General features: G+C 38.1%; 8 protein-coding genes across 12 annotated transcripts in view; 3 read left to right on the top strand and 5 right to left on the bottom strand.

The window, feature by feature from the left end:
- Window positions 1-28,561: 28,561 nt before the first annotated feature.
- Window positions 28,562-30,284, bottom strand: LOC108967293. The gene is made up of 3 exons (XM_018930599.1): window positions 29,704-30,284; window positions 29,154-29,543; window positions 28,562-28,965 (listed from the first exon to the last, which is right to left on the bottom strand). Exons 1-3 carry the CDS (start codon window positions 29,722-29,724, stop codon window positions 28,780-28,782), a joined length of 597 nt encoding a protein of 198 aa, XP_018786144.1. The 5' UTR covers window positions 29,725-30,284; the 3' UTR covers window positions 28,562-28,779.
- A 5,657-nt stretch (window positions 30,285-35,941) lies between these two features.
- On the top strand, window positions 35,942-36,749 carry LOC108967298 (la1-like protein 13). Its single transcript, XM_018930605.1, has 3 exons — window positions 35,942-36,219; window positions 36,376-36,490; window positions 36,555-36,749. Exons 1-3 carry the CDS (start codon window positions 36,156-36,158, stop codon window positions 36,646-36,648), a joined length of 273 nt encoding a protein of 90 aa, XP_018786150.1. The 5' UTR covers window positions 35,942-36,155; the 3' UTR covers window positions 36,649-36,749.
- Window positions 36,750-38,675: 1,926 nt separating this feature from the next.
- On the top strand, window positions 38,676-39,588 carry LOC108967277 (farnesol dehydrogenase-like). Its single transcript, XM_018930583.1, has 2 exons — window positions 38,676-39,278; window positions 39,362-39,588. Exons 1-2 carry the CDS (start codon window positions 38,706-38,708, stop codon window positions 39,539-39,541), a joined length of 753 nt encoding a protein of 250 aa, XP_018786128.1. The 5' UTR covers window positions 38,676-38,705; the 3' UTR covers window positions 39,542-39,588.
- Window position 39,589: 1 nt separating this feature from the next.
- LOC108967276 (trypsin 3A1) lies at window positions 39,590-41,836 on the bottom strand. Its single transcript, XM_018930582.1, has one exon. The coding sequence runs from the start codon at window positions 41,405-41,407 to the stop codon at window positions 40,565-40,567; it is 843 nt and encodes a 280-aa protein (XP_018786127.1). The 5' UTR covers window positions 41,408-41,836; the 3' UTR covers window positions 39,590-40,564.
- Window positions 41,837-42,416: 580 nt separating this feature from the next.
- On the bottom strand, window positions 42,417-43,783 carry LOC108967295 (BLOC-1-related complex subunit 7). Its single transcript, XM_018930602.1, has 3 exons — window positions 43,693-43,783; window positions 43,310-43,447; window positions 42,417-43,244 (listed from the first exon to the last, which is right to left on the bottom strand). The coding sequence occupies exons 2-3, from the start codon at window positions 43,445-43,447 to the stop codon at window positions 43,065-43,067; spliced, it is 318 nt and encodes a 105-aa protein (XP_018786147.1). The 5' UTR covers window positions 43,693-43,783; the 3' UTR covers window positions 42,417-43,064.
- Window positions 43,784-45,074: 1,291 nt separating this feature from the next.
- On the bottom strand, window positions 45,075-47,778 carry LOC108967272. The gene is made up of 2 exons (XM_018930575.1): window positions 47,348-47,778; window positions 45,075-45,579 (listed from the first exon to the last, which is right to left on the bottom strand). Exons 1-2 carry the CDS (start codon window positions 47,776-47,778, stop codon window positions 45,075-45,077), a joined length of 936 nt encoding a protein of 311 aa, XP_018786120.1.
- Window positions 47,779-48,435: 657 nt separating this feature from the next.
- LOC108967297 (lysozyme S-like) lies at window positions 48,436-48,908 on the top strand. The gene has a single exon (XM_018930604.1). It carries the CDS (start codon window positions 48,449-48,451, stop codon window positions 48,881-48,883), a length of 435 nt encoding a protein of 144 aa, XP_018786149.1. The 5' UTR covers window positions 48,436-48,448; the 3' UTR covers window positions 48,884-48,908.
- A 1,544-nt stretch (window positions 48,909-50,452) lies between these two features.
- The window catches only part of LOC108967314 (major facilitator superfamily domain-containing protein 6), a 24,664-nt gene continuing 22,798 nt past the window's right edge, over window positions 50,453-52,318 (bottom strand). For all 5 annotated transcript variants that reach the window (XM_018930627.1, XM_018930630.1, XM_018930629.1 and 2 more), the window contains exon 5: window positions 50,453-51,963. In XM_018930627.1, the coding sequence (XP_018786172.1) occupies window positions 50,686-51,963 (1,278 nt within the window). In that variant the 3' untranslated portion in view covers window positions 50,453-50,685. The remainder of the gene's footprint in view (window positions 51,964-52,318) is intronic.

The raw sequence follows: 52,318 nt of genomic DNA, 5'->3' as shown, positions 1-52,318 counted from the left end.
ACCATAACGTTTATGTGGCTTAATTGTGTGAGCACAAGTGTATATCGATAAATCTATATAAATCGATTTTTTCGATAATTTTACGTTTGTATTGTTATCGCTTTTTTTTCTTTTTTGATACTTTATTGAAATTGTTATGACAATTTTTTTGTATATCCTTCAGTCCATGGTTTCGATAACTTTATGTTAATATTTAAAAAAAAATTTTTTTGTATACTTTAAAACAAGTTAAGAGAGGATATTATTCGCATTAAAAGCAAAACTTCACATTTCCTATTAGTACATAGCTTGATATGCAACAATTTTGTACCTTTAGTTTATATATCGATAAGTTAGGGATATAATGTGGTTATCGAAAATAATCGTTTTGAATTTCAAGTGACTATTGATACTGCATATACCAATGCATTTTTCTTGAAGCTGCAAAGTCATTTCACCAACACCGAGTAGAACCAAGCATTTTTCCTACTGGATAGCTTATTGGTTATAACCAAACATAGAGATGCGCACTATATCCACATAAATGATTAAGTAATTCTTTTTTTTTCTTTTTTTCTTTTGCGTATTTGTAAGCACATATCCTTCCTCAAAATTGCACACACACACACATGCGCAGTTGCAACGTCGGCAACGTGCCTTCATAAATCATGCACTGTCACGCATCGAACGTTCCCCAACACGCTCGCCGACAGGGCAGTGTAGCAAAGCGCGTTGCTTTTGCCCTGCAATGCAACACGATTGCGCTTGCAACGCCCTCACACACACACAAACACGCATAAATGTGAGTAGGAATCCAGCAACATGGGTAAACACTCGTCGACTCACTTAGTTGCTCACTCATTCACTTAGCCATTTACTCATAGCGCATTTGTAGTATTTCCGTTTTAAAGTGGCGAATTCCCGCAAAAGCTGCTACATATCCGCGCGCGGCAGCAGCAGTGGCAAGTGCAGCAGCGGTGGCCCCACCATATAGTTATTGTAGCAGCAGTGGTTGTAGTACCAACAGTTGTTGTTGTTGTTGCACTTGCAGCAAAATGACGTTAGCGCATCAAGCGCACACCGTTAGCAGCACCAACAGTCGCGCACACTCACATCTGTCTCTTATACACATCTCAGTGGCAAGTGCAGCAGCGGTGGCCCCACCATATAGTTATTGTAGCAGCAGTGGTTGTAGTACCAACAGTTGTTGTTGTTGTTGCACTTGCAGCAAAATGACGTTAGCGCATCAAGCGCACACCGTTAGCAGCACCAACAGTCGCGCACACTCACATACCTACGTGCGCTTTTTTCATATCTCCTTGCACACGTGAGTGGTTCACTTCACTTTCACCGAAATTCGGACGGAAATTCTGAAGTTCTGAAATGCTGCAAATGCGAATTTTCTCGTCCACCTGCCCGGCCTTTTGTGCCACCCAACCGCTGGCGCCTCTTTGCGCTTCCCTATTGCTAATCTTAACCGCAAAATCCACAAGTACGCCGCACTCTCTGCCCTCGCGCTCTTTCCGCTAACACTGCATTCCGTTACTTGCTGCAAATTTTCTGCTGAAATAACAATTTCACTGCGTTTTTACTTTAGATAAATAAGATATTACACGACAAGTTCATTGCTAGCTGGTTTTAGCGGTGTTATGTTTGAAGACGCGCTGGCATTAGAAACTATTAGCGGCTACATTTGGTGAGGGTACGAATTGCTCGTTGCAAGCTGAAGTGTCGACAGGCACATACACATATACACACATACTTTCACATCACAAATTTCCTAAAGCGCAACGCAATGATGACATTTAGTGCGGGAAACGAGCATGGCGCTACCCTTTTTAGTGGGTGCTCGTAAAAGCCACACTTCAGGTGGTCTATAAAAATGTAAGCGTGTCTTTATTGGCAGTAGCTTTAAGTTTCGTTCTTTCTAAGGCTTCAAGTATTGCTCTTGACAAGTACATGTTGTGATTATATGTGGAGAGACTTATGTACAGGGTATGCCATCTTCTGGGTCAGGAATGGCTCAATTCAATGCAATACCAACTCCCTCATATTCAACAACGGAACGTAGCTCCGACATAGTTATCATTAACATACAGCTGAAGAACGAACAAAACACTTGAACGTCGCGCTCAACATTTTCAAGTTGTTGAACCTACTTGGTCTGCCGTGCCGATACAAAATTTTACTGTTAATACAGATAAGATTGCGGACCGACCAATGACATTGACTGGGATACTGTCTTTCGTATTACTGAGAGTGGTCTTTATATCTACTTCTACTTCTTTATTGGCGGAGACAGCGCTCACGCGGTTATAGCCAAGTTTTCTCTGGAAGCTGGAATATTTCCATCCATTCGGACGGCATTAGCTAGCAGCTATCTTAATTTGCTAATCTATGTCAATGTCGTCGTTTGTCTCGTACAGCTCATCGTCCCTTCAATTGAGGTATTCGCCGTTGCCAATGTACAAGAGAGCATACAATTTTTTTCTCGAAGCTCGAAACACCGAGAAGTAGTCCTCGTCCATTACTCTGCGCCATATAGCTGGAGAGGATGAGAGTCACTTGTAGAGTTTGGTGTTTGCTCGTCGAGGGGGCACTTAACTGCTTACACAATCCAAAGTAGCACCTGTCTACAAGAGTCATTCTACGTTGAATTTCGCAGCTGATGTTGTTGTTGGTCTTAACGACTTCGCAGTTATGACGACAGGAGATATTTCGTCTTACCGTCGTTCACTAGCAGATTCATTTTCTTTGCTTACTTATCCAGTCTGGAGAAAGCAGTACTAAAAGCGCGGTTGTTGAGGCCAATAATATCAATATCATCGGCATACACCAGCATCGATACACTCTTATAGAACATTATACCTTCTTGATAAAGCTCTGCAGCTTGGATTATTTTTCTAGCAATAGATTGAATAAGTCGCACGCTAGACGCTCGCTCGAAGGGCACGAAGATGTCCTTCCCGATCTTACGGAGATTTTGGTATTGCTCAACGTCAACATATCAAAGACGATAGGTGTCTTTATTACTGGAAACAAAAAAAAACATGTGAGATCCATGAAAGCCCATTATAGGACTGGTCACTCAGATCTCCAGATTCATACTCACTCAAAAGTTCTTTAAAAACCGAAGTAAAAACCCGCAATCCTCGGAATTTTGTGAATTTAAGACAAGCATTATTGAGGAAACATTTATTATAAAGTCCGAAATGCTCGTTAAATTAGTGAGAAACGAAAAAGTGATGACATTAAGTCTGTTAAGAATGACATAATTGGATACAGGAAAAATTGGTAGATGATCGTGAAGCAGAAAACGAAAGAAGGAATGACATCAAATTCGAGGAGAATGCTACCGCGAAATTGTATTATGGATACGGAAAAGTTTTTAGATGATCTCGAAGACTTACACTGTTTAAACAAGTTTCTTTAATGATGATTTTCCCAAAGCAACTTTCCTCTTGATCTAGCTCCCTCGAATTAGCAAGTGAAATGATTGAGCTCATTATAAACATTTCGCTATAAGTATTGGAGCTTTAAGGTTTTAGAGATCGTAGTATACTTACTTGCCAAGAAACCGAGTTAAAGTTGCATTTAAAGCCCGATTTTAACTTTATGGCATGTTCTTTCAGATATCCACACCGATTATACTATATTTTTTAGCCATAACATTTTTCAATCTTTGCTCAATAATATCTTCAAACCAGTTCAGTTTTTCACATAGCACTTTCACACTTTCTAATATTTTTGTCACAGCTGATAACTTCATTATTCATCACTTCAAAGGAACGCATCTGTTTGTTGGTGCACTTTTGTGTGCTCTATTAAATTTTCAATGCATATTTTTTGTCTGTGTAAATTGCACTTTGTCATTCATTGCATTCACGCTGCAATGATAAATGATCGTCAAACAATAAAGAAATTATACATATCTACGCGCATATATCTATGGTAGGGTGTATATTGAGTATCAATACTACTGCTGTGGCGCCTTCATTTCCCCCATTCATCAGATAACAATATAATAGTATTAACCTGATTGTACTCGCCGCGTTACAGTGGGTGCATTTAGAGAATTCTTAAAATATCTTAGACTGGGTTCGTGAAATTTGTTACCGTAAACCAAAGCCGCTGATATTCATACGACTGGTCTCTACAAGTGCGCCGTTAGTTCTATTTTCTGCAGACTAAATAAGGAAGCGAAGCAAATGGTTCGAGTTGTGCACAAAATATCTCCTGTCATCAAACAAATAGTCCTCGTACTCGTCAAATGGCTTCCACGTCAATGTTGACAGCCATAACTTTGAAGCCGTAGATAATTTCAGCTATCTTGAAACCTGCATTAACACCAACAACAATGCCAGTCTCGAAATCTTACGTCGAATAACTCTACGCAACTAGTGGTACTTCGGACTGAGTAGGTAATTGAGCAGTAATGTACTCTCTCGTGAAATAATCTGCTCTCCGATGTGTTTTCTCAATAAATCCATAGATTGATGCGTTGTGTTGGAAGTGGCGGTTTGTTTTTGTTGAAAAAAAAATGTCGCCGAGATAACGAGCTGCAAATTCTTAGATCAAAAAATCGGTTATCATGGCGCAATAATGCTCACATTGACGGTCACGCTCTCAACGGCACCATTTTTGAAATAAGGACCGTTGATACCACCGGCTCACAAACCACACCAAACGGTTTTTTTTTTTTCTGAGTAAAATGGCAGCTCTTAAATCTCTTCAGATTACTCTTCGTTTTCAATGTGGAAATTTTGCTTGTTTACGCGCCCATTTTGCCAGAAATAGGTCTCACCGTTGAATAAAATTTGGCTCGAAAACGTCGGATCTTCTTGGAACTATTCAAGAGAGATGTCGCTTGGGAAGGTCGAGCGGGTCCATTCCCTACACAAGCTGTGTAGCGGTACGCTTTGAAATTAAAATCTCGACGTAAAATGCGCCTAGTCGTTCCATACGTCAGTCCAAATTGCTGCCAGTGGCGCCGAATCGAATATCCACGGTCTTCGTGTACACTCTCAGCTGCGGATGCTATATTTTCTTCAATGCGTGCTAGACGTAGTCTATTCGATCCAATATTACACAATAATGAATTCTAAAATCTCCGAACGTTTTGCTCAGACCGGAACACTCATAGCATATAGCTGCCATAAAAGTGAGGGAAGTGGCGGCGTCTTAACGCCGAGATTTTGAACTCCAATTTCAGGCAGCATTTTAGTATGACTGCTATTTTATTAATATTTCTGAAGAGAATTATAGCAGCTGCGGACGCGAAGGAAACGTTTTTTCATGTTTTTTATTTGCTCGCTATTTTCATCAGCTCACCACCACTGTACGCTCGTATTGACAGCCCTTAGTAGGGTGATCAATCATGCGAATTGTAATTTAGAATTGCAACGACATTTCATTTTCACAATTTTTTTCTCTATTTTTTTTTTTTTTTTTTTTTTTTTTTTTTTTTTTTTTTTTTTTTTTTTTTTTTTTTTTTTTTGGTTAGATATAAAAATGCGCATCAGCAGCAACACACACGCACACCAATATAGAATGCTTACAGCGCTGCCACGTTATATTGAATGCACGCTTAACAGGCGGCACTGAGCTGGCAATGAATATAAAATAAATACGTAAATAAATGTTTAAAGCTTTGCAATGGAATGCGCATTTTATATTATAAATGATATACGCCATTCATTCACATAGTATAAACAGTTATATGCCGCTAGTTAGTTTAGCATTTGCATTTGCCGCTGTGCATTGTTGCTGGTATTTATTTGTGATTCAACGAAGTTTTATTGCAATCACCGCTGATGAATGGCTAAAAAGTGATAAATATCGTCAACTAGTTTTAGCCGCAGGCCGACCAAAGTGTTTTGCAATCGCCATTAAAATTTCATTGAACACTTCGGCACATGAACGAAATCTGTTTGTGCCAGCTGCCAGTGTTGTCAATGTCATTTAAGTGTTTCTATGTATTTTTAAAATGCCGCCGCTGCGTTTGTAATGGTTCGTAATGGCACTTGAAGGCTAAAATGGATTTTCCACATGCGAAAAGGGATTTAATATTTTTGCCAATTTATTTTCGTTATCGCAATCGAATGCATTTAGTAGTTAGAAATTAATAGAAATCAACACAGAGTTGCATTTGTAAGCAACGCTTTATGTATGTATTATCACTAGTATTTGGCTAAGCCAAATAAATAGTTTCCACTTCTATTTTATGCAATTTAGTTTGATATTGACGAGTACCTTTTAACCTAACAGAAAGAATGCGGGGTCATTGTGACCCGAATATCACACACTTTCAAATTTTGTACTACGGATCCTGGAGCCAGCGCACAACTCTGTTGGGAGATGTATCCCCTTCTCACTTTAGCTCGCCTTCAAACGGATGTCTTTTGACTACCCAGAGGATAATTGTTTTAAGATTGTTGGACTTTTCAAAATATACGAAGACTTTGACACAGTTCAGCGAATTAAGAGGCTGCACCGCTTAACAATAGCGCGCCAGTCGTTTTTTCTTTTCGCTAATTGCCGCCAATTCGAGATACCAAGTGCAACCAGGTTCTTCCCCACCTGGTCTTTACAACGGAGTGGAGGTCCTCCTCTTTCCGGCTTTCACTAGGCGGATATTGAACATCGATAACCTTGAAAGCTTGAGTACTCTCTTCCATCCGGGCAACAGTACCTAGCCAGCGTAGCCGATTCCTGATATGCTGAACTATTCAATGTCGTCGTATATCTCGTACAGCTCGTTCCATTAACTGCCAATACACAAAAGACTCTAAATCTTCAGCAAAACTTTTTTCTCGAACACTCTTAAGGCCGACTCATCAGACAATAACGTAGCCTATTAAAATGAAGAATCACACGATAGAGATTCCCCTTGTCGGAAACCTCGAACAGCTCGGAAAGATCCTTCCTTTTAGTGTTGCTCTACGCCCATTTACATAGCCGTATGAGTTTTGAAAGGATACCATATTCAGACATCGTGGCATAAAGGCAACTCCTTTTTGTGCTGTCAGAAGCATGCATCGAAGACGTAGTGTGTTCCTTTCATGGATCTATTACATGTTTTGGCACATGGTGAAAATCGCGTATATGGTAGGTTTTCCAGATCTAAAGTCACAGTCATAAAGTCCAATCAGTCTGTTGACGGTGGTATTCAGTTTTTCTTACACTAAGCACGATAAAACCTTATATACGATATTAAGTAGGCTAATCTATCCGTATTTGGCGCAGAGTGTTGGATCGCCCTTTACTATTCGAACATAATAATAGTCGGGCAATAGAATTCCTACATCATCCTCCATCCCATATGTTACACTTTTACTGACGTTCAGCAGGCGGAAGAAGTGTTCCCCCTATAACTTCAATATGCCCTGAATATTAACCACTAGATTGCCACTTTGGGTCGTTCAAGAGCACAATACGGTCTTGAAAACTCTGAGTAGTCCGAAAACTTGACTAAAACTCGCAAAGGCATTAAGGGTAAAAATAACAAAAATACATACATTAAGTAAACTAGTGTAAAATATGTATATACAAGTTTCAACGGCAGCTCTGCCAACGCATTACTCAAGCTGAAGCTTTAAAGAAATTCGCATAATTCGGTCATTAAAATGTAGTTCGTTGCCACTCACACGAACTTTATTGTACATAAATTAAGAGCATACGTAAAGCTTTACAAGTATATGCATTTATAACGGTACAGGCGTGTAGCATACTGACCCACACTAGCACAAACGCGAAATCCACTATTTCGGATAATGTTTTCCTGTTGCATTCATTTCGCTATTAAGATTTTTTTCGCCGCCCAAAAATGTATTCTGGCGAAAAATGCATTTAATTGCTGACATAAATAATGTCATGCCATTTCAGCAAGTAATTTAACACCCAACCACGATTTATGTACCAGTAGAGAAGCGCTACAAGCCATACATATACATATATGTGTGTGCGTGCATGAGTATGTGTACTTGCGTCCTTGGCTCATCGCTCACTCGACAGCCCGAGCGGAAAGGCAAAAGAATGCGTTTTAGCCAAGCGACAATACTTCCGACATTACAAATGCCATTATGTTGGCAACAATCTGCGGCTATGTTGTACAACCAAACAACAACTACTACAACAAAAAAGAAAAGAAAAAGAAATTGCTTGCGAGTGAGCGGAGAAAGCAAGAAAAAATCGCACCATAATTTAAAGTGGCAATCAGAAAATTCTCACATTTAAGTCGGCTGCAGCTGCGTCGGCTTAGCGCCCATTACTGTTGTTGTTGTTGGCATGCGAGTGCGTCAAATGGGCCACTAGCGGTACTTGCACTTCGATATAATGCAACAAGAAACATTTAAAGGCACTTTCTTCAGCGAAAGAATGAGAAATTTCTGCGAGGCAGCCGCCAAATTCCAAAACACGCAATTAATAACGTTTTCTTCGTGGTTTAATGCTGGAGAGTCTTTACACCAGTCGAATTATAATTTCTCGCAATTTTTGTTTTTCGTACTTTTTCGTTTTAAGTTTTCTTTTTTTCCATCGCTTTATTCAACTGTCGTTTCTGCCGCTTCGTTGGCACAGTCAACTTCATTATGGCATCAGTGTAGAATTTTAATTTCATTGCTTCCGCTTGTTGAAGGTAATAAAGCTCAAAGCTTACATAAAGCTCGCTATGTTCACGAGATTGCATGGTTTCAACACTTGTATTTCTAAAACAATAACATTTGTTGTAGTAATGTGTGGCAGACAGACGTTTAGAAGTTTATAGTCAATCTGTTATCATATTTAGATATGAGTACATGGAACTTCATCGGAGGTATAATTGCTAGGACACAATTATTAAACACTTTTTCCTTATTTCAATCTACGTCCTCTGTATCGTGAGGTAAATAAGACACACTTCTCTGTAGTTTCGAATTTTTTCCAAATATTGTTACCCAATACCACTTTACTAAAAATGTTTCTGAGACTTTGTAAATAACTCCCCCTTCGATGATTTCATTTTTGAGATATTAAGGTAGTACCATTTAAAGAAAGGACTTAAAGGAATTCCTTGACATTGCGCTAACTTCAAGAGAAAGTGCTCACTTGATCTTGAAGACTTGACTCTAGACGATCTTTTCTTCTCCGATCACAGATACATTGGTTTAAGCGTAGATGCTTTGCGTCCGCAGTACGGAACTTAGAGACGGTTCAGAAATGCCAATTTGAACCTGTATTGCAGGAAGCTTCCAACCGCTCCCGACATGGCCACGATCCAAACTGAGGGTGCGATTGATGATCTTATCGTAGTTTTCAGCTCTGTGAGCAGGCCTACTCTTGAAAGCTCTTGTGTTCGGAAAACTCATAAAAATAAAAGGAAACGCCTTTTTTAAACATCAGAGCTGAAGAAAATCAGATCTTCGGACAGAAAACTTTTCAACAAAGCCCGTATACATAACTCTACCGACGAGGAATATATGGCGCGGATCCACGGGGGGGAACTATTCTTAGAATGGACCTCTTAACCATAACCTAACCTTAAAGAACCTTCATTTTCTTCTGTAGTTCCTTAGGAACTGCCAGCATTAAATCTGCAGAATAGGAAGCGCAAAGTAGGTATACAAGGAATAACTATAACTGAGATATTCTTCTGTATTTTGGCGAAAATTTTACTTTAGTCTTGATACAACTCTAAAAAAATTACTCTAAATCGCTCTTATGGCAATAAGTTATAATAATATATATTCAAAAAATACTAACAAGTTTAAAGAATTTGTTTTTGAGATTATAAAGACGGATTTCCTTTTAATAAGGCTTTACTAAGCAAAGAAAAAAATGTCTTATTTCTATAAAAAGTTGCTGGTTAGAAAGCAATATCAACTCGCGAGAGTAATTTAGACACGGCTATGATTATTATTAAAGCTTTTCCAAGAAACTTAAAGCTTTTAAGACCCTGCCATATAAAAATTTGAATAAGAATACAAGTGAAATTAGTGTCAGAATGTGTTAAGAGCGCTTTCTGAGCCGTAATTTTCGAAGAAGAGCTTTCGGACCTTGTTATGTGTTTTTTTTTTTTTTTTGCATACTGCGGAAACATCGCAGCTTACACGACGAAGTATGACAACCTCAATTACAAATTTCAGATATAAGTAATAAAACACTGGAAGCAAGTATCAAAAAAATATATAACTACACATAGCTCACGCCGACTTTTGACCTAACCAAAACTACACGCACACGCCTCCTTTCACAGTATATTTAACAAAATGCCCCAAGCCACCGCCTACAATTAAACCAAATAAACTAAATAAAATGCACTCGGACACAGCAAAATATAGTATGTACTTGGTTTCTATGCACTCTGCGAAGATATGTTCATGACTTAATACCCGACCGGAGCCAGCTGTTGTAGTGGAATGGTCAATATCACCCCTCTCCCCAGTTGTAATTCACGTAAGCTTAACAGTGCAAGCATTTAGTGCAATTGCGAAGGCACTAAGAACGCGTATGTGCCTGTATTGACTGCAGACTGATCACCTAAATACTGACCTACTATATGTTATGTAACCTAGTACTGCTCATTGCAGCGCTCACTCTCACACACACACAACTTGCCGTTGCATCAATTAAAGAGCAAGTGCACGCTAATGAAATCCCATTAATTGCAATGTTCTGTCGCCTGCCACAGCCAGAGTCGGTGCTGTTTCGCTTGCTAAAACCTAAATGTCACGCTATTTGATTTTTAACTTTGGTTTGAGCGCAGCAATTCATGCGTGGCATGAAGCGCATGTGTGAGTGTCACGAAACGTAGAACAATTTGTAGTTTCGCAAACGAGTGGCTAGTTGCTTTTTGTGTCGCTGTCCTTGGCATCTCAATTGCATTGGGTCAATTTTCATTCTTTTTTACCTTCTTCATCACTGTTCTGTTGTTTTGTTTTTTTCTTTTTTTTTAGTCATGCCATTTCAATGCTCTCGTATCTGGCTGCCTGCGACGACTGCAACGAATGTCCTTCTGCCTTGTTGATGTGCATTTTTAAGCGGCAAATCGCACACGTCCATTTGTCTGGCATCGATTGCTGTAGCGACCAAGCTCCAGCGTCGAATTAAGATTAATGAGCATGGAACATGTCAGCCTAACATCACTCGTCGTCCTCCCACTAAACGCGCTGTGACCTCGAGTGTATGTAACTTAGTCGAAAGCGTACTTGAAAATGCAATAGTATTTATGTGTATTTGGTGATTTTGATAATGAATGGCCGCTGAAGGATTTGGAATTTGCAATATTCAAGTTTAATGGGCAGTTGGCTATTATGTTGTTATTTGAGTGCTCTCTCTTGTATAAATCACGTGGCGCAAGTTTAATGTGGCATTTTTAAAGTGAATCAGCGATTAATTGTAACCTTGAAATGGAAACTTCTTCGATTAGCTTAATTTTTTTACAACAATAGTTTTCATAGTTTTTATGAAAAAATCAATGTGAGCCTTATTCTCATTTGTCTTCGTAGGACAGAGGTCGAATTTGCCATACTTGACGAAAATCACTTACACAAGAAAGACAAACTTCTTCGTTCATACTTTTCGCTTTTTGCCGCCAATTGGAGAGTCCAAGTGTAGCCACGTCCTTCTCCACCTGGCCTTTCCAACAGAGTGGAGGTCTTCCTTTTCCTCTGTTTCCTCGGTCGAATACTGTGTTGAATACCTTCAGAGCTGGACTGTTTTTGTTCATGCGCATGACATGACCTAGGCAGCATAGCCGCTGTCTTTGGTTTGCTTGCAGATCTTGTAAAGCTCATCGTTCCATCGACTGCAGTATTTGCCGTTGCCAATGCGCAAAGGACCATAAATCTTCCATGCCTCTGCAGGCCATCGTCCATGTATATAGCAGGACCGAGATTCCGAGTAAATTGTAGTGTACTTTTCAGCTGCCTACTCTCAGTCCGAAGCAGCAGCAGCACCTACGGTGGAGTGGATTTCGAGTAAAATGTTGGTGGTGTTAATGCTGGTTCTAAGATAAAAAAAATTATCGCTGATTTCGAAGTTATGACTGTGAAAAAATGGGAGCGAAGTCACGAGTGCGGCGACCCATTTTATTTGCTCTCTTATTCAGTTTCGAGAAAAAATAATTGACGACACGGTCTCTCCACTGGGCCATTGGACTAAATATTACTTCAGGGTTACCTTTTGCAAGTCATTTGAAGGGAAATTTCATCAATTTTTCTATATACCATTAACAACATATATCCTCTAGAAAATCAGCTTACAGTCACCTGAAGATGAATTGAACAACAGCAAACCTCTTTCAGGTGTGGCTGCAGCTCTCTAAGAGCGTCCAAGCTAATTCAATAATCTTTCAAGTTAGTTTAAGGTTCTTCACCAAGATGCTGAGTACATAGGATCGTGCAGAGTGAAAGACTCCGAGAATGGATCAATGCTATGGCTTGAGGAGTACTTTGATTTACCTACTCCATATTTGGTATATGATGTCCTATCCAACGAGCTCTATAACCGGTTGCTGTTATAATAGCTATCTAGTAGGCCCAGGAAAGTGCTGTTAGTAGAGGAGAATGCTAGTGTTCCGTGTAGCGAGCAAACGAGAAAGGTCGCAGAAATAGCTGTTTATTTTTTAATATCTAATATGATTCGACTCCCAGTCTCAAGTTTAATGGTTTTCAATATCGCGCTCAGATTTTCGAAGTCACAATTCTTTGCAACTGTACTCGATAGTACGGCTCCAAAATCTGTTTTGGACTGAATAAATGTACTATATAGTAAGATTTCAAGGTCTCATTTGTTTCAAGGTCTGGCTAATTCCGCTCCGATTTTTGAACTTGACTCCGATGGCACCAGTACTTTAATCTATTTTGAAATTGCCAGCTTAAGTTGAGATTACCCTCGAATTTCTTTGGTATAAATCCATCAAATCGACAAAGTAAATCAGACATAATGAAAACTTATGGCGATTTCATTTCATAATAATGTTTATATTAAGTAGCCATAGCCACAACAACACCCCAAAGCTTCATGAACATAAAAACTGAGAAACTTCTGCTGTTCGCCATCCAAATACTTATACATTTACGAATATCTACACTCACATGCACCATGTACGGTTAATCTTTAAGACACAATTTCCTAAACGTATGCTCGGTCAACGGGAAACAACTAAAGGCAAATATATAAATTGCCCACGCACAAAAGTAGGCAATATGAAGTTTATTCGATTTGACATAAATGAAATGGGGAAAAATTTATGAGCACTTCAGTGCTTTTTATTATACATTACATGTGTATGTTTTTCGGGAGCCTTTGCATAAACCCTTGACCTCTGTACATGCCAAATGAGGCGGAAAGCTATGCTGTTGGCTGAATTGGTTCAAATAGCCGTAAAGTAAATATCCGATTACGTTTAGATATATCTAAATACACTCAAACATAAAGACATATGTTCAAACCCATGAAGCAAATGGCGATGAAATCGTGGAAAATTACTTGCACTTGGCATATGGCCCCAAAACTGACTTTTACCGTTAGTATGAAGCCGCGAACGCTTTTGAGAGCAAAAGGATTCTTTGGACAAGAAAGGATTCATAAAACAGCTCAGGCATCTCACTAGTAAAATATTTTTTTTTTTTACTGAATACTCGGAGAAGGAATAATAGTTTTTACAATATCCTAAGCAGTCACTACTATTTATTGGATCCCGAACCCAGAAGAGATTGTAGAGTCAAAAAAAGACCCGTTAAGAGCTCTGCTCTGATTTATTGATTGGATTTCGAATGTGGAAGATATTGTAGAGTTAAAGGAAGGATGGATAAGAGTTCTATTTCTGGTTTTTGCAGGTACCATAACCAACTTAAACTCCCAAGAAACTTATTTTAAAGGAATGTTTTCTTGTCAAATAAGCCTTCGAAAAAGTCCGCGGCTAGGTACTAATGGAAAACCGCCGGAATTTCTTCCAGTTTTCTATTAAGTGATTAACCACGCCGAATATCCGAAAAATCGCAATGGAATGCGAGAAGTTACGTCTTTGGAATCACTGCGACTGCTAACTGCATAAAAGAATGCCAAAAGCTGGATACTCTACTCCTTTTCAATGTGACAATTCTCTTTGAAACTCTAAACCTCATTAAGCTGTTTTTGTTTTTGTAGCGGCAGAATCCAGGTCCGTTCCAACTACTTAGACTCTACTAACGTGGGAACGGACCTCAAGAAGTCTTACCCAAATATTGCTTTAGCAAGTAGTGTTGTGCCTTTTTGGAGGGCCAAGAAGTGGCCGTGATGAATACCGAAAGAATGAGCGAATTCAAAGTGAAAACGATACTCATTCTCTTTTTTGACATCAAAGACATCGTCCACAATTAATTTGTTACTCCTGGGCAAACCGTCAACGTCAAGTTTTACGTAACAGTTTTCAAACGACAAGACATCGCAGTCTATTTTAAGTTGCACCATGACAACGCCCCAGCTCACATCGTTTATCTTGTGAACAGCTACCTAACCAAGGACGTCATCCCAACGCTACCCCAGCCGCGCTACAGCCAAAGTGATGTCCCTCGGACTTCTTTTTGTTTCTTCTTCGAGATACCAAGTGCAGTTAGATATTTTTCCACCTGATCTGTCCCACGGAGTGGAGGATGGAGCCATGTGTAAAAGTTCACGCAAGTGAGAAAAGTTCTCTGAGCGTCATTATTTTACATATGGCTCAAACAGCTCACGACTTCCGGTCTTAGATCAAATATCCTCTTGATAGCCAAAAAACATCCGCTTGAAGGCGAGCTAATGTGAGAAATGAAAAATCTCCTCTTCATGGTTGTGTCAAAATGTAAAAAAAATAAAACAGCCTCAGTTTCTAGCTGCTTCGCACGTTTTGTGGCAAAACTCTTAGTTAGATAAGTATTACTCAAATTTAGTAATCACAATCCGCAGATTTTTTGTTTGCTGGGTTCTTAGACACTTAAAATTTATATTATAGTTGCTCTACAGTGCGTATGATTAATCGGCACTCAAATGGATTTACATTTGCTTTCGCCAACTTAATTTGAAAAATAAAATTAATATCTCTTTGTAATGCCCACTGCTCTTCCTCGCCTCGCGAAGTATTAAAATCAACATCAACGGCGCAAAGCCAAAACAGCTGCGGAAAACTCCGCTGTAAGCCACAACAACGGCGGCCACAATTTGGTTATTTAAGCGCAAATTAGCTAAGCAACAACTTTGAAACACATGCCGGTCTTGTTACCATACATATTGCAAATTGAACATAATACCAGTGGCGGCATAACTTTGCGACCCTTCAGCTACCGCGATTTAGTAAACTTATTTGAGAAACTATAGCACAACTAGCTGCTAAACATTATACGTATAGTAGCTGCCTAATACCACGGTAAGCTAATATACTTGAAATCGCGTTGTGACCCTTCAGGAAAAATATAGCGCTAAGTAAACATAGTGCATTGTTCAAGCAAAGTTAACTATAAAATTAAGTTTTGAACGAATCTTCACGCTAAAAACCGCATTGTTGCTCTAAATATAGAAGTTGCTGCTAGCCTGTAACCATACGAGTTATTTTTTCTCTTATATTTTACATCGAAACTCCTAAGCAACTAATGAAAAATTTCCACAAAATAGTAGCATTCACGGCTTTAAGTTATAAATAGCTAATTCTCCTACAGGGTATCTATGAGGAATGTGTATATGTTCACTGTCTTGTATGTGAGTCGCTCAGCCGAAGTGAGTCTACTGCAGCTTTATGGCTTCTTGGGTGTCTAACTTCAGTTTTCAGTTTTCAGCTTTGTGTCACACGTTGCAACGAACTGATATTGAATCGCAAACTAATAGAGGCAAAAAGCACTGCACTCTTGTTGCAGCTAGAGGAGTCGCTGTGAAGTTGAAGTTCCAAGAATATTTAACACTTCACGCTTTAATGATTGAAACCTTGATAGAAGTAAAAAAAAAAACTTGAGAACTGAACAGAATGCTGCTTGGGTTTGGTGAAATAAATTTTAAGTGAAGACAATCACTTACAATATTACTTGGATTATTGAAAATGGTGATAAATGAAGTTGATACTTCGATGAAAATCCGAAGAACAAGCATACCACGATTCCAGTGGTCAAGCGGTTTCAGTTCTTTCGTCAGCTTGATCTTGTGACGATGTAGGCCAACATCTTTTTGCAAAATTCACCACAACGACATCACAGAAATGCCCAATTGTTGATCTAACAGGACTTTCCTGATGAACTTCGGAAAAAAATTTTATATTTTCGACTCGTATATATTTCTATGATGAAATGGTAAACCTTTGAGTCCATATACCTATGTATATGCTTATGCTCACTTTCAGCACAAAGTCCTATGGGCAGCAGTTATTCTTCATTTGCTTTCCATTCTACAACAACCAATGAATATATTGATTATAACATAAATATATATCCAACCATAAAGAAAAATAACATTTACTTCTAAACTAAAGCCAAAACCGTCAATATTCTGTTTATTGGAATACTCAAAAATATCCTCAAAAATAATTAAACGTTTTTAAAACATATTTATAATCCGATTTAAATTAACTCTCGCTAAGTCATAGTTCAATATTTGAAAATACAAATATTTTTTTTATATCTATTAACTATAATCATATTAGTTATATGCCATCAACTGTACCTTAATGAGGCTTAAATTAGAGATAAAGAGCTCTAAAGGATCGCCAACGCGTTATATGCTCTACTATTTTTATTTTTGACAGCAATAGTCACAACAATAATTACAGGCGAGCTTAAAGTGAAAACGTTATACTAATATGAACGCTATTCGAACGTTGAAAATATTTCTTGAATGCCAGCTAACCGAAAAGTTTGCTCCAAATTTGACACTTCTGGGTGTTAATGCTGGTTACGGTTCACTGCAGCAGCACTTATACAAACTAAAATACAAATACACACACATTCATATATTCCCACATTCATCATATGACATCCTACTACTCATTTACATATACTCAGTCAGGTTATCCGATCTTCCTCATAATCGGCTTATTTTAATTGATTTTTGCTGAAGGAATGCCGGTGCGCTACACAGACGGGCGGATCTGTGAAATACGTAAATAATATACACGGTAAATGACCGTTAGCAAACTTACAATTATGTCAACACACACATATTTATATAACTACATATCATAATATCATTGCATAGACTACACGTTCGCCACCTGGGCGTATGAGTAACTGCAATTCCACTGACAGCAACCTTTTGCGCTCGACTGTCGTCAATAAATTTCGTTCAGTTTCAGTTTCTATGCGAATATTTACCATATTTACTACGTACCTTTAGCAACCCACTGTCTGCTGTTGTTGTTGTTGTTGTTGTTGCATGTGTTAACGCACCGTTTTTGGTGCTGAGTTAATTAAATTATACATTTGGGGCTAAGAGACATAATTTTGATGAAGCTGATATTTTACGGTTCTAATATCGACAAACTTTTTCAACATTGCGGCACACCCATTGGGAGTTGCATGTATTGTATATATGTATTTTTAACTAAGCAAACACATACGTACACACACGGTTTATGCTTTGCATTAAAAATGGAATATTAAGCCACAGCTATGGCACACCTTTGATTATTAGTTGGTAATGTATATATGTAATGCCAAATTTGGTGCCTTGGATGCAATGAGAGCGAAAGTGAATTAAAGATTTAAATGGATGAAATTTCAATGAAAATTGTGTGCTAAGACTTAGATTGATGAAAATTCGTTGAAAATGATGTGCCATTGAGAAGATTTACGAAATTTTAACAAGAGCTTGAAAATTTACGAAGAGCAAAAAGTCTAAAATTCACTAAAGCGTTTTTAAATTAAAAGAAGCCGTATATGGACAAATTTAATCTCTTAGTTAGTCTTGCTCTAAGTTACTATTCTTTCTTCTTTATGTAGGAAATCTATACACATGCCAAGAGAACCCAATATACTGAGATATTAATTTCCATTATAAAGTCGAAAAATTAATATTGAACAAATAGTCAGTGGCACGATTTTAGAAAGATCTCCGCCCTTAGTACTTCCGGTAATATATACATATGTATATCAGAAAAAATTATTTGATCAAATTTGACCCGGACTGAAAAAAAGTATCTATTTTGTTATCGCCTGGAAAACGAGACATTAGCAGACCTGAAAACCCACACGACGAAAAAACCCTAGAAATGAAAGGAAACCAACAGCCTTTGTCATTGGAGCGAATTTTTGCTGGCCGAATTATATCAAGAAATGAAATGACTATCTAGATAAGATTTTGTAGGAGCTCATATAACCGGTTTATCATCAGTTCGAATCCATTATCAAGTCGGCATACTGAAAAAAATATTGGGTTGGGTATTAAGTTGTTAGGTTGGACTGACCGGTCGTCATGCCATATATGAACCTAGTGATCGTTATTAATGCCATATAGTATATAAAGGCTATTTTTGCGAACTTTAAGAGCGATTTGATATCTATTTTAGATACTTCATTTAGACCCTTTATTTGCGAAGCTCCTACGTAACTAAGACAAATTCTATTTAGAGCTGAACAAAACCATACGTTCTTTAGTGCCTACTTCCCAGCATTTTCTGCATGTATTGTCGTTACTAATGCCTATCCGAATCGTATGTGATGTCCGTAGGTTATGACCTAACATCAAGCTACAACTCTCCTGCACTCCTCTCCAGAGCGTATTTGTAGAAAGCTTGCATGTTTTTCTTGGGGGCTTTTGCACATGATTTTGGATATAGTGCATGTCTTTAAGGCATTCCATCTCACCCTGAAACGTCTGTCAACTCTTTCGAAATTTTCATTAGTAACCACAACTACCATCCCCATACTTCTAACGACATCCTCTGAGATTATTACCATAATTTCCGCCTGCCTTTCGACTATTATATTATATATTATATATTGATCTTATATATGTTATTTCCTGCGTTATTATCTCCGAGACGTTTTTTACTGCAAATACTTCTATCTGGAAGATGCTGCAGTATTCCGGAAGCTTCAAGGACCGCCTGATGACCGTAAGAGTGGTTACAGTACATCTGAACAATCTGGCTTCATTCCATTAAGATGTGCTTTTATCTAACGGACGTTAGTGACTTCCTTTGTATTCCAACCCGCTTTTCTTCCTTATCGACGTTCATGCTGAATTTTGTTTTCCAGGAACCACCATCCCTAGCAGCCTGCTCGCACCACCAAAACCGGCTCTAGCGACCAGTTCAGATGACAGGCCGTGGCGGTAACAGCAGCGACATCCGTTGAGGATTTCCACCGGTACCATATTAGTCCGATTAAAATATGAAGATTTGTGGTACTCCAAACACAGACACAACGTCTTCCTAATCTCAAAGTTACAACAATTATTGGGCTACTAGTAACACTACTATTATTTCATCTACATTAGAGGATAACAAGAGCAAATTGTTATAATTTCACACCTTGTTGCTAGCAACAATAGTGGAGCAACATTTTCATTTTGCTCGCACGTAAGGCTTTATGTCAGCTTAAATATAAATACCTCCACATAAGTAGATATAGCCTTAGTATAGCAAGCTTCTTGAATTACAAGAGTGCTGGCACGAATTCCCCAACATACATTACATAACTGGTATAGACTCGTACTTCCATGCAACGCCCACGCATGCCTTCCCATAAATCATCCAAGATGCGTGAGTGGAATTTCACATCTCTATGCGCTTTACGTACATAAGTACATATGCATGTATTTACTACTTATAATAATGTACTGTTATTTACACCAACTAGGAGCAACTGTTTCAGGACCAAACAATTTCGTTCGCTTATCGAAGAAGTGGAACCTTTGAAAAGAGATGGAGGCTTTAGGTTGCTGTTACTTGTTTTCTTTTGAAATCTCTCGATAAGCATTCTTTTCACTTCCCTCTTGGGAAAGAGTTTTATAAAGCACTAAAGCCGAGTATATGGCTCCACCACGTCAACTAGACAATTTCATTAAAAATAGTACCAGCGGCTTCTTCTAAACGGGCTTAGATCTCCGAAATCTCTGTTATCAGTGTTGCAGCAAATCAGGCCCCAGGGAAAACAATTTTCGTTCAAAATTTAGCTAGTATGTCCTTTTCTTTAGCTAAGGCAGATTGCTTTCAGTATACTAAATTGCCTTGCTTAGTGTTTTTTGTAGTAGTTATATTGAAAAAAAAAAAAGAAACGTTTCCCCAACTAAAGCTTAAAGCTTTTTAGCTTTTAGGTGGGCATAAGTATTTGTGCAGCCTCGAAAGCTTACGAAAAGCATTAAAATTAAAAAAAAAATACCTACAGAAAAATATTATTGAAGTAATATTTTACATATCAGAAAGCTACATAAAAACTCGCATTGAAAACTTTTTAGAATTTCTTAAAAAGCTAATTTTTAGAACTTTTAAAAAAGCTCATACTAATACTATATGTATCTCTCTCTCTCTTTTTAAACAGCTCTCAAAAAAGGTTTTACAGGTCCTTAGACAATAGAAAAATATTCTTTTAATTTACCTTTTAAAAAGCTCACTGATCTTTAAAACACCTACAATGATTTTTTCGCATTAAAGGCCTTAAACAATAGAAACGTGTTCTTCTAAATTTCACTCAAAAGCTCACTGATCTTTAAAACACCTAGAATGATTTTTTCAAACTAACGTAGATGATTGTCGAATAGCTTGAGAGAGTTGCTTCCTTTTACAGCAATAAAAAAATATTCTTCTAATGAAATTTCTTTAAAAAGCTCACTGACCTTTGAAATACCTGGAAAGATTTTTTCTAACTAAAAAGTTTTACAGGAGCGTAAGCAATAGAAAAATATTATTTTAATGACACTTTTTTTAAAAGCTCTCAAAAGCTGACTGACCTTTAAAACAACTAGAAATAATTTTTTCGAACTAAAGTAGATGATCGTCGATTAGCTTGAGTGGGTTGATTTCTTTTATAGGAGTAGCAATAGAAAAATACTCTTCTAATCAAATTTTTTTAAGAAGCTCTGAAAAGCTGACTGTTCTTGTAAACAGCTAGAATGATTTTTTCGAAATAAATATTTTACAGGGTCTTAAGCAATAAAAAAAATATTCTTCTAATGACATTTTCTTAAAAAGCTCTCAAGAGCTTACTGATCTTCAAAACGGTATTAGTTAGCAAAAAAGCTCGCAAGGATCTGTCCATTTATGATGGTTTTCGTGATTTGAGGTGTGTTAGATTGTTACAGACCGTTAGTAGTTATTAATAGAAAGGTTTAAGAGCTTTGAGTTCAATACTGATATGAAAAAGCTTTTCAACCATTTTTTTTTTTTATTATCGAAGGTAATTAAAAGTCTACAGATCCATTTCAGGCAACCTTTTCTAACCATTTTAACATTACAGGCGCAACTTTTTTTCCGTTTCTTTTGAAGAGAGTCGCATCTACCAATTGATGCTTTCTGACAGTTGAATTATTTTCTTTGCGTCAAAGCACATTGCCACCTAACTTTGAAATCTGATTCTGAAACCAACAGAAAACACACACACACATGTACACTTGTATGGTACATAGCGGACTTTCAATTGCAGCCACATACATTTCGCTTGTGCTTTTCTCATTGTTGTCTTTACAATAGTAATACAACAAAAACACCCATAGAGCATTACTCGGCGAGGCAAGTGAATATTATTGTGCTATCTACGCTTATAGAAATAGTGTGAATTGAATTGCAAGTGGTCAGTGGTGCAAGCCAGTCGATCGTCCAATGTGAAGACTGGCAAATGGCAAACAACAACAATGTGCACTAACAACTCCATTATAAATTGTATGAATGTGAGCTTAGAACTCTGAAGCAGTCTGAAGGGGCAACCATTGCCACCAGCTACAAGTATGCACCAAAAATATATATTTTTAAGGAATTGTTCCTGCTACGAGCGGCATTGAAGGAAGTTTGGAGCTGAACACACGCACATACGAGTTCATATAATATACACATGTATATTCTTTTCACACTTATGAGTGGCCCGAGTTTGCGGACAATGTTGTGTGGAAATTGTGCGGCTGCTGCAAAGCTTTAAATTGCATTTGGGTGTTGTCGGCGTGGTTATGAAGGTACATATAAATGCAGTTACAAATGCGTATGTACAGACATATTATACATTATGTGCGGTGCTCATATGTCTATTGAATTCTTTTGTAATTTGGGACTTCACAAGGAATGAAAAGTGATTCGATTATGCGGTATTGAAAATCTGTATGGAATGGTGCATGGCAATCAGGCAATCATAAATGCGAGCGTATCCTTCAAATTATATACAAATATGTATGTACGTATGTTTCTTTTACTTTTTATTATTAAATTTTCGCATTCCTCCATCATTGAAGAAAGTGTGAGAGTTTATATTTTCTATTGTCCCGATAGTTGTAGATAGTTCCTAGAGTATAGTAAAGTAAATCTTACTAGTCTAAAATATATACATGGAGGAGTTCCCCACGGATATTGTCTAAATCAAAGTTGAACATATGACGGGGCATCAAGCAGGACGCACTGAACTGGTCCCGCAACTGCATGTCGTATCAGCGCTGCAAGTTTCAGGGTCACAATCGCCTCACACCTAAGCACATCGACGTACCCGCCACTAGGTTCAATCATGTGCACCTCGACCTCATTGAACTTTCAGTCGTCAATCAGCTAGAGTAGAGTTTGACAATCATAGATGGATTTTCAAGATAGCCAATTGCTGTTTCTCTGAAACACATGACAGCTACTGTCGTTTACAGTGCCTTACTGCTCGAACTGGATTACTCAGTTCGGCGCCCCGCTCACCATTACCACCATTCAAGGATCCCAGTTTGAGTTTACGCTTTTCACAGCTTTCACACGACTGATAGGCGCCCTTCCCATCAGGACAACACCCTACCATCCGCAATTAAATGAACTGAAAGAAAACGGTGCCATATGTGGTTCCTTGGACGGAAGTTCTTCCCACGGTACTCCTAGGTCTTCGCACTTCCTATAATTAAGCCCTAAATGCCCCAACTTCTGACCTTTTATTTGACACAGGATTACGTGTTACCGGAGAATTTTTCATTTCGGAGGGCATCACCAGTGTATTAAGGCTCTCACCAACTGCTCATCTCATTAAATCTCAATTTTTCAACCTGAAAAATATCTGCACTTGTTCCCACGTCTGTCTTCGCATCAATGCAATAAAGCGACTTTTGGAATCACCTATCGCCCGAAGTACTACTGCACATATATGACACCGTTTTCATAATTAAAGTCGATGGAAGAATGAAGGTTGTTTCCGTGAATAGGCTCAAAACAGAATATATCGCCAAAGGAAACACTGAAAATCTCAGCAGGCCGTGGAGTAGCACGAAATCCAGCAGAACAACAGACTCGCGAAATATCAAGAGAAAGCTACTATCACTCAATTTCAGCCAGCAGCTCAAATCAAATGAAAACATCTTCGTACTTATTCCAATAGAAATGCGACTGTTTTGTTCCCTCCATATCCTACGAAAGTCACTAAGGCAACTTCGCCTTCGAGAAGGGTCTCTCCGAGGTGTTCGATACCAACCTCGGTTTCAGACAAAGCGACTTCCTATCGTGCGACTTCTTCAATCTACTCCTGGAGAAAATAATACGAGCCTAATAAAGAAGGTAAAATCTTCTATAAAGGTGTACAGCTGCTGACGTACGACGATAATATTGATATTATTGGTCTCAACAACCGCGCCGTTAGTTCTACTTTCTCCATAATGTATAAGAAAGCGTAGTGTATGGGTCTGGTTGTGAACGAGAACAAGACGAAATATCTCCTGTCGTCAAGCAAACAGTCATCACATTCGCAACTTAGCTCAAACTTCACTGTTGACAGACATAACTTTTAAGTCATAGATAATTTCGTCAATCTTAGAACCAGCATCAACAACGCCTTGAAATCCAACGAAAAATCACTCTTGCCAACAGGTGCTACATTAAACTGAGTAGACTGAAAAGTAGAGTCCTGCCTCGACGAGCAAAGACCAAACCCAGACCCAGAGGCATTGAATAATGACAACATCTGACGAGTCGGCTTTACTAGTTTTCCAGATAAAGGTTCAACGAAAGATGTATGGTTCTTTGGACATTGGCAACGGTGAATACTGCAGACGATAGATCGACGCGCTGTACCAGATACAAGTATATGACAGCGAATTAAGAGACAGTTGCTACTCTGGCTTGGCATTGTCCCTCAAATTGTTGAAAACTCTCCAGCTCTGAAATTATTCGACGCAATATCCACCGAACAAAGCACAAGAAGAGGAAAACCTCCACTCCGTTGGAAAGGCCAGATGGAGAAGAACTAAACTTGTAATCTCCAATGAGCTTCTTCGACTAACTATAGATATACAAGCCGTCAAAATTCATAAATATTCTTCAAAAAATAATTTGTAAAACTACAACAACAGCAAAAAATAATAAAAGTGCTGTAAAAGTAATGCTGCAAATAAGTTAAATCCTTCAACTTGCAACTTTTCAATACAGCGGTTAATGTTGCAACAAAAAAAAGGAGAAGCAATATGGTTGAAAAACGCTGCTGGTTGCCACAAAAATGTACGCCATGCAGCTTTGTATGCTATTTTCGCTCATATACGTATTATAGCAGTTATACGCATGCAAGTGTATGGTGCGCTAACTATACTGCATGGCGATAACGGTTGTACGAAAGCAACTACATATACACCACACATATACATGCAGGGTGAAAGGAAAGGGAGCGTTGCGCGCGTGGCAGCGGCAATGCGCAACACTTTACGTGCTATTATGGCGTATTGGAGCGCAATTCCGCTCTAACCGGAACTGTGAATGCGCAACAGAAACCCACAGCAACGACAACAATAAACACCAACAAACAAAAACAACAACGAAAACGAAAACGAAAACACCAACAGACGCTGTATACACTAAGGAAAATGGCGGAAAAAATTGTACGTGCATACAAAGGATAACGGTGCAATGCAGCTGCTTGGCCGCAAACTTCTTGGTAAATCGTTTCGCTCACCTCAATTTAAATGCTGTAAAAAATATTGCCAAATATATATGTAGGTATATCAAAATACCGTTACTATATATATATATATGTAGATATAGTGTATGCGCTGCATAAAAGCCGCATAAAAACGTAACAACAACAACTCGACCGCAGCATAAATGATTGCAATGGCAAAACGCAGTGGTGAAACGCAAAAGTTTTCGCCTCGTAAACTTTAAATTGCACAAAAAAAACGAAATATTAATAATAATAATAATAATACAGGAACGCAAGCGTTTAATACTCTTTCATCACTATTATTTCATTACAAGTGTTTCTTATTGTCCTTTTTGTTTTGCTTGATTCCTTGCAAGCATAAATTACGAATTTAATACAACATAAAGGACGGTAGTAATATAGCGCAACTTCACTCTAAACCATACAGCTTTTCGCCAAATTTAAATGGTAACTGGAAAACTGCTTTAAGAAAGGTCACTGAAACCTTGAACAGGGTATATTAAGTTTGTGAACAAGTTTATAAATAAGTTTGTACCTGTAACATGTGACAGTGTACTACCCGAAAATTGCAAATAAAATGCAAAATATTTAATTAGTCATCCATTTATCGTCTCCAATGTAATCCCCATCAGATGTATGGTAATACACTTATGCCAACGATTTTCCAATCCTCGAAACATTTTTCATAAACACTTTTTTGATAGCCTTCAGCGAATTTTTCTTCTTTTATCTCTTCGATCCTCTAGAAAGCGGGTTACACGGAGCGGCAATTTCCTTTTGGGTAAAAAGAAAAAATCACATGTAGCCAAATCTGTTGTATACGATGGTTGATCCATGATATTCATTGCATTTTTGGCTTTAAATTCGTTTCGAAACGTGGCTCGATGCGATTGTTCATTATCATACTGTAAAATCCCTTAATAATTCCGCCACAATGCCGGTCGTTTTCGACGGATGTTCTCACGCAAACGCCTCAATACAGCCAAATAAAACTATTTATTCACGGACTGCCCCTACGGAACAAATTCATGATGCAACAAACCACGATTATCGAAAAAAGCAATGAGCATAAGCTTGGTTTTTTAACCGCTTTGGTGTGGTTTTTTGGTTTCGGCTCTTTTTTCGCCCCCTTCTCATTACTGTTGACTTGTTTGCATGTTAAACTCATAAGCTCATGTCTCATCGACAGTTTTAATGCTCTCCATGAATGTGGGATTGGAGCAAGCATGTCCAAAGAGACCTATATATGGTACTTTCTTTGAAAAAAATTATCTTTTTCGGAACGAGTCGGGCAAATACGCGTTTTATACCCAAACTGTCTTGCCATCTCTCTAAAACTTGCCTGACACAAGTAACCGCCATATAACAAAATTTTGACTGGCTGAAAGCACTTTCTTGATTTGTGAAAGTTTTATGACATATTAAATAGGAGCTTTATATAACACAACAAACCGCAGCCGAAGAAATGAGATCTCTGTTAGGATCGACGTCTTAACCTATCCTAACCTAACCCTTACGGATACAGCTGAAATTTTCTACAACCATTTTTAGAATTTCCGAAACGGATATCTGGCAAACTAGCAGTCCGATTTATCATATTTGTAAGATGAATACCAACTATCAAATGTCTTTTATTTGGAAGGGGACATTCTGGAAAACTTCAGAAACAGTGTCTATCTATTGTGATCAAATGAAAGTACTGATCTTGAAGCTGAGTTCAGAACATTACTTATTCTGTAGAAAATGGTAAAATTGTTGTGAAGTTTAGCACAGAATGAAGAGACGAGTCGAAATTCGGATGTCTCTCTGTCCGTGCATTCGTCACTGCCCATATAACGTTTTAAAGTTTGTAGAGTCGATGCTGTATCAGTTCGTGTAGCACATGGTTCGCTCGATCGCGTTCGGTAAATTTCGATGTGAAAGATGCACCTCGCTCTGATCGACCTATCGTTGAAAAAGTCGATAAAGTTATGGATAGGATTGACCAGGACCGTCACATAAGCAGCCATTACATTGCTAACGAACTTAACATTCATCATCAAAAGGTTTTGAACCATTTAAAATAGGCTGATTACAAGAATAAGTTCGGCGTTTGGCTACCACATGAATTGTCTGTAAAAAATTGATTGGACCGAATTAACAACTGCGTATCTTTGCTGAAACGAAATAAAATCAAGAAAATAAAATCAATGAAGCTCAACAAATGATCACAAAACCAGGACTGATGCCTCGAAATATAATGCTCAGTGTTTGGTGGGATTTGAAAGCAATATCCACTATGAGCAGCTCCAACCTTTGCGAACGATTGATATTACATTTTACTGTCAACAACTGATAAGATTGCAGCAAACAATCGAAAGAAAAAATCGCCAAAACTGATCAACGGAAAGGGCTTCGTCTTCCATCAGGACAACGCTATACCACACACATCATTTATGACTCGGCAAAAACTGGAAGAGCTTGGCTGCGAAGTTTTTATGCATCCACCATATGGCCCTGACCTTACACCATCGGACTAGCATTTGTTTTCATCAATGCAGAATCTCTTAATGGAGTAATGTTGGCTTGAAGAGAAGCCTGTGAAAATTACTTGTCACAGTTTTTCGCCGAGAAACCAGAAATATTTTATACTGATGGAATAATGTCTATAGTGAAAAAATGGCTAAAAGTGCTGGACCGAAATGGTACATACACATTTGGTTTCTTAAAGTTAATTATAAATATAAAAAAAAATAAGTTGAAGTTTGATTACAAATATGAAAAAATAAATATATAAATATATATAAAATATATATAAATCGATCCTCTGGTTGACGTTTCTCCGGCTTTAATTCGTCCAAGTAGAAAGATCATAAAATGTTCGGTTGCACCCGAACTTAGCTTTTTCTTAATTGTTTTCAGGTTAAATTAGTAATTATATTTCACTTTTTAATTTGATACGCTTCAAGAGCGTGCTTTTTAGTTTTTCTTACCATTAAATATTTATTAATTTTACACTGAGTGTGTAAAAAATGGTTGATAAGAAAGACCTACTCATTGCAAACACAAATCACTTTGAGGTGTCAAGTACAAAAAATAATCAAGCTGATTAAACAACGCGATTGTCACTTGTAAGTAATTAAATATTTACTCGAATATGTAAGCCGGAGAGGGTTCATTTACAGGCAACGAAAAAAAAAACGAAAAAAGTTTCAAAAAATGGAATAAGCGTTTGTATAAGAGATAAGGGATGTAGTTGTCCAAACTGACCGATTTCGAGAAATGATCAATACAATATCAAAATGCATCAATAGACTATCGAATGATCAATGGATTATCAAAATGCACGAACGTATTAAATTTCGTTCGGATATCTCAAAAACTGTTGAAAAACTTTTTTAACCCCACAAAACTTTGCCTCCAACATCGTTGGCTAAAAACAGGTTTTAGATCACTAGTCTCTTAGGCAAAGTTGTTCAGAATGAACCGTAGAACATTTTCCGCATACGTGGTTTTATAAAAAAAGGTCGACCTGCTGTGGTGCCGGTTTTCCTATCGCTACACTATAATTCCTTACTCAAATAATTTCGCACAAATACTTGGAAGCTTTTAAGCATATTGTTGAGCGCACAAACACTTGATTGCGGTGCAACAAACATTTATTGGCACGCCAAACATATTACAAATATATACTACATATGCACATTGCAGCTTAGGGAATTGGTACATGCAAATTATAAATGCAAATAACTAAAGCAATTAACTACGTAGAACTTAAATGAAACATAAGCGAACTAAAAGCAGTGTCTCGAGCTTAGTAGTGCTGATATTGCTCCTCCTCGCCATGGTACTGGCCATCATCCTGTGGATTGTTCAAGCGCTGCGCCTCAAGTTCTGCGCGCATGCGCGCATGCTCCGCAGCAATGCGCTCAAATTCACTCAGATGCTTGTGTGTGGCATAGGCGACAGCCTCGGTGTTGCGCGGCCCAGCGGCGTAGACCTAATTTGCATTTAAAATGCAAAATAAATAGAAATTTTTGAATAAATTTTTAATAATGAAAAATAAAATCCAATTAGGCAGCAATTCGTGCAGGCTGTTGACATTGCCGTCATAAGAAAACAACGCTGCAATGGCACAGCTAAGCACGACTTGCAGCGCAGCGCAAATATTAGGCGTGCCAAACTTACATTCGGTGCGCCGTTCACCCCCTCGGCGGCATGTTCTTGCGCAATGCGATTGTAGAGTGCAAAATGCTTGCGCTTCGCTTGCTTCACCGCCTCGGTATCCTCCTGTTCGTGACTCAATTGCGGATGGAAACCATGCTCATCGGCCACATATTGTACGGTGCGCAATTGATTCTTCGGATCCACATAGGAGAAGGCGCCACGTACCACACCCGTGCCATCGGAGACCTCGGTATGCTGGCGATCCACATGACCTGGCGCACGGCCAGCCTGATAGCTGAAGACATACGGATTGGGTGGCCCTGGCTGTGGTGTTGTTGTGGTGTAGCCGCCCTGGTGTAGTATGTGCGAGACATCGGCGCGTGCGCAAGCGAGCGCAACAGCAACGACGACCTTTTTTCGTTAGTATTTTTCGTGCGAAATGGAAACAAAATTAAAAAAAAAAATTAAAATGCAAATTAGTTTAATTGCGCATGCGTGGAATTGCAGTTATTTATGCATATTTGGTTATTTTATAAGGAAATTTTAAATTATTACGGCGCAAGAGTCTCACCAGCTTAATAAACAATTTCATTATGACGCACACTAAATTGATTTTTTTGCTACACAAAAGTTAAAGTTCGCGAAAGTTTGTAAGATTTTCGTTATTTCTTTATGCAATCGGCGATAATTTCCACTTTGACACTGCGTTCGCTGGCTGGTAAGTTGTGTACGTCTGCAAATGTTGTACGCTACTAAAAACTCGCCTTAATAAACACTCGCTTAAGCTTAATAACAGCGACGAAAACACACTAGCAAAACAAGAAAATTAAATACGAAATTTTGCTTATTTTTTTTGAAGTTCGGAAAACCGGTATTTTGTAGCTTTGTAACGGATTTGTACAACAGATTCACTACTTCTACATATTTTACTCATATATATTTGTATCTCTGTACATATGTATGTCCAACAAACAAACAAACGTCACCAGCTCAGTAAAGCACCTTTGCTTTGAAGCTTCGAAGCTGTAGTTAGACTCATATAAACATTGATTGATTGAAGCTTTTGCCAAGCACGCTGAGCCGTTTAAGTCGTATTAAAGCAGTACATGAGTTTTAAGGTTCGACTCAACGCTCTGCGACTTAGCATCTAAGTCAATGCGAGGATGCTGCGAAACTTGTTCTGTTCATTCAAAATTTTAATTTCACACTTTACAGATTACGTTTTTAAAAATGCGATAATAAATGTCGATTGTTATGTTTCGTTCTTTCGGTATATTTATGCCTCGTAATCATTTAATAAATTTTTCAGTTTATTGTTTATTTTATTTATGACAATAAACATATAATTAACTTAGTATGAATCAGTCATTGCGATGAGTGTTCGAGAATAAACAATTTTGTAACAAAAACATTTAAATTGTTAGTATGTTTCGCTATAGGTTCTTCTACAAAGTTGAGCAAAACAGTTTATGACGCTGTTAACCCTTGAAAACTAAGCGTTTTTGTTTTTTTTTTTTTTGATTTTTTGGTTTATTTTATCAAACCGGAAGATACTTGAACAACTTAGCTCTATAGTACTAAAGCAAAAACTCTAAAAACTAAAGCAGCAACTCAGCTCCAAAGTAGTTATTAAAGCTTGTAAAGCACTAAAACTCGTAAAGAACTCAAACTACTAAAGCATTAGACCTCCTAAAACACAAGAACGTCAAAAGTACAAGTACCGCCAAAAGTACAAGTACTCCTAAATCACATGATTTTCTATAGTACTAAGCTTTTAAGCTTTAAAGCTATTAAAGTTTTTAAACACCGAAAGTTGTACTGCTGCTCCTAAATCACTCAAACTTCTAAAGCACATAATTTCCTGTATTAAGAAAGCTTTTAAAGCTCTTAATTTTTTTAAGCTCTAAAGGTTTTACTGCGCAAAAGCTTTTACAGTAATATAACAACTTAAGCTTTAAATAGCATATAATATTAATACTTATTAAGCAAGGAAGCTTTGAAGGCATTAAAGCTTTAAATTATTTTAAACTCTAAAGGTTTTACTGCGTCATAGCTTTTAAAGTAATATAATATAGTATCTATAGTATCAAAACTATTTCAGCACGATAGCTTTTAAAACGTTAAAGCTCTTAAGTTCTTTTAAGCTCTGAAGGTTTTACTGAGCAAAATCTTGTATGGCAATAAAACAACTTAAGCCTTAAACAGTACGCAGTATCAAAACTTAATAAGCACGAAAGCTTTCCGAACACTACAGCTTCGAAGACAGTAAAATTTGTAAATTACTGAAGCACTGATGGCACAAAAGTACTCAACATAGCATTTTTAAGCTCTGTAACTTTTAAAGTAATTAAAGAACTTACGTTTTCAATTATTAAATATTAAAGCTTCGAATGCAGCAAAAGTTATGAATGATTGGTTGGTTGAAAAGGGAAGCGCATAGGCGCCGGACCACAGGCGACGGCACTTAGGCCAACATTAGGCGCATTGTATACCAGGGAGGTAACCGATTTAAGCCTTATCCAGCAACTCTGTAGATTCGGCAAAAGTCCTTTCTTTTCCAATCTAAACCTTATCCTACGGAGTCTGTAGATTTGGTAAGCCCTGATTGATATATCCCTTCTAATCCAGCCGAGTGCGGGGCAATTGCATAGATAATGTTCCTGCGTCTCATTATCCTCCGCGCAAACGCTGCATTCCTCCAATCCATTTTTTGCATTTTCGTAAAAGTTATAAACTATTAAAGCGCTGAGGGCAGAAAAGCTTTTAAAGCAGCATTAAGTCACCAAAAACAGTAAAGCTCTTAAGGCAGTACATCTCGCAAAGCATAAAATCTCGGAAGTCACGAAAGCTCTTTAGTCAATAATACTAAAAGTCACGAAAGCTCTTATAGCATTAAAGCGCTTACGAAAGCTCTAATGACACTGAAGTCTTCAAAGCTCTTCTGACTGAAAATATGCATATACGGGTTTAAAGTTTTAATGTAGTTCCAACTAACAATAAGTATCTATAGCAAATTATTATTACTAATTCATGCTTCAAATGAGTTACCAGAGATAAATAATATCCCTGGACTTGTCATAACCTAAACTAGCATTCTCTCAAATATCCCTTGCAGTTTCAGATACTCAAAGAGCTTATTATTCAATCATTCAGAACGACTTGGATATGATCATATGAAATAAATGCAAAAGTAAATACGTTATGTCAGCTGAATATTATGAAAAACTAGGTTTCTTCCAGTTAAAATCTCCTCTTACACTCACTTCACTCTAATAACATAGGTTGATCGGCTTGGTCTCGCACGAACGCACAAAAAATTGGAAATGAAAACTGTATCGCTGCAACCACTTTTAGTGACACCAAAGTAAATTGGTATATTTGTAGAGTATTTGTAATTCTTCTGCAATTACAAAGATTTTTGTGTTCTTTAAGAAACAAGAAATTCTTGTATGTAATTTTATCTCTCGTGTTAGCAACAAAATTTTGTAACACTTGTAATATTAGTGAACATTTTAAAGAAGCCATAATATTTAGACAAGTGTAATTCAATACTGAGGTCAGGGTAATGCAAAGTAATCTTAAATACCCACGTGCTGTTTAGGCTTAGCGTCAGCAGGTTGTTCACCTTTAACACATAAGATGATCAGTGCGCTGAATTTGACGCTTTTAATCACACACACGTTACGATTGTCGTTAATATCATATTTTAACGGCTTACATTTGTTACTCCAACAAAATAATAATTATTTAATTATATCGGAGATGATCTTAACATTCGTGACATTCAATTACTTGAAGAAAAATATTTTAGCTCAGTCGGAAAATCTAAAGAGACATGCTTAGTTTTTCGTATTTGGCTCCTCGAAACGCCTACAGCGAACCGGTTCTCTGCTTCCAAATATATTTCGCTGCTTGGGAAAGAAACATCCAATCACTCCAGAGTCCAGCTTAAAGAGTATTGTGCCAAATTTTACAATACGTACCGTTATTAATAGATAAGAAACCAGCTGCAATTTCACGTTCGATATTGGTACGAAGTTTATCAACCGTCGCTGACTAGTTGACATAGACCATAGACTTGACGTACCTAAAGTCCAATACTCCGCACGACCGAGGCGTCCAATTGACTGATCCATTTCGTGCGATAACATTTTCACCAAACTTGGTTTTCAATAAATCCATTATGACATTCGCTGTGTGGCTCGGTTTGTCGTCCTGTTGGAAACACATATTGTCCCAATCCATATCATCGAATTCGTACCAAAAATATTCGGTTACCATTGAGTGGTTGCGATTCCTATTCATAATCACGGAAGTAGTACGTCCGCTTCAGTTCTTGCATCAATTTAATATTTTAAGGATGTACGCCAAGAGATCTTTTCGCAAAATTCGCCACAACGACGTCACAGAGAGCTGCTCAACACTTGAGAACGACGTGTGAAAGACTGATTTGGATCTTCCTCAATTGATGCGCTAACGGCAGCATTATTCTCGACCCTATGGGCACTTCTTTGTTTCTTAGACTTGGAAACATTTTGTACTGTGCCTGTGGATTCAAATTTTTACTACACTACACGCTCAATTGTAGATCTGACAGAATGATTATGACGACCATAAATTTTACATAGCGCTCTTAAAGTTGAGGCCACAGACTCCGAATTTTGGTAGTAAATTTTAATAATTGCGACTCGTTGTTGGATCATATATTTTTCAACGATGAAATGGCAGCTCTTACTATAGAGAAATGTCAAAAGAGAGGGAAAAATATGGCGTCGTTTGCTTTGCCTATCTTTCTACTTATGTAGTGTCACTATTAAAAACCCCGTTAGAAACTTTTACCTTCAGAACTGGCCGCAGATTCAGTAGAAACCTATCGCGTAAAGTTTTTGGAAATTATTGAGCCGCTCTAGACTAACTCTGGTATACTATATCCGGTATTGTACAGGGTATGAAATTTAAGTTATATAACACACTTGAGTATAAGGTCCATTAAAGTCCCTACTCGAAGTGCTTAACTTTTAACGGTTATTTTCAGAGATAAATTACTCAAAAGGCTCGATGTGCTATGTTTCGTAAATAACACAATAATTTGTTATATATATTTGTATATATGTATGTATTTAAATTAATGACCACTACTACATTTAATCGTTAAATATATAGGAAGATGCATATTATCTATGTTTCTAATTAATTAAAATAATATTTAATTCTGCCAAGCGGCATAAACGTTATCAATTTCGGCATAGATAGAGATGCGGTTCAGTTTTGCTAAATTGTGCATATATAATATATATACATATATTAGAGTGGATCCAGAAAAGCGAGTGCGAATTTTTTTTTACTCAACTATTTAAATGACATTAATAGAGTGTAAAAGAAGTCAAGGAAGTTATACCATTACGAGTCCGTATGTATTTATTTAAGCCTTTTGAGACTCAAAAATTCAATTTTTATAGCCTGAATAAAGTATGTTTGATTGTACATAACTAAGCGGCTGCTTAGTTTTCATAGCCGCCGATAACGGTCCACTATAAGATATATGTAGCTGTCATACGAACTGATCGGTCAAAATGAGATATCTTCAAGAAATTTAGCATGGATTATTGGTGTAATCTCTGAAGAAAGTTTTCAGATCGAATGTCTATAGTACATAGAAATACAAACTGCCTGATCAAAATCATTATTAGATAATATTCGACCGAATAGACCACGTTCGCAGCAACTCGAATTGACGTATGGAACGAATTGGCGCATTTTACGTCGAGATCTTAAATTGAAAGCGTACAAAATACTGCTTACTATATGCTAGAACAGAAGCCGCTCGACCATCTCAAGCTGGAACACTTCGATCTATGGGCTCTTGAAAAGTTTCAAGAAGAACCAACGGTTTCGAGCCAAATTTCCTTCAGCGATGAGGCCCATTTCTGGCCCAATGGGTATGTAAACAAACAAAATTTTCGCATTTCAGACGAAGAATAACCTGAAGAGATTGAAAACCTTTATTTTTTACCCAGCAATTCAAAAAACACTTCTCACCTATCGCATTAATCAATGGATTTATTGAGAAAACACTTCGCTGAGCACGATGATGATCGTGGTCGATTGACCACCAAGATCGTTTGATATCATACCGTTTTACTTTTTTCCTGTGGAGATATATAAAGTCTAGAGTCTGTGTGGACAATTTCGCTTCAATTCAAGACTTGGATAAAACATCACGCATGCTATTCACCAGTTACGAGTCGAATGCTCGAACGAGTGATGCAAAATTTGACTCTTTGAAAGAGATAATCTTTAAAAAATAAATGCCAAAGAATGTTCTTTCGAATGATAATAAACATTCCCCATCGAATTTGAAGTTTCTGTATGAGTAAGAAACCTCGAAATGGATCGCCCTTCGGCTTCGATGCAGCTAGAGTTGACTTGTTTTTGTTCCTAATGCCCAAAATAGACGAATGGTATAAGTTCTAATCTTGATTGGAAACAGTAAAAATACTAAATTTGCATTTCTATATGTAAGGACCACCGTATTCATTTTATTATTATTATAAAAATAAAAGATTTAAAGAAATTTAAAACCGTACTTTTAAGAATTGCCCTAATATAAGTAGACTCAGAGATTTATTATGCAACAAATTGTTTGATGAATGTTTATTCTTGGACACAAGTACCACCTTAATGTATATACCTACATATGTAAAGATATATCACAAAAAAGCTTCTTTAAGCGCTCATAAGTCATGTAAGACTGCTCATAATTAGCGCATATTCGCAGAAGTGATGGGGGTTTTTCCCGAATCTACTTAATAAACAAAACAAGATCGCTCTTTGCGGATGAGCAACGTTTAGGTAAATCTCTATGTATATTAATTCAAACCGTTCAGTTCAAACCGTACAGTAGTTCAGTTGTGCAAAGCCGTTTAGAGTACTTGCAAGCAATCTAAATATTTAATTCAAATCAAAGTGGCGTATGTTCCGAGCTGAGCGTTACGTGTGTCTATAGTCTGCAGATAAAACAAAATGCCGACACTACGAGCGTGTTTATTTGTGCTTTCGCTATATTTACTGCTGATAAGTGTGAATGGTGAGCAAATATATCACATAAAAACAATTAAAAGTATAAATTAGTAAATTATTATATAAGTGTACAGATATAAGTACTCCCTGCGCTTCTTTATAATATTGACTTATCATTTTTCTATTATAAATATTTATACAAAAACTTGATATTTCCCACCAGCGAATTGCGATGTGTATGGCTCGATATTGAAAAAAGGTGAAACTAAGGCGGTGGCTGGTAAATGCAGCCAAATCGTCTGTAAAGGCGCCAGCTATGACGATTTCGAAGTTAAAGCGTAAGAGATTTTGAAAATTATGCTTTTTATGTACAGAACTATATGGTGATTCAATATATTTTAGCTGCCCCAACGCTTATGCGCCCAAAAATTGTAATTTCGTACCGGCGGATCTGAGTAAACCCTATCCACAGTGCTGCCCACATTGGAAATGCTAGAGGAATTGTATACAAACTAATTAAATATTAAAAATATCTATAAGAAAAAGTATCAAATGTATATAAAACATTTTTTATATACTCAAAATGAGTATTAATTTATAAAGGGTGTTTTTTTGGTATTATGAATTGTAGGAGGCAAAGCTGTCAAACCAGCTGTCAACGAAAATATATGCTTTTGACACGTTAGTACAGTTTACTTTGATTATGTGAAGACTTACACTGAAACAAATGGCGAAAGTCATGAAAACTTTATTCTAAACAAAAACTTAAAAGGAAGACGGGGTAGTCTTCTTCTTGTTCTTTATTGTCGTAGATATCACTACGGGGTTATAGCCGAGTTTATAACACCGCCACAGTCATCCTTCCTTTTCCCTATTTGGCGCCAATTGGAGATTAGAAGCGAAGCCAGTTGCCACTCCACCTGGACTTTCCTCTGCATCCCGCAGCGAGTACTGCGTCAAACCCTCTCAGAGCTTCAATGTTTTGATCCTTTCGTACGACATGACAAAGCCAGTTTAGCTATGTCAATGTCGTCGTATATCTCATACCGCGCATCATTCAATCGAATGCAGTATTTGCCGTGGCCAATGCGCAAAGTACCATAAATCTTGCGCAGAACCTTTCTTTCGAAAACTAGTTACGTCAACTCCTCAGATGTTGTCAGCGTTCATGCCTCTGCACCATTTAGCGGGACGGGAATAATAAGTGACTTATAGAGTTGGCTTCTGTTCGTCGAGAGAGGACTTTTCTTCTCAATTGCCTACTCAATTCGAAGTAGCAATTGTTGGCAAGAGTTATTCTGCGCTGGATTTCGATGTTGACATTGTTGTTGCTGTTAATATTGGTTCCAAGATATACGAAATTATGTAAAACTTCAATGTAACTCATGCGAACTGATACCTCGGGAAGTATTGCGGCGGTTGTGGCTAAAACCCAAATGCAGGAAGAGCTGACAGTTCGTCAGTTAATTGTGGAGTTGTATTGCAACTGGGTGCCGGACCCAAAGTACGGCAGAGGTTTTAGATGGTCCTCGAACCCTATCAAGGTGGTTATTGTGTCCATTCCACATTGTCAATTGATACTGAAAATGCCTGATATTTTCAAGGCCTTAGTTTAGTAGTCACCCTTTAAATGTTTTCATTAAAAATCTCAACATAAATCTTAATCTTAAAACTTATTTACAATAATTGTTGGGTAAACATACTGTTACATGTATAAATCGCCCTTTTATAATTGTTACACTGGTCGTCATATAAATGGTAACGTTACAAGGAGATATAAATTTCCGGAAATTGGAAGAAGTCTCAGTCAACATAAATGAACTTATGATCTTTAGGTATTAAACATACTTTTGAATTTCAAAAAATCTTTTTTTTCTGCCTCAGTTGAAGCCCATTTCCGGCTTAATGACTTCGTCCAAAACAAAAACGGTATTAAGTTAAAACAAGGTTCAGGAAACGCAACTGCATCCTATTTTAGGCACATTGTGGTCGGCATCATCGGCCTTATTTCCTTCGAAATGCCGTTTCCATCAATAACGAGGGTTATAACAGGATATTGACCGATTTTTTTTCCAGAATTTGATGTAATCGAGCGAGCGATCTCTACATAATCACGTCATAACATGGACATATTGTGTGCAAAGTTTGACGACTCCTTCACTTCGAGAAATGCCCCAGTCGAATGACTGCCAAGATCATGTGATTTAACGTCTCTAGATTCTTTTCTCTGATGGTATGTTAAATCAAAGGTTTACGCTAAGTTCCAAGAAGATCCGATAGTTCGGAACCAAATTTTTTCAGCTTCTATCTCGATTAGGTTTATTTGATACACACTATATAGTAAAACAACCGTTAGGTGAAGAAAACGATTATACTCTGCGGTAACATGTTGCAAGAGAATAAAAACTGTATACTTTTTTGTGATCACCAGTGTATACCCATTACACGTTGAGAATTACAAAAAAAATGGTGTACTCTTGCTCTCCCGATTCGTTAGCGCTAACAGCTCATAGGTAAGCTGGAGCAAAAATACCTTCGAGCAATTCAAATACAATGGAGCGTTGGTCGAATCGTGTTGCTGTGGTCACCGGGGCCAGCTCCGGCATTGGCGCTGTTGCTGCAAAATATCTCGCTAATAACGGTATGGTGATTGTGGGCTTGGCGCCATGCATAGAAGGTATCGAATCACTACGCGATGAAGTAGAAGACGAAGCAAAGGAACGCATACATGCACTTAAATGTGATGTCACCGATGAACAGCAAGTTGTGGGAGCCTTTGCAGAAATTGAGAGTTCATATGGCCCTATTGCTGTTTTGGTCAACAATGCGGGTGTTGCACGTACCAGCACGACTCTACTGCAGCCTAAAAATCTACAAGATATACGTGATGTAATCGAAACCAATATTCTTGGCGTGATTATATGCACACGTGAGGCATTCCGTTCGATGAAGACGCAGGGCGATGACGGGCATGTCTTCTTGATTAATAGCACCTGTGGTCACAAGGTGCCGATGTTTCCAAATACCACAGTTAATGTTTATCCGGCTTCAAAATTCGCACTCACCGCCTTAACCGAAGTCTATCGACAGGAATTCTTGGATCAGAAAACGAAAGTGAAAATAACGGTGAGTTGAGTACGCGCTGATTGCGTTCTGTACTTTGTATGTATACTACATATATCAAATATTTATATGCATATGTATTTTAGAGTATCAGCCCTGGCTTGGTGGATACGCAGATTCACGTTGGTGAATCTCGTGCGGCACTAGCGAGTATGCCCTTTCTCAAACCGGAGGATATTGCTGATGCCTTGATCTATTGTCTACAGACTCCACCTCATGTGCAGGTCCATGAGCTGACCATTAAACCAAACGGCGAAATAATTTGAACTATTATATCATGAAAGAATAAAAGTTAACTGAACACCACCGAAAATCGCCAGAAAATCCAAAATTCGACTATGTAACTCTGCCGCTACGTACTTTATGAGAAGTAGTTACACTTCAGGATGCCAGCGCTTAAAGTGAGTTTCAATAGGTTCTGCAGCCTCACTATCGATACCACTTCCAGTGTCTCATATACTGGGACACCCCATTGTTTTAAGCATTGCTTTTCTAGTGCGTGACAATTGAACCACTGGCTCCATTGTTTCCCCTGTTGCCTTGCTGTGATCAGTAAGTATTCCAATCATGTTCCTTCATCACGTATACTACGTGAAGAGTGTATTTTTGATCCCCATAGATTATTCCATAGATTTTTAACCTTCCTTACCATGCTCTTGGCCAGATGGTCGATGAGATAATTATTGGATGACAGCAATACATCACTCTAGGCATTCGCGTCCACTATCTGATTGCCATCGATGCCTTTGTTACCTAACATCCAGCTGAAGTAAACATGCGAACCGAGGTTACAGCGTTGCTTGACTGTCAATGCAGATATTAACTGTTGTCCGCCGATGCATTACCGGAGGGTTGGGAAGCTAAGAGTGTCTTCTCACTATTTAATATTTAGGCATAAGGGTGACACTGTTGCCATCACTTTTATATAGAACTTTAGAGAGGTTTCAATAACCAGAAACGCAAATTTAAACATTTGGACCCCAAACCGGTACCCGACGTTACTGACAATAGGGTTCGTATAAAGTTATCAAGAGCAACAGTTGTTATTTGTATCGACGATTCAGCTTCAGATTCTACCTAAAACATACAAGACGGGTTTTAAAACTAGGAAATCGTTTTTGGCAATATAACCTCACTTTATTTTTTAATCACAACTATAAGATCTTATTTTAGAATCTAATCAAAACTATAAGAACATCTAACATAACTTGAGCTCTCTTCCAAAAATATTCTATACTTCTTAAATTTTAGTTATTCGAAATTTTAACCCCTCTTATACTACAACCAATTTAAATCTGCTTCGCCGCCAACTCGATCCAGTCCTTGTACTCTGCAACACGTGTATAAATACCGGGAATACCCGGTCTGCCACAACCGATGCCGAACGAAACTACACCCATCAACATATATCGTCCACGCGAATAGCCCACTAAAGGTCCACCGGAATCTCCCTTACAGCTATCACGTCCACCACTCAGCGCACCGGCACACAGCATACCCTCGGTTATACGCACGATGTTACTGTAAACGGCCGTGCATGAGTGCTGCTCGAATCGCTGTACAGTCGCGAAGCGTAAATGTGGCGATCTCAAGCGCGAATCCTCCGTAACGGTACCCCAACCGCTCACAAAGAATACCGTTTGGTGTGCAACTGCCATATCTGCGCTTGAGGCCAACGCTATCGGTTGAATATTTGCGCTAAACGGTAGTGAATATGTCAACGCCAATACCGCTATGTCATCGTTAATACCGTTAGCTAGCTGAAATTGCGGATGTATGAAAATGCGTCGCACCGGCAAATATACACCACCGCGCTCGTGCTCCGACGAACCGGCGCGGACGGCAAACAACTCCGGCATATCCCATAACTCGAAGCAGTGTGCAGCGCTCACTATAAGCGTTGCGCTGTAAATGGCGCCGCCGCAGCGATGGACACCTTCCTGCTGGATGGACACTTGATAGGGAAACTGTGATATTTGCGCCTCATTGCCGCCCACAATGCGTCCAACGTAACTCTCTAACCGCCTTGGAGCTTGGGTCGTTGTTGCTGCTGCTATGTTGTGTTCAGCCGTGGTGAGCATTACAATGCTCAGCAGCAGTAAGATTGTGAACTTGTATGCACGGTCGTTCATTTTGGATGCTTCTTAAAATTCAAACGCCGGCTAATTGTGCTATCTCTTATATATACGCCGGTTCTAACCAAAAATAACTGTGTACATAATTTACAGCTATGATGAGCTCAAGATGTTTAGGCTTATCTATACAAGCTAATACGTCCGACCTCCGCATAAAAAATCTAGTACAATGAACTTGCTTAGTTTACATGATAATGACCTCCAACCAGGTGCTACTATCTTTACAACAGAGAATTATGTGGGTGTACTTCGGCAAACATAATCTAAGATACGAGGCAGGTACGTTAAATTCGTGAAGTTTTCAAATTTTCAGTTTTTTCAGCTATATTTACTGAAACCTTAGCTTCGGCATACCTAAAAACATAGCCGAAACTGATATTCTTCTTCTTCTTCTTGATTGGCGTAGACACCGCTTACGCGATTATAGCCGAGTTAACAACAGCGCGCCAGTCGTTTCTTCTTTTCGCTACGTGGCGCCAATTAGATATTCCAAGTGAAGCCAGGTCCTTCTCCACTTGGTCCTTCCAACGGAGTGGAGGTCTTCCTCTTCCTCTGCTTCCCCTGGCGGGAAACTGATATTAGCCGTCTCAATAAATTTGTGACAGGCTCAAAGCGCTTTGTCGATCTGTAAGGGTCTTATGATTCAGTATATATGAGTTTATAGGTACACCGGGCCGACGTTCTAAGCTAACCAAGTAACATTCTTCTTATGGACGACATTGTAACCTAACCTATATTTGAGATAAATGGAAAACAATATCAAGCAGTTATAGTCTTATTTCGTCGACGTAGTTGGGGAAGTACTTCTTGATGCTCCTGGGAGGCGATTCCGCTTCAGACTTCAGGGATCGTTTCTACGGATACATTAGCAGAAACTGCTTGGAGATGTGTTCTTTAGGCTCCTTAACTGTAAACATACAGGTCTCACCATGTAGATGTTCAATAGGAAACATCAAGAGGCATGCCGTTATAGTTCAGAGTGTTCTGGCATGTTTTTCAATTAGTGTTATCAACGAATTTATTAAAAATATTTCATATACATATATTTATAGTAAGTGATTAAAACAGTGTCTTTTTTCTATAATGCATAACAGAGTTGCTAGTTATAATAAATTATAAGCATACTATAAACATATATTAAATTTCAATTTCGCATTTCTTATCATTTGTGTACTTATAGTTCATTATGTATACAAAATTATTATATATGAAAGACTTAAGGCTAGACTCATGTGCAATCTTTACATACCACTAACTTAAATTTAAAATTGAAAAAATTAAAATTTAATAAGCAAAGTAACATATTGGAAATTTCACATATGTCTACACATACCTATGAAAAGTACACTATTTAATATTCACTTTCTAAATTCTCATCATCTTTCCATTCTCAAACGTATAATTTTTGTTCTGCTACGCTCCACTAATAATTTTTTTATGCACGAACCATTATTTCTCCTCTCTTGTCGAATTTTTCAAAGACGTCTTAATTCAGTTAACATACTCAGGCGATCAAAAAGCACTTTTCAACAATTAAATCATACTTTTCGAAGTTAGATTCAAATCAAATAATATATGTAAACTAACTTATATGGAAATTGGCGTAGAAAGCTTCACGAACTCATGTTTAATTTCTACAGCCACTCTCTTCTAATCATCTCTCCATTGCCGTCACTTGCTCCTTCAGGTAATCCATATGATTTACATTGTCAAGCATGACTTCATGTTGATAATCAACATGTTGTAATATAAGTTGCATTTTATGCAAATTCTGACTACTATAATCGGATACAATGTCCACTTGTGTGAAGTTTTTTATGCTCTGGCCCAAAATCTAATTGGTTAAATAAAAAAAAGTATTTTTTTCTGTTTAAAATTGAATATAGTTTGCATGCTTACCTCATTTGACTTGGAGCCACGCACTATCTGCCGCGCTACGGATCCCAAATTGTTCACATTAACGCCAACACGATCACAAAGACGTTTCTTACTATCGCTGAAGAGGTGACGTGCTGAACTGCTCGATGCTGATGCCATCTTTATATAAGTAGGCATATAATAATAGTAAGTAATTTTGAACAAATGCTTATGATGTGAAATATAATTTTTGTATTAATGGGTTGTTTTGAATTTTAACAAAAAGAGACAAAATTTTCTATAATCGTTCACTGGTTCTAAGCTACCTCCCCAATAATTTTCAGCCAAATCGGGTCAGCCGTTCTTGAGTTACAAATAGTGTAACCAACAGGACTTTCTTTTATATATATAGAGTTTAAACTTACATTTTATCACTCCAAATGGTTTTATATTATCCGCCAAACCTTGTTTATTCCGTAAACAATTTTGCTCTTTTCCAAAATGTCAAAATATCAGCTGTTTGCCTTGTTACTCTGTAGAACGCCATCTCTTGGTGATTTTTTCCCACAGGCTGCCAAAAGAGAATTATTTATGACAGATTTTTCTAATACCCTATTCAGATCGACACTTAATCACACGATTTCGGCTGTTGAGTGGTTTATGCTACTAATCCTATAAATTTATCAAGATTTCGCCATACAAAAATTCCACTTCAAAGTCACTTCATCGAAGTGATTTGGAACTGATCCACGCTAAATCTCTCGGTGCGACTCTAATTTTGCGCCATCTACTTGTCAGCATTGGAAATCTATTACAGCTGATTTAGACACTACAAAAAGAAAAAAATTTAAGCAATCAAATTTTTTTTAAAGCAATGGATCTAATTTCACCTGAACATCGATTTAACAAAAATGCGTCCATTTTTGTCATTATATGGAAAATATTTAAAATAAAACGGTTTTTACTTCAAAATACTATAAGACAATGTTCACTTTTGATAAATATTAAGCGATGTGAATTCTTTAATGGCAAAAACAGCTGTTTTTTCAGCTTTCCAACGGCAGTGAGAACGGGCTGATTGGTGAAGGGCTTAAATGTAATCTAAACCCTTCAAATTTTCGGACTGAATATGGTATAAGGCTCGTACATTTGCTCGATACATTTTATTTCAAATTCCATTGGCATGACAGTCGTCGGAGTCCTCGTTCGGAATTAAGGCCAATTCGCCCTCAGTTCCTTATTATTCATTTGAATATTTGATCGGATTATCAAGGGCTTAAACGAGATTTAATCTCACTAAGATATTAGCGAGAGTTCCAATAAAAACTGGGAATATATTTCAAAGCCAATATAATTAAAATGATTATACATATGTATGTATGTACACATGATACACCATTTCTACGTCAGTTGGGTCTACGCAATTGACCCGGAATGGTATTTTTATTGCTAAAGGTCGCTTTATATTAAGAAGGAGTTAATATGGTTTGGAAAAACTTATATTGGTAGTCTGACTAAATAATAATCGAGGTTTGGTTTTTGACAAATTTTTCTAAGGCTTTGTGGAGGTTAAGCAAGAGATCTCTTCTGCCGCCAGCAGTAATCATAACCTAACAAATCCACTAATGTACATCAATACTAAAGGATATACTATGCAAAATATATTATTATTCCTTAGTCTCATGTAGGATGTCTGAGTTGATAAAATGAAAGCCGTAATGTTCATCTTATATTTAGTCCCATTGTTTTTTTTTTTTTTTTTTCATTACAATATGAAACAACATTAAATTCAAATATTCACAATCGCTTACAACTTCATTTCATTTCCACTATGCACAAAACAATGTTTCATACTCGGCTTATAGCCTTGACAGCGATTATTCCATGCGACCCAGGCGCTGAAGCCCTGTATGCGTCGTATATACTTTGCACAGGCGACCGAAAACCGTATATTATCACTCAGTAGTAGTTGACAAGGCATGCGGCACGAATCGGTGGATGGACGTCCATCGGCCGGCTTGCACCAGTAGCGATCGTTGATTTGAAACAGACCCCAATCGACGGAGCCATCCACATTCGATGGATTTATGGCTTTCGTATTGAAAGAGCTCTCACCCTCGATCAAACACATCCAATCGTCCAGCTCATGAAAAGGCATACCCATGCGATAGAGACGACGTGCCAACGCACATTTATTGTAAATGCGTCCTTGTATAACGGGACTTAGAAAACTTAGCATAAAAATTGAAGCGATTAATGCTGGAAATGCTTTGTTTTGTAGCTTCATTTTTACAAAGTAACTTTCATATAATCTGCACTTGCGCAAAAATTTAATTTAACTGAGTTTCGAATATTTCAAACATTTACTTTTATATGCTGGCAATATGTTTAGATGACTTGAATTCGAATTTAAAAAAAACCTCAAATAAATTTAGTGTCTGCGTCCACGCGCCATCTTGGAAATATTTAAATTTCTAAGGTCGCCTTGTAGGAATTTTTTTAATTTCTGCTATTGCAAAAACTTTTGTTCCTAACGGTAAAGCTTTTTATAACGAAAATATAAATATTTTCAGTTAAAAAACAGTATTTTTGGAACATAAGACGGTTAGCTTCGACCAAATTTCATAAATGCAAAAAAAATTGTACAAAATAAAAATAAGAAAACCAAAAACTTGTTTATTTGAATTTTTCACATTTTAAGGTTATGTGAGGAAAGCCCTTGGACAAAAGACCTTTTCATTATCTACAACATTTCCATATATCTTTATTTTAAAAGGCTTCCAGTTTTGTCGGAAATTGAGACCACTATACCTAACCCTTAAAAATTCAACCACGCCCCTTCCTCTTCATTTTTCCGAACTGAAATTGACACTTGATTCAAAAATTATTACAAATACGCCAAAATTATTTGTCGGATCAACTTCCAATTTTTTAAACATATTTTGAAATGTGTGGAAGAATCGATTTTTTGAAATGCTCTCTTGTTTAAAACCCCTTAGATAACTGTGAAATACAAAAGCACCGAAATTTTTCGATAACCTGCCGTATAAGCTTACCGGTTGAACATTTTTCCTCTATGCATTAAAATTTGTAGAACTATACACTGATGTTTTTCCTGCAGGGCACACACAAAAATTATCCAAAATAAAGAACCAATTAACAAAAGTAATTGCTACTTGTATAAATCGTGGTGAATTCAATTGCAGATCTACTTCTAGTACATTGGTAAACTGAAGTTGGCGCTCAGCACCTGCACACTTTCAATTTCCACTAATATGTGAGCTTTAGCGCCGAACGGTCATTGTACTGGACAGCAGTTCGACACAATCTTATCGCTTAATGATTTTTCAAGAGCTTTGAAGCGTTCAAGTGTCAGTTTTTATCAAAAATGAATTGCTTAATTCACATAACATTTGCCAGATGGAAGTAGAACACGTGACGCCGCAAAATTACAAAGCTTTCAACACTGCGGCACGTGGGCGAAATCTTAACTCTTCAGAATGTAAGATCGAGCGCGCTGGCGGCAGCAAGTTAGCGAGTGTCTATTAATCTATGATATTTTTTATGGAACTTAATTAAAAAATGAAAGTCTCAGAAACTGCTGAGGCAATTGTGATACGGAGCATGGATCAATTCGAATTTTTAGTTGAAAACTCATTTAAGAGAGTACACCTTTCGATCGATTCTAATTGAAATGAATTTTGCTAAGATACCACACATATGAAGTGGTATTGAAGCTAAAACGTTAACAATGTGGACCGACAGCCAGCCAAACCTGGGTAATCAACGTCGCTCGATTCCATATACCCGAAGTAGTACCAGTTTTTTGTCCATTCAATGACTGTCTACACGTTGGCATTCTCCATATTAACTGTTATACAAGGTAAAAGATTAGTCATAAGGACCTCGAGAACCAGGAACCTACCAAACCTAACTACTCAACTTTATTTGATTCTACGTTCCCGGATTAAAAGCAGTGTTGACCAATTTACGAAACCCAACATTTATTTTTTCTCAAATTGATTTCAAATTTACAATATTCTCTTGATAAACCCAAATGCATTAAATTTCCACAATTACAAACAATCATTAATATTCGGTAAGGCCCAACCGCTACGACACTGTCTACCCCACACGGTCCAAGCGCCAAAACCTTGTGCACCTTGTATTTGACGCGCACAACGCAGCGATGTACCAATATCATCGGTAGTCAACGAACGACATGGTGTGCCACAAACATTCGACGTGCGTCGTCCATCTTGTGGATCACACCAGAAGCGATCGTTGATTTGAAAGAGACCCCAATCACGCGAACCATCCGAATTTGGTGGACCAATGGCCGCCGTATTATATGTACTCTCATACTGTGCAATACACACCCAAGCGGGTATATCGCCACGCGGCGTACCCAAACGTGACAGCTCACGAGCCAGAGAACAGCGGTCGAATATCCTGGCAACGATACCGGAGAAAGTGTAGAGCAAAATCAAGCAAGAAAGTTGGAACTTCATGGTTTGCGAGGTGTTAAATAAATAAATCGTGTTAAAAATAGAATTCGTTGGCATATTTATAGAGAATTTTAAAGAGGTTAAGACATACATGAAATTGTTTGTGAATTGTAATAACAATAATATGAATAGCATTCCGCTGGAAGGTATTCACATCGCTCAGAGACATTCAATGAAAAAACTTTTTAACAAAGAAATATTATATATATTTATTATATTTCAGTATTTTTTCGAAAATGATCTATAGCGATTGTTTCAAAACTTTTATTATTTAACAATGCATTGAAAAAGCTGTGTAAGAATAGGCGGCGCCTTTAACGAAATGACCTACATTTACTCATAACGAAAATTTTAGTGTTTACAAGCTGAAAGTGCATAACTTAAAACGAGTAAAAATCTTGTTTTTAGTAAAACAAAAACAGTGAAATTATTTTAAAAACCTTTGTGTGCCATATATAATATTAATGAAAGCTAACACCCAAAACAAAATATAATATACAAAAACCTTTCATTGAACGCGCCAATTTACCTACTCCGAACTCATTATTCTCATATTTTAACAACTCGACTTAAGCCTTTTTCTTTTATAAGCGCATATCCCTAAAACTAATATAAATATCGCCAACCCAACTGTGTAAAAAATCATTTTCCCAACAAAAACCGGCCTTTCGCCATGAAAATTCAGCTTGCCTCACTTTTGCTGGCAATCGCGCTCGGCGGCGTAGAGCCACGCATACTCGATAAATGTTCACTGACACGCGAACTGGCCGGTTTGGGTATACCACGTGCCAATATACCCAATTGGGTGTGCATCGCACAATACGAAAGTAATTACAACACCGCCGAGTTGGGACCACCAAATCCGGATGGTTCGCGCGATTGGGGTATATTCCATATAAACGATCGTTATTGGTGCAATCCAGGTGACGGCCGACCCAGTGCAAATACTTGTCAAGTGTCCTGCCAATCGCTCTATACGGACGATATAGCGGCAGCTGTGACGTGTGCACGACAAATTATAAGTACGCAGGGTTTCGCAGCTTGGAATACGTGGAATAATAATTGTGGCAGAGGGGCGAATGTACCGAGCATCGATGACTGTTATTGAGGTGAGCTGAATGGTTTTTGTTGAAAATAAATTCATGATGATAAAAAGATTTTATGAAATTTTTTTTTTTTTTTTATAAATATATAAAATGGGTTAAAAGTGTCTCATTATTCAAAATAAGACGATCAGACATCGCTGTATTAGGAATACATGATCCTCTTCTTCTTTACTGGCATAGGCATAGGCTACGCGGTTATAGCCGAGTTAACAACAACGCGCCAAACATCGTTCCTTTTCACTATTTGGCACCAATTAGTGAAGTTCAAGTGTTGGCAGGTTTTTCTCTACCTGGTCTTTCCAACGCAGTAGTGGTCGTCCTCTTTCTGTGCTTCCCCCGGCGAATACTGCGTCGACTACTTTCAGTGCTGAACCGTTTTCATCCATACGGATGACATGACCCAGCCAGGCGTAGCCGCTGTCTCTTAATTCGAGCCATAACGTTTCCGCAGAACCTTTTTCTCGAAAACGTATAACGTATCATATGTTGTCATCGTCCATGCCTCTGTACTAGATCATCTCTGGGGGTTCTACAACAGTATGCTCCGGTCTTGAAACCTTTAGTTGTCGCCGCATCTTTTTTTGAATTTTCAAGGATTACCACTGTCGGCGAGTTTGTCAAGCTCTGCGTACTCAAACATCTCTTTTTTCTCGAGACGCATAGCGATTTCTTCTTCAACTGTCGGTATCTATCTCATCCCGCACGTGGTCATGATCGATCTGGTTGGTGGCTTTTCGATCCGGAGACAGCCAGACAGCCAAATAAGCGATATTTTGAAACACTTCACTTTGATTTGGATTTGGGCTAGACGTTCATCCACCGGGGTGAATGCCAGAACTCGGCGGCGGAGTCTCTCTCCGCCGAATTTGCGCTCCTTTAAATGACCTCTATAGTAAATGCCACAAGGAAATAATCATCTCAGTCCTTGTCCCATCTATCGCACCTCTTCGACGGCGGTGATATCAACCATTATTTTTACGAAGACATCAATCAGCTGGGCACCTTCCTAATTAAGGAACCGAACCTTCCATATACATACCCTTAAATCGTTATATTTAATGGTCGTCATCAAAAGAGGGTTTCTCTTCCGATGCTGTTTCCTTGTTTTCATTGGGGGGTATCTTTTACGTGGCGGATCCCACAACCCTGGATAAAGAGGGTTCGCTTATCTCTTTAGCTCCCCTTCAAACAGATGTTCTTTGGCTACCCAAAGGATCCTCGATCTAAGACCAGAAGTCGTGAGCTGCTTGAGGCAAATGTAAGAATCGTTTTTGGCCACTCCCAAGTGAATGGCAATCAGTGAACTTTCCTCAGTTGCATGAACTTCTACACCTGACTCAATTCTCCAATAAAATTTGACCCAGACTGGCGAAAAAATGCACAATTTCCTCGTATTTTAAGGATTTCTATCGATTCCGTTTGCATATGCAATTAAAATGAACCTATTCGGTCAAATTTGATCCAGTAGTAATACGTTAATGTGCGTCCCTTTTCAAGAAATCTGTTCAAAATTGTTTTGTGAAATAATCTAACCTCTATCAAAGTTTTTCAAATATTAAAAAAGAGACCAGTTTCGGTTATAAAAATATTTCTTTAATAAAATCGACATGAATATGAAATCTTATTGATATAATCTTACATATTTACGTATTTATGTATAAATGTACAAATAAAAAACTCTATTTCATTACTCTGTCCGTCTGTAGCTAAAATTGTAATTATAATACAAATATTTATAAACTAAATATTCCAACGTCACAAATAACAAATCTAATGTAATGTAATTCCACAGTCTTATGCTTGATCACGCCTTAAGTTGGCCCTCTGTAGCCAAAGTACCGAGTGTCACCTGCTCGTTGGGCACTTGATAGCCACTCTTTGGCAGATATTGACGCTTACGTGAACGCGGCCGCACCAACATATGGAGCACACATGCCGTAAATGCAAATATTGCGAAGTAGAAGAAGCTACGACGACCACCGACGTGCTTGAAGATCAGACCGCCCACCAGCGAACCAACGGAGAAGCCCAAACCGTCATCCATGCCAGCCATTAGACCCTGTACGGTGGCGGAAGTGCCCGGTGGCGCTACCGCTGACGCATAGGCTACAATACACGTGTAACACAAAGCATAGGTGCTGCCCTGGAAGAACAATTCCACACCAACCAAGTACCAAGGGTTTGGTATCCAAGCGATTAGCGCGAGACGCATGGCGTAGAAGAAGAAGCACATGGTCATACAATGTACGTAGCCGAGTTTTTTGATAATTTTGCCGCTGTAGAAAAAGAATGGCACTTCGCCAGCAAGGCACTCAGCGGCAACAACACAGCCTTCAATTAACTTAATCTGCGACATAAAGCCCGTTTCGGCCGCCACCTCTTCGAGATGCCAGAACATGAAGTAAATGATGAATGAATCGATTATGCCGGCAATGGTAGCGAATACTAGAAATACAGCAATAGCCGGATGGCTAACCAATTTCCAGACATCCTTGAAAATGGACTCCGACGACGAGAGTTTCGGTAGTTTTAACTTTGAAACGCTCAGCAAATCGAAACCGCTGAAGATCATCATCACAATCAGTGCGGGTGTGAAACTTTTTAGCGCATCTGCGGTCCAAAGGTTCACCGCAATACCGGCCAATAGCGCAGTAGCACCAAAACCGATTGTGCCCCAAACACGTTGTGCGCCATATTTACCCTCCTCCGATTCGCCAAGCATATCGAAGCAGATCGCATCCGAGATCGAGTTGACAACATTGAAACCAATGGTGCCCAGGCACATGAAGACCACAAACAGCCAGAAGGTGGGATTGCCGTATATGCAATCCGTTTGTAATTCTGACGCGAATTGGCACGTGACGTTGACGGTGTTCGAAAAATCGTTGGTATTATTGAAATCAGCTGGAGTAACGCACATATAAGCCTCAATTGGTGCCCACACGTTGCTCGTTAAGTTGAGCTGCTGTGCTGTCGCTATTACGGTAGCCGTAAAGTATGCAACGAAATCAGTGTTATTAGCGGTGCTGATGCTACAGTGCGCGGGGCGCGTTGTGGAGCAAAGTGCGGTAGGTGTTAATATCTAGAGAAATAAAAAATACGAATATAAGTAAATATTTACAATAACAATAACAGCTGTAAATATAAGTAAACGAACACTAATCAAAAGCTTCAGCTTAAGACTGGCTTTTAGCTTAAAGATGCTGGTTGGTTTTTAAGGTGGGCACCTACAGACGTGCGAGTGCTCTATCTGGCAGTATCGAATACCTTTCGGTCTGGGCTAATCTTAAATGGAGTAGACTTTGCTATGATTCGATTTGATTCGGCTGTTACTCCAGTTTTATTTCCATAAAATGCACAATCTACTCGTTTTCGTTAACCGAGCTTGAAAAGTATCTTTAAATGGAAAAGGATTTTTATCTGGTTGTCGTCAAAGG

The sequence above is a fragment of the Bactrocera latifrons genome, unplaced genomic scaffold (genome assembly GCF_001853355.1).
Source record: "Bactrocera latifrons isolate USDA-ARS-PBARC rearing strain unplaced genomic scaffold, ASM185335v1 scaffold_182, whole genome shotgun sequence".
Lineage (NCBI taxonomy): Eukaryota > Metazoa > Arthropoda > Insecta > Diptera > Tephritidae > Bactrocera > Bactrocera latifrons.
Note: the sequence above shows the minus strand (reverse complement) of the source record. Positions and strands in the feature narration are given on the sequence as shown.

Excerpts from the sequence above, each read along its gene's own strand:
- LOC108967293 (XM_018930599.1), bottom strand. The coding sequence starts at position 29,724 with ATGAAATTGTTTATTAAGCTG. Across the intron at positions 29,544-29,703 it reads TGAAATTGTTTATTAAGCTG|GTCGTCGTTGCTGTTGCGCT; the intron begins GTGAGACTCTTG and ends TAACGAAAAAAG. Across the intron at positions 28,966-29,153 it reads GGGTGAACGGCGCACCGAAT|GTCTACGCCGCTGGGCCGCG; the intron begins GTAAGTTTGGCA and ends AATGCAAATTAG.
- LOC108967298 (XM_018930605.1), top strand. The coding sequence starts at position 36,156 with ATGCCGACACTACGAGCGTGTTTATTTGTGCTTTCGCTATATTTACTG. Across the intron at positions 36,220-36,375 it reads ACTGCTGATAAGTGTGAATG|CGAATTGCGATGTGTATGGC; the intron begins GTGAGCAAATAT and ends ATTTCCCACCAG. Across the intron at positions 36,491-36,554 it reads GACGATTTCGAAGTTAAAGC|CTGCCCCAACGCTTATGCGC; the intron begins GTAAGAGATTTT and ends AATATATTTTAG.
- LOC108967277 (XM_018930583.1), top strand. The coding sequence starts at position 38,706 with ATGGAGCGTTGGTCGAATCGTGTTGCTGTGGTCACCGGGGCCAGCTCC. Across the intron at positions 39,279-39,361 it reads AAACGAAAGTGAAAATAACG|AGTATCAGCCCTGGCTTGGT; the intron begins GTGAGTTGAGTA and ends TATGTATTTTAG.
- LOC108967276 (XM_018930582.1), bottom strand. The coding sequence starts at position 41,407 with ATGAACGACCGTGCATACAAGTTCACAATCTTACTGCTGCTGAGCATT.
- LOC108967295 (XM_018930602.1), bottom strand. The coding sequence starts at position 43,447 with ATGGCATCAGCATCGAGCAGTTCAGCACGTCACCTCTTCAGCGATAGT. Across the intron at positions 43,245-43,309 it reads GTGGCTCCAAGTCAAATGAG|ATTTTGGGCCAGAGCATAAA; the intron begins GTAAGCATGCAA and ends TTAACCAATTAG.
- LOC108967272 (XM_018930575.1), bottom strand. The coding sequence starts at position 47,778 with ATGAAGTTCCAACTTTCTTGCTTGATTTTGCTCTACACTTTCTCCGGT. Across the intron at positions 45,580-47,347 it reads CCGAATATTAATGATTGTTT|ATTATATGAAAGTTACTTTG; the intron begins GTAATTGTGGAA and ends GCGCAAGTGCAG.
- LOC108967297 (XM_018930604.1), top strand. The coding sequence starts at position 48,449 with ATGAAAATTCAGCTTGCCTCACTTTTGCTGGCAATCGCGCTCGGCGGC.